This window comes from Girardinichthys multiradiatus, chromosome 18, assembly GCF_021462225.1.
Source record: "Girardinichthys multiradiatus isolate DD_20200921_A chromosome 18, DD_fGirMul_XY1, whole genome shotgun sequence".
Taxonomy (NCBI): Eukaryota; Metazoa; Chordata; class Actinopteri; order Cyprinodontiformes; family Goodeidae; genus Girardinichthys; species Girardinichthys multiradiatus.
The window spans coordinates 42,058,433-42,118,875 of NC_061810.1; the positions used below are offsets into that span (position 1 = coordinate 42,058,433).

The 60,443-nt window shown below is 40.0% G+C and overlaps 2 protein-coding genes and 2 long non-coding RNA genes across 7 annotated transcripts; 1 reads left to right on the forward strand and 3 right to left on the reverse strand.

Moving 5' to 3' along the window:
• Positions 1 to 9,262: 9,262 nt before the first annotated feature.
• Positions 9,263 to 12,361, reverse strand: LOC124884214. 3 transcript variants are annotated; one of them, XM_047391986.1, is made up of 3 exons: positions 12,218 to 12,361; positions 11,143 to 11,278; positions 9,263 to 9,865 (listed from the first exon to the last, which is right to left on the reverse strand). In XM_047391986.1, the coding sequence occupies exons 1-3, from the start codon at positions 12,346 to 12,348 to the stop codon at positions 9,575 to 9,577; spliced, it is 558 nt and encodes a 185-aa protein (XP_047247942.1). In that variant the 5' UTR covers positions 12,349 to 12,361; the 3' UTR covers positions 9,263 to 9,574. The 3 variants fall into 3 exon arrangements, 2 of the variants coding, with proteins under 2 accessions (XP_047247942.1, XP_047247941.1); XR_007042402.1 differs by having other exon boundaries at positions 9,263 to 10,097; positions 11,143 to 12,361; XM_047391985.1 differs by having other exon boundaries at positions 9,263 to 11,278.
• Positions 12,362 to 21,554: 9,193 nt separating this feature from the next.
• Positions 21,555 to 23,380, reverse strand: LOC124883887. The gene is made up of 2 exons (XR_007042349.1): positions 23,263 to 23,380; positions 21,555 to 23,098 (listed from the first exon to the last, which is right to left on the reverse strand). It is a non-coding gene; the product is annotated as an uncharacterized LOC124883887 (long non-coding RNA).
• Positions 23,381 to 27,366: 3,986 nt separating this feature from the next.
• On the forward strand, positions 27,367 to 35,053 carry calm3a (calmodulin 3a (phosphorylase kinase, delta)). 2 transcript variants are annotated; one of them, XM_047391326.1, is made up of 6 exons: positions 27,367 to 27,586; positions 30,083 to 30,113; positions 30,582 to 30,725; positions 30,947 to 31,053; positions 33,052 to 33,187; positions 33,310 to 35,053. In XM_047391326.1, the coding sequence occupies exons 1-6, from the start codon at positions 27,584 to 27,586 to the stop codon at positions 33,336 to 33,338; spliced, it is 450 nt and encodes a 149-aa protein (XP_047247282.1). In that variant the 5' UTR covers positions 27,367 to 27,583; the 3' UTR covers positions 33,339 to 35,053. The 2 variants fall into 2 exon arrangements, with proteins under 2 accessions (XP_047247282.1, XP_047247283.1); XM_047391327.1 differs by lacking the exon at positions 27,367 to 27,586 and adding an exon at positions 29,204 to 29,304.
• Positions 35,054 to 38,305: 3,252 nt separating this feature from the next.
• On the reverse strand, positions 38,306 to 39,344 carry LOC124883480. Its single transcript, XR_007042217.1, has 2 exons — positions 39,073 to 39,344; positions 38,306 to 38,986 (listed from the first exon to the last, which is right to left on the reverse strand). It is a non-coding gene; the product is annotated as an uncharacterized LOC124883480 (long non-coding RNA).
• Positions 39,345 to 60,443: the final 21,099 nt, after the last annotated feature.

Consider the following 60,443-nt stretch of genomic DNA (forward strand, 5'->3'; position numbering starts at 1 on the left):
GGGTGCCAAATTATTCAAGTGATGCAACAAGAGCACCCCTCACAGTAAGAGTTTAAAGGCTTAAAGGTTAAACATTAGACGAAACAAAGTGATTCCTCAGAAACAAAAGTAATTAATATCTAACAACCTTGTGAGTGCCATTTCTAAGGCTTTGAGACTCCAGTGAGCCGCAGTCAGAACCATTATCCACAAATGGAGAAAACTTGGAACAGTGGTGAACTTTCCCAGGAATGGCTGGGCTGCAAACATTTTCCAAGAATGCTTTGATTACTTATAACAGGAGGACACAAAAGAATCCAGACAACATCAAATGCACTGCAGGCCGCAGGTCAGTTTCTCATCCAACAATAAAGAACAGACTTGTTAAAAACTGTGTCAGTAGGGAGTTCCAGGGCAAAACCCAACAGAGAATAATTTCAGGCATTTCCCACAGTTGTCCTTGCCAAGGCAGGAACTCCTATTTTCCATGACAGTTGGATTCAGCTGTTAAACTTCAGCCCAAAGTGAAGAGATCCAGTTATCACACACAGAAATCCATGGATTTACATGGGCTTCAGCACGTAGCGTCAGGCATATTTTTTTCCTACCAGAAGTTGTCAGGATCTGATGTTTTGGATTTTCTGTTTGTTTACTTAGGTCATTCTCATGTGCTTTCTGGTTAGTAGTTATGTGCATTTATGTTTATTCTCTGGCTAGGTTCTTGCATTTGGTTTCCCAGTAGTTCTGTGCTCCTTAGTTTTACTAGGCCCATTTCCCCCATGCCTAGTGTTACTTATTTTCTCCCAAGTTAATTATTATAGTATAGTTCACTGGATTAGACCCTCATGTTTCAGTTCCTGTCTGGCAGTCAGTCATCTTCTGTTATTCAGCATTTCTGTTTGTTTACTTAGTTCTTTCCATGTCCTTAGATTTAGTTCCTTCTAGAGTTACTATTTATGTTAGCTTATTTTTAGGTTTTCTTATCCCTGCTCCTCCTGATAGTTTAGTGTTTGTTTCCCTTAGAATTGTGACTAGTTTAGTTCCCCCCCAATTCCCAGCTCCAGTAGCCATAGAAACCTATTTCCCTCAGTTCCTTACACCTGGTCATCAGACCTGATTACCTGCCTCTCCTTCCCATTGTCTCACTATTCACTTCCCTCTGTATATAAGTTTATCGCTTTTCCTTGTTCCCCGTTTCTTTCTTTCTTTCCTTCTTTCTTTCTTTCTTTCTTTCTTTCCTCCTGTCATGCTCCAGCCAGAGACTTCAGAGACTTGCTATGTTCCCTTAGTTCCTGTTCAGCTTCGTTTTTGTGGACTTTCAAGTCTGAATAAACCACATCCCAACCCATCATGTGGCTCCCGAGTATCTCCCTGCATTCTGGTCCGACTCCATTTCCACAAACCCTGAGGGAAGAGGAATGTTGCTCAGTTAAATTTATATTTATAAATTTTCCAACCCTTCAGATCTGGTCTGGCTTCTGTTAGTTATCCACTTCATAAACACTGTGCATCATTTTCTCTCTGTAGGGTTCTGTAGGAGGCACAAAGCTATAGGTTGTCCTGGAAGTTTAATATAGACTATAAAGCAAGTTGTAAAACTCAGTTGGACCAGGATTTTCTACATCCTGGTGTAATGAAGAGGTTCATTAAATTATGAGAGATTCTTTTTAATCTATTCCAGTCAAGAGACCAGCACAGAGGTTTATTGGAGAGCTGTTATGCAGAAGGAAATTACTGTTTATAATTCATGAAATGTGGTATTATTGTCAGAAGGTCAAACATCAACAATAGCTTTATGCCATCTCTCATGTCTAAATAAGCCTTTTTCCAGTTCTGTATGTTTATTAAAATTTGCCTGACTATTTTTTGTGATGTGGATGACTTATGTGTAGTTGTCTTAGCCAAGATAACATTGCCGTGATGTTTATTTCAGTATTCAGAATAATTGTTTTTTAGGGCTGGCTTGAAACTGTTTTTATATTGTAATTTATTAAGAGTAGGGAATAAAAAAAGTCTTCACTCACTATAACACACACTCACTGGACACTTTATTAGGTACATCTTGTTAGTACCAGGTTACACCCCATTTTGCCTTGAGAACTGCTTTAATGTTTCATAACATAAAATCATCAAAGTGTGGGAAACATTCCTCAGATATTTTGGTTCATATTGACACGATAGAATTGTGCATCATGAAAATCTCCTGTTGATGTGGCTGCTAGTTAGAATATTCTGTTCTATTGAATTGAGACAGCGGAGGTCACTGGAGCACAGCAAACTCACTGTCAGGTTCAAGCAACCATTTTGAAATTATTTGAATTTAATGACATGATGCTTTATTTTAATGGAAGCAGTTATCAGAAGATATGTACACTGTGGTCACGAAGTGATGGACACAGTCAGCAACAACCCTTAAAACAATATTCATCTAGTACTTAAGGTAAGGTAAGGTAAGTTTATTTATCTAGTGCTTTTCAGTAACGAGACACTCAAAGCGCTGTACATACAATTACAATACAATCACAAAGAAAAATAACACAGATACAGACACAGAAAAACAAATTAAATGACACTACAATCCTTCTAAGAAATCTAAAAATCTATGAATCCTTCTGAGAAATCTAAATATTTCTGGCCAACATTACAATGATACAGATAACATTAATAATCCTTTGGGTGCTACTGGTAAGAGCTGGTTCTAAACCTATCTTTCTGAAGAGGTAATTATATCATGAAGTCCTCTATGTAGGGGAAAGCATCTTGTGCTAAGAGAGAATGATCCTTGGGTTCGCTGGTATAATGCAGTTGTAGTCCAATAATAACATTTGCATCCATTGAAATTTAACTAAGCAATCACTGAGTTCTAACTAAGGAAGCTGAGTCACTGGTGTAAAAAACAGCTTTTGTTCAAATTTTTAAGAAACTAGTATTATTTTCCTTTCACTGGTAAATCTAAAAATCCATGAAAAGGAGAAGAAATTAAGAAATGAAATCCACATTTAGGTAAAAATAAGGAGCATGGGAAAGCAACACACATAAGCAAAGATTTTGTGAGGCTGCCAATATTTAATATTTTAATATTTGATCATGTGTGCAAAGAATTAGACTGTCACCACTGACGAAGGTGCCATTGTCCTTGAAAAAGAGATGGAAGTTTTATCAAACGGCCATACAGTTCAGTTTACAGATGAGGGGGGTTGCTGGGGCAGAGCGTCGTATTTACAGAACATCCAGGAGAAATGTTTTGATAAAAAGCCTGGGAAGGCTATGTCGAGGCGCCTGAATTAGACAAACAGTAAATGTTTTGGTTCAGGCCGGCTGTGATTTTCCGCCTGCCTTCAAAGTCTTACTGACATTCTCAATTTCAAATCCAAATAGCCAAATTTCTGGTATTTCAGTAGATCCTGAGCAAACAACTTTCTCCAAGATTAAATCATATCACCTTTGAGTCCGGGAAACGCAGCCAGCCTGCAATTCTGTTCAAGGATCGCGTTCAGCTTGCGATTCTGCTCTCTTAACATATCAGTCTGAGTGCTGAGAGCTCTAAATATCCCTTCAAACATCCAGGCAGCTTTGGAGTGCTTTGAACAGCTGCTGATGTTTTACAAGTCTTTCGATAAGCCAGGTAACCGCCAACTCCAAAAAGCAGGAATCCTGTTATCAGAAATCCAATTATGTACAAATCTTCCATGTCCTCGACTGACATTGTTGTCAGACACACAATCTTCCACTGCTGCCAGGAATCCATTGCGTATCCGGAGAAGAATGTCCCGTCTGGACAAGAGGGTTCGGTTCTCCTTTACCCTGTCTTCCCGTCGAGAAAATTTGATCTGTTGCGTTGAGAGACCAGCTGACGAAATCTATAATGAACAAATTAGGAGGATATGCGAACAGAGGCTCTAAGAAAAACAGACAAAAAGCTGAAGCAGGGCAAAAAATTTGGGAGGATCAAGGAGAGAGTGGAAAAGCGTCCGACCCCACCGAGAGCAAAAGAGAAAGTCTTAGGGTCAAATACAAAAACATTTTCAAAAATATTCTAACTGAAATGCACTTGTGTCAGGCTGATGAAAAGTTTAGCTGAGCATAGCTAAACTTTGGACACAGACTGTTAAACATAAATGTGGATTGTGGGATTCGAGTGAGAGGAAGTCATCAGGATGTTTGGGAGACGACAGTACTTCAGCCTATTTTTGCTGAGTAGGTTGTCTGAGCAGAATACAAAGCATAGAGACAGGAAAGCCATGACATCTGGGTGACCATATCAGTACCTTCTTGGCAGCTGGTGATAGCTGTGTGGAGGTAGACAGTGGTTACATGAGCATGCAGACAAATTGGAAACTGACACCAGACACAAAAATGCTCTCAGACTACTGTGCCAAAGGAAATATCCCTGTTGAATCATAGACTCCACTCGACGTCTGAACCCTCTGGTTACACTTTATGGTTCCAAGTCTTCTGTAAATTAATCATATAAGTCTGACCTTCAACGTGATTAAAACAAAAAGTCAGTTTGACTAGACCTTTCTTTAGACTAGAACATTCTTTATGCTCATGTGTGGCATCTTATTAAAGATGGATGCAGCTAAGAATCAGAATGCTCTGTATGTGTTTTCTGTTGTTCTACTGAAAGCACCAATGATGTTTTAGTAATCTGAGCTACAATATTCATTTAGATCAGGCATCACATATATAAATAAACAGTATACATGGACGTGGCTGGTGTTAAAGTGCTTTATAAATAAAGTTGCTGATGATGATATATTAGGTCTGGTTGTGGATTGCTCCAAATATCAGCTTTAAAACATCTATTGTAGAATTTTAGAAAAATATATTCTATAAAGGTTTCAAAACATGGATGATGTGTACCATCATATTTGTCCTATTTTAGCTTCCTTTTATTGGGTCCCTGTTAAATCCCAAATAGAATTTAAAATTCTCCTCACATATAAAGCCCTTAATGATCTAGCTCCATCATACATCAGAGATCTGATTGTTCCATATGTTCCTAACAGAGCACTTCGTTCTCAGACTGCAGGTTTACTGGTGGTTCCTAGAGTCTCTAGAAGTAGAATGGGAGGCAGATCCTTTAGTTATCGAGCTCCTCTCCTGTGGAACCAGCTCCCAGTTTTAGTCCGTGAGGCAGACACCCTGTCTACTTTTAAGGCTAGGCTAAAGCTTATAGTTTGAGTGGCTTAGGTTATCAGGGAGGGAGCCTTTCTCCCTCCGTGTTGGATGGAGTAAGGGGGAGTCAGGTTTAGCCTAAACCGGCTCAGTTATGGTTGAGGTGCAAACACACCCTCCATTTCTGCTACCTGTATGACCCCTTCTCTTTTCCAATGGTTATAATCAGTCTGACAGAGAGAGGTATCCCAATCCTTGTGGTTTTTAGTATAACAATGACCATCAGTGGGACCCTTTGTGGGGTGCCTTGAGACGACATTGTTGTAAATAAGCGCCGTTTAACTAAATAATCTGAACTGAAACTATCTGTGTAGTTATGCTGCTATAGGCTTAGGCTGCTGGAGGACATAACGACCACTTTCAACCTCTTCGCTACATTTTCACACTACTCTCCAATTTTGCATTATTTGCTGTTATTTCAGCTTTTAACTTTATGTTCTCTCTCATTTCTCTTCCTAGAAGCTACACCTGGCCTGGCTCTGTGTCTACCTGTGACAGCTTTCTGGAGAGCGGAATCGTCCAAGCTTCTGCTGGCAACAACTTAATGCTCACCCTCTACCAATGATCCACATAGCCCTGTCTTTTAGTGTTAAACCCTTTCTCTCTCCTAGACATAGCGATTGACTGAGCTTAACTGTAACTAATTATATGTGCTCTCTTTCAGACTCTAACCTTGAAAACTGGCTCAGAGTTTATCTGTTCTTTCTTTCTAGGTGAAACGACTAAAGGAGCTACATCCATTAACATTTACTTTTCCTTCCCATAGAAAGGACTCCTGGATCAGTGCTTCTTTGTTCTCTTTGTGTCTCTGCTCTGTTCTCTCAAACCCCCAGTCGGTCGTGGCAGATGGCCGCTCACACTGAGCCTGGTTCTGCAGGAGGTTCCTTCCTGTTAAAAGGGAGTTTATCCTCTCCACTGTCGCTACATGCATGCTCAGTATGAAGGATTGCTGCAAAGTCAACGCCAGTGACTGTCCACTGTCTCTACATGCTGTCGAGGTAGGAAAACTTTACTGGCCATCAGTTAACTCTTACATTACTCCTCACCTCTCATCGATTCTTTTTATTTGGCACCCCAAAGGACAATCCTCAGTCAGAGATCAGTTGTACGTTTCCACAAGTTTATTAAAACCAATCTGAATTCAGAGAGGAGACACACACTTACACGGGTAGCTGGAAACGTCTGTGTGTTGTCTCCTTGGGGCCTGCGTCACATTACATTTTATACCCCACGCTGCTATGCAGTACACATACACAATCATTCTGTCTGTGGATGTCTCCCCAGCAACAGTATCAAAGAAACAGAGATACATTTCATCATTTAATTAAAGAATTGTTTCCCACACGTCTTCAGGAATCTTCAGGGAGAGGAGTACCATGCCTCCCCAATACACTGCCGGCTTCTCACGATACAGACAGAAAACACCTGCAAGCTTTAACCTTGAATAATAAACACTCATTGTGTGACCACACTAGAAGCTACTGTTTAAGGATTTTTCTAACTCTCAAAAGCATAACTAAAAACTCCTAATAATAATCAATCTATAAGCAGCAAATCCCAAATATATCTTAGCTTTAGCTACTAATGATAAGGCATTCATATTTCCACAATTCCCTCTTTTGATCTCTACCAGGAGATCACTCCACATAGGGTGCAGCCAGCTCCAGCCCCTGAAGTCCGTCCGTCAAAGCACACATCTGATAAGTAGGAGGTTTAGATTCAGCACTCCCCTTCTCAATTGTGGCAGTGATGAAGCGAACCATCAGAGCCCTGATGCATGGTACACAACAACAACCACAGGTAACAATAATGGCAACAAAAATAGCTATAGAAATTATTAATGACATGACTAAACTTTTCCATTTTCCAAACATATCAGTGAACCATTGCTCCAATGCATTGTCAATCCCTGAATGCTCGTGCATAGTTTTACTCAGAGTACTCAGTCCTTCTAAGGCTCGGGTGACAGATCCGTCAGGAGCGGTGTTATTGGGGATAAAAGTACAACACATATCTCCAAACATGGCACAGACACCCCCTTTTTCAGCTAGCAACATATCCAATGCCATTCTGTTTTGTATGGCCATGAGAGAGGTGGGGGCTAGTTGTTCTGAGAGACCTTCAACAGCATCCTGGGTGAAGTTGGACAGTCGTAGTACATTGTAATGAATATAATTAATGCGGTCCACATTCTTGTTAGGAGTTATTGGAATAAACGCTGAGATTACGGAGATATTTTCAAAGCCGGCTACTACTTGATTTGCTAATTTATACTCATCTGGGACTCCTCTAGGCACTCCAATTGCATCAATATAGGTGGAAGAGTTCTATGTGAGATCGAAGGAGTTAGTTGCACGCTTCCTTAACACATGTCTGCGCCTCTGAGCTGTTAGGACAGAGGGTAGATGAGTGCTATTAGTTCTTTTTATGGCTTCACCAATTAATATCAGTGGTGCCTGTAATCTGACCATAGCACACACTCCCCAGGCTTCCTAAGAGATCCTAATCAAACATCTCCTGTCACCACAATAATAGTATAAACCAGCTCTAGCCCACCTTCCTATGTTTGAACCAGGTTCAATTCTGTCACACCAATCCTGTGGAATTTCACCTAGGAGCACAATAGCATTTGGAGATGTAAAATTTAAACATCTGTAGCTTCCATTGCCTTTATAAGGGGTAAATGGTCCAGCGAGAGTTTTATTGTTAATGACTGGAAAAAGAGTAGCCAGTGTGGTACAGTTAGTGGGTGTAGCTGCCTTGGTTAGATTTAGCATACAGTTATAGCCCCACGTATCAGAGGGGTACAGAGGAGCAGATTCAGTGTAAAGGGAGGGTCTTGCAGCTGCACAGGCTACACAGTTAGACATATGATTTTCTTGAGCAGTCTCAGCCATCCATTCTAGCCATAGGGTAGCTTCAGTAAATCCTGTTTCCAATGTTATAAGGTCCTTCACAGTATGTACATCTACATAATGGACAAGGGACGGCCCAGGACCGGGAGTAGGTGATGCCGTGTCCTTAAATACTGTTTGCTGAGGGGAGGCAGAAGGTTTCACTAGTTGTACCTTAATAATGCCTTTAGGGTCTTTTCCTGATTTGTCGACACCTATGACAAAATAATAACCATTACTTGTCTTAAGAGATCATGGGGTGAGTTGGACATATGTCAGATATCGAGTGGTGAATATGAGGGGGTTCACAGGTCCACCAGGTGTTGGTGTGGCTCTAATCAAGGATATATTCTTTTGCAGCTGTCCTAAGTTGTTCCTGCGGTCATAACGATGAGTGTAACTACCTGATCCCAACTTCCACACGGATTCCGAGACAATTCACTGGGGTGGCCTCTCAACACACACATATAGATGTCATAACCACGCCAACCCACCTGGTTGGTTCCACAATTAATACTGTTGCATAAGTCAAGTTGTGCTACCGTGATTCCTTTAGTATTAGCATGAATGGTCAATTTGGCGCCATAAGGGTCAGACGGGCTGTGCATAACTATAGCAGGGGGCTGTTTAGTTTTGGTGCTCCCACCGGTCCCCTCCGTTTTGGTTATTAGTGCAGCCGCTAGTACTGTAATTAAGCATGCCTGGAACCGACAATGCAATGGAACTCGCTGAAATTGAATCATCCTGTGAACTTTAATTAATACTTTCAGAGAGAAACCAATATCAATATACACCTCTTACTCCAGAGGGGACAGAAGGATTCTTTTACATTAACTATGCTTTAGGCCCTGCTGCCTCTGCCTCACCTTTTGCATGAGGACTATTGTATTTCCTGCTTCTGTAGTCCCAGGGTGCTTAAAACCTTCTGATCCTCAGCAGGGATGTCTTGACCCCTTCTAAGTGGAGGATGTCTTCTCAGTCCTATTAATTAATTGCGTTTCTTCATTCTTGCATCTTATACTGCTCTATATTTACTCTCACTCACTTAAAACTGTGCACTTATATTTATATTATATTGTAGATATGTTTGTACTGTTTAATTTGTATTGTATTGCACCGACTACGCCAAAACAAATTCCTTGTATGTCCAAAAACGTACTTGGCAATAAAGCTTTTCTGATTCTGATTCTGATTCTGATTCTAAAAACAAACAATGCCTGGGTTCAATCACTACAATCCTTATGGCCCCTGAACAGTAAGCACAACAATAGATGAATATAATAAAAGAGTAAAAATGCAAAAACATATAAAATATAACTTTTGTTAAGTAAAAACCATAAATTGAAAATGTTATTTTTTTGTTTTTTTTTGTTTTCTCTCGTCCTTTCGTCCTCCGGGTGGCGCAGTCTCGCTGTTCGTTGGTCCCTTATACAGGTGACATCTTGTGCGCTGGTGTCTGTTGGACTTCTTTCTTCAACAACTAAGGTAGACTGCCTAGTTGTCTGACACAGCTGAGGGGATTATTCTGCCCCTTGTGATGAAGCTGTGTTTTCTCCAATCTCCTCCAGGGGTCTCCCTGGTTCCGGTGCCTCGGCGCACTGGCTCCAATGAAACCACGTGTCTCCTTTGCCCTTCAGCCTCACTGCGTGGGATGTCCTCTCTGTCACCTGGTACGGTCCTGTGAACCTTGGCTCCGCCCACTTTTGCTTGATGACTTTCAACCACACCCACTCGACCTGGGGTGTTGTTGGCTCTCCTGTAGATCTCTCAGATCCCAGAACCTTGTTGTAGGGTTCCACCACCGTCTGTAGCTGAGAAAAATAGACTTTGTGTGACAGATTCTGTATATCACCTGTAGATGTCAGAACTGCTCCTTGTTGTCCCGGAAAACTCCTTCCGGTTTCCAGCTCGTATGGAGTGTATCCTGTGGTTGAGTTCACTGAACACCTGTGTTTCAGCCCCAAACTGGACTCCACTTGTTGCAGCTCCTGGTTCTTAAAATGGGTTCCATTGTCAGTCCTTATCTTTTCAGGAAACCCGTGTCTGGGAATGTAATGATTAATGAGACATTTAACCACACTTTTGCTATCTTCCTTTTTGCTGGCCATGCTTCTGGCCATCCTGTGAAAGCATCCACACACACAAGCAGATATCTGAAACCTCTTACTGACTGCACCATGTCTGTATAGTCAATAATTATTTCCTTTCCTGGCCTTGTGATTAAAGGAAATTTTCCCTGCAACGGTGTCAAAGTTTTCTTTGGGTTGAATTGCCCACACACTGTACAGCATTTCACAAAGTGTTTCACCATGTCTGTCATAAAAGGATGCCACCACTCCTTCAGATTCTCCAGCATCTGTTTAATTCCAACGTATCCTACTCCATGTGCCTCAGAAAAAAGTTTCTGTTTAAGTCCAGGAGGGAACACCATCCTACCATCTGGTCCTCTCCAACATCCTGACTGCTCTGCAGCTCTTCTCATCCTCTACATGTTCTTCTCCTCAGGGGCTGCTCTGCTTTGCAGCTCCACTACTCTCTCTAAGGTCAATTGTTCTCTCACTTCCTCCTCTTCAGCCTCCATCATCATCTGAGCAATATAACCTGCTGTTATCTTGGCAGAATGATCAGCAGCCCAATTCCCTCTTGCTACTTCTGAATCACTGCTGTCATGTCCTTTACATTTGATCACTGCTACTTTTGCTGGTAACAACAAGGCTTCTGCTAGCTCTTTCATTTCTGCTTCATGTTTTATAGGTTTCCTTCCAGCTGTCAAAAATCTTGCTCTCAACCACTGACAGAGTTCCAGATGAACGGCTCCTGCTGAGTAAGCTGAGTCTGTGGACACGTTCACTTCCTGCCCCTCTGTCAGTCTGAGTGCTGCTATTACTGCCATAACTTCTGCTCTCTGTGCTGATTGGGGTCCTTCCAACCTTTTTGCTTCCACTGTTACCAGTCCTGATTCTGTCTGTTCCACTATAGCATAAGCAGCCTTCAGTCCTTCAGCATCATGCCTGAAACAACAACCATCTGTGAACAGCTGTCTCACCTGTGGTCCCTCAAGAGGGCTGGTTTCTAAATCTGGTCTTACCTTTTCTGTCCTGCTAACCAGCTCTTCACATTGATGTGGTTCCTCCTGTGTTATTCCATCCGCCATGTTGATTCCCTCGTGAGTGTAGGTTATGTTGGTGCCTCCAAGATTTTGCTGAGCCTGTGTTGTCTCAGAGCTGTCATGGTGAAACTTTGAGAGTTCACATATGCCACCACACTGAGTTGTTAAAACATTCATGATGTCTCTGATGCCTTCCTGAACTTATTTTTTGGGCTGTGTGATGGAGATTAGGGGCTCCATCCCTATAATTGATTCTTGATGTTATTCATTGATACTATTTATTGATATATGTGTGTATAGACTAAATGCTGTTTGTTTAGTTCATTTCATTTATAGGGACATTTAGTTAATACATTCTTTCAGGCAGGGGGACTGGTCATCTTTCTGTGACAGGGGGAATGTGGGGAAATGTCACGTTAATTGTTGAGTCTCACGACAGGTGTGTCTCCTGGGTGGAGTGGAGCATACCATTATCAGCTAGGAAGGGAAATGCTTTGCAGAGTTAGATTAAGTTAGACTTAGATTGATTGTAGATTAGTTTAGTCTCATGATTTGCATGTGTGTAATGTGTATTAATATGATTTATTGTTTGTGTTCGGTGGGGTGAATTATTGTGTTTTGTTTCTTGTTTTATTTTGTCACCCCTTCAACTGGTATGAGTTGGAACTACCTTAAGGTAGAAAGCCAGTTTCTGTAATCACTACAGGTGTGTTGAACATGTGATCGGCAGTTTGGAATAAACGCCATCTCAAACTGCATCCTGAGCCTCGTCTCTTTCCTCGCACGAAAAGCAAACCGCCGTTCATGGTGACAGGCGGATACTGTGGAACCCAAATAAGCGAGGGAGATGCAACCTGAAAAGAAACTGGGGCGCAGGGGGTTAATCCTACATCTTCAGCCCATAACTGATAAGGTAGGCTCTGCAAAAGAGCTGCAGCTTTGGGATGATCTATTTTTTTTCTCTTCCAGGATGATGTATGTGCATCTCATGCTACAACAGAACTTCATCACTAGCTGTACATTTATACTGTATGTGTCTGTGCTTTTAGAATACCTTATGTTGGTGACTGGGGTGTCCTGCCAGTCCCCAGCTGCCAGAGAGTGCTTTACCACTCCTCCCAATTCCTTAGCTTGATGCTCAGGATGCAAAGAAAGAGAAATATGAGGAACAGCTTCATCTGACATTAAATACCATTCTGCTTGGTCAGGTGTTAAATCAACTGTTGCAGCCACACCCTCAGGAGCCACATAAATATTTTTGGATGAAATAAACCATGTCCTACCTTCTACTGTTTCATTAAACAAATCCTGATACCATTCAGTGTGACAACGGTCGTAGAACAGAGTGACATGGGGCGGGTCAGGCGGAGAGGTGTAGGGGCAGAGACTTTGAATCCAGGGTTTCCACAGCTGATTCACAGAGAAGATGCTGCTTGGAGAAGAAGGTACGGTCAGCAGTCCCCAGTAGATGTCAGCATATTCCTCTGCAACTGGCTGTAAAAAATATTGTCCACATGCCAAAGAGGAACCATCTGGAAAAGTTACCGTTAACCCATCAGTACCACACAGCACTGATGCTCCCAGCTTCACTAATAAGTCTCTGCCCAGCAAATTAACAGGTGTGCTGGGTGAACACACAAAAGGGTGAGTTACTCTCTGAGTCCCAATCTGAACAGGAAGTGGTAAAGTCACAGGCAGAATTTATGCAGCCCCTGAGAAGCCCATCACAGAAACAGTCTTGGTAGAGAGCAGTGGTTTAGGAGGTTGCTGTGTTATGGTGGAATAAGTAGCTCCAGTGTCCACTAAAAACAAATTCAGACAGTTCTCTCCCACCTTTGCAGGCAACATGGGGTCTGCTGTGCCCACGCTGCCTTGGTCCTCCTCAGGAGCGTCTGTATGGGCTGTAAGACGGGTGTCCACCCATCTGTGGATACTGGCCCTGCTGGGGTAGTAGAGGTGCCATACCTGCAATAGGAGGGACTGTTACTCCCTGCTGTTACCCCTAGGTGGGGCCGGTGCGTGCCCAATGTCCAGACTGACCGCAGTTGTAGCACACATCTCCCAGTGCCCTGCTGGTTCCACCCCTTCCTCTGGGTGCTCAACACCATCCACCACGAACAGCTGACCACCAACATGCCATCCGCCTCCACGACCGGGGCCACTGTACCTGTAATTATAAAATAAATAGGGTGGAGGAGGGGGAAATCCCCCTTCTTGCCACTGATCAGTGACAGGCGGTGACATAGGCATAGGGGTGTGCAGCAGGAGGAACAGGTTGAGTTGCAGCTAACATTACATTTTCAGTTATATCACTTTTTCTCTTATTTAATTTCTCTTTGGCCTCTTGCAGCTGTAATTTAATGAGCTGGTTCTGGAGCTACTCTTTCTCCTCTTTTCATTTTCTCTGCCTCCTGAGCTGTATGTAAATGGTGAATTAAATGTTTTTCCCACTTTGTGAAATCTGTTCCCTGCAAATCAGGATTATTTTTCATCTTTTGACACATGTCAACAGGAACTCCTTTTAATATGGCTTTTTAAACAGCTGTCCCATTCCTGTCCCATCACCTAGGATTAACTCCTGTGTGTCTCATCCTCGTGTCCACTGCAGCACTAATGTGCTCTTTAGGATGCTGATTAGGGTCCCAATCGAATTGAGGGACTGCAACGGGGGCGGATACTGATTTCATATGGCCTTCCCTAGGGCTGTCATTACACGTGTCAGGGGTGTGTCATCAGGGTCCTTACTGCAATCAGCATTCTGTTCTATCTCCCTAGCCACCGAGGGACGCACAGATCGTCCCAAAATTGCTCTAAAGTCACCCAAGGCCAGTGTCATGCCTTTAATCAATGTATCTAATTCCTGTAACCAGACACGTCCGCATCCTGCAATAGGTGGCAACTTATCCACTAATGTCTGTACATCTCCCAATAAAAAAGGGACATATTTTGTCATTCCAACTGATGAGGTCAACAACGGACATTGAAATCTGGATGGGCCGCTCTGGCTACAAGTAGTCATGGTGTGTGTTCTTCCAGAATCTTTAAACTGTTTTTCTGTCATCTGTTGAGAAGCTTTCTCATATAAATCATGCACTTTTGATTCCAATAGTGTAACCCCTCTTAAAAGTCTAAGCATTTCTTGTGCTTCTGTCTCTCTTAGGCCCTACTTCAGCTCTTTTGCTTCAACTTTACACTTTATTCCACCAAGTCGCCCTTTCTCATCAGCTTTAATCAACCAACTTTCTTTATCCTTCAGATACCTCTTATATTCTTGGTTCAACCATCTACCTAACAGTTCCCTGTCATCTACTCCTCCTTCGACAATCAATCTCTCCTGCCATGTTGAACAACTTATCTTTTTTTTTTTTTTTCATTCTATGGCAATACAGTTTGTAATATAATCACCGCTTCTACAGTCACTCACACTCAAGTGCAGCCATTCGCAGCCACTCATTTGTATTCTCTCCTCACTCATATGCATAGTAAATCCAGTTAGACAAATACGAAAACACAACAGGAGATATAGCTTGCGCGCGCGGAGGGCCTGTAACCGTTCCACTCAGCGGGACTTTTTCAATCTCTCCTGGGCCAACCGCTGTGATGCCAAACCCGGTTTGACACCTAGGAATCAACTCTCCGTTGACTCCCTGGAATTCCTTTTACTTAATCTTATTATTACAGTTTCACCATTTAAGTATCTCAACTGTCTTCCCTCACCTGCCAGTTCAAGGTCTCGGGGTCCTATCCCTGGTCACTTTGAGGTGTCCTAATCCCTCTGGGAGGCTTAACCCCAGCCTAAATACCCCAGTCCTCGTCAGGACTGAGTTTGGATTACCAAATCCGGAACTTATTTACTTCAACACCGTCACCATTTAAGTATCTTCGGTGAAAAGTATGTTACAGCCTCAACATTCAAGTATCTCGGCTAAAATTTATCTTGTGTCAATCAACAAATATTTTTACGCAATATATCATTTCTTTACCGTAATACATTGTTTCAACCAAAAGACTGTAAATTTAAGAGAAAACGGATATCTATTCCACAACACCATCTACACTATTAGCAGGCAAAAGGAGAATAAATATAGATCTCCTTACCTTTTGTTGTGGGTCGACCCTGTGTTGTTGTAGAACGACATCCGCCTCGTAGTCAAATAATTATCCTTTAGTTAGTGCCAAATCTGGGTCACGGCACCAACTGTCGAGGTAGGAAAACTTTACTGGCCATCCGTTAACTCTTACATTACTCCTCACCTCTCATCGATTCTTTTTATTTTGCACCCCAAAGGACAATCCTCAGTCAGAGATCAGTTGTACGTTTCCACAAGTTTTTTAAGACCAATCTGAATTCAGAGAGGAGACACACTTACACTGGTACCTGGAAACGTCTGTGTGTTGTCTCCTTGGGGGCTGCGTCACATTACATTTTATACCCCACGCTGCTATGCAGTACACATACACAATCATTCTGTCTGTGGATGTCTCCCCAACAGTATCAAAGAAACAGAGATACATTTCATCATTTAATTAAAGAATTGTTTCCCACACGTCTTCAGGAATCTTCAGGGAGAGGAGTACCATGCCTCCCTAATACACTGCCGGCTTCTCACAATACAGACAGAAAACACCTGCAAGCTTTAACCTTGAATAATAAACACTCATTGTGTGACCACATTAGAAGCTACTGTTTAAGGATTTTTCTAACTCTCAAAAGCATAACTAAAAACTCCTAATAATAATCAATCTATAAGCAGCAAATCCCAAATATATCTTAGCTTTAGCTACTAATGATAAGGCATTTATATTTCCACAATGCTCATCCAGGAGGAGTGAATGCTACAAGTCACTGACTGGATGCAATCTGCTGGGTTTCCTTAGATAGAAAAACTTTTTATCCAATTTGAATAAAAAGCTAACTCTGACTGCAGTTCAATTGTTAGTATTAATTGGAATGTAAGTACCTGACTGTTGTGAAGTGCCTTGAGACGTGGTGTGAATTGGCGCTATATAAATAAACTGAATTGAATTGAATTGTGGTGTCTATCTGTTAGATTGTGTAGTAGCGGGTGTCCATACTTAATCTAAGTGTGCTGTAGCTTTCTAATCAACCCAGTTATACCGGCTGCTCCACTATCAAACCCAGTGCCCCAGCTTCAGGTTATTTATGACAATCCTTGGGCCATTTATCCTTGTACTGTATGTTTATGAGCATTCTTATCCTATTGTAACAAAAGGGAAACATTAGAACTTATATTTTGTTTCACTATAGTATAAATGGGAAAAACAGCTATGAGCATAATAACAAAGGTTATTCCTAACATTTGTTACAAAGAGATTGTAAATGCATTAACTGCTCATGCTAGATTTAAATTATTTTCTTGCTGACTTTGTATTTTTACAGCAACACAAATAAACAAATATACCCAATTTTGTAGAAAGCATTCCCACGACATTTCTTCAAAACTGCCTGAAACCTGATTAGATCTGTAGATCTATGTAAAAAATGTGATGTGAATATTTACTTATTTATTAATGATATCTTTCAGATACATCTTCTATTTTAATTATACCCACAGAGGACTGTCTCTTCTGTTGTGTTTTCCTCACCTTCCTTGCCTCTAGAAACCTGCACCAGTCTTTGTACATTGTTCCACAACTTGAACAGGTGGAAATGATGAGCATCTTGCGATGCTAAGCCTCAAATTCCTTGGAAGTGTTTTTTCCAGTCAAAGACATGTTTATTTGTAATTAAAGAACAAAAACAAAACAAAAGCCAAGCCTCCAAGTAAACTATCTTACTAGTCAGCAATTATATAACTTTCTTGGGATATATTGAGCTTGCTGTGTAAATGTTTTATTTAATCATTTTCAGTAAAGTTTGATCTTGTTAAAGTCTGATAACATGGAAACAATTGAAACTAAGACTTAAAACAGAAAAAAAAACTATCAAAACAGAGAAAACAATAGCAGAGCAGAGGTGATTAAATGTTTTATCTGTATGAGTCATTCATTAGCAGTAAGGAATCTTGCCCTAAGAGGATCATTAGATACCCACATTCTGCACAGATGATAAGAGGTGGAGCTTCTTACCAAGTTTTATTTAGCTCTGAAAGAACGTGAGACACTTCACCACTGATGAGAATCACACTACCCACTTGGGGAAAGTGGTTCACAATGAACTCCACACCTGCATTAGTGGGAAAATACTTGGCACAATGGCAAATTCAAAAAACAGTATTTTGCATTCATTTTGTAGCACCAGCTATCAGAAACAAATGTCTGTTATTGACAAAATTGTTACTGACAACTCTCCCAGTGATTAAAGAGCATTTTAAGTTTCTTGCCTACCACTGTCTCCACTGGACTTTGCTATTAATGAAGCTGGAAGAGCTGGGCATCAATTTTCAGTCTTATAATGACTCAGACATAAAGGGGTAAAATGAAAAGGTGTGCAGAAGACTAGGTCAATTACATTACCATGCTTTTTGTGCTCCATGTGGGGCCCAAACATTAAATCTAATGGTTGTAGAATTCACACCACAATTATTAGACTTCATGAACTACTTTGCTTAGTTCAGAAGCTGTCCAACTTCTCTTCTGCTACTCAAAGGTGGGCTATTTCAAAACCACATGCTCAAACCATGGAGTGAGTCAAGGTGGGTGGGCAGAACAACAGTATTCAGTCTTTATACCACCAAATTGACAAAATCAAAGAAGCCTTGACTGAAGTTGGAAACAAGACAAGGGATCCTGCTGTAAAAATTGAGGCTCAATTACTGGAAGAAGAAATTGGGTCTTTCAGATTTGTACAGTGGTCTGGTTTGATATTCTGTCCATCATCAGCATTACCAGTAAACATCTGCAGTCAGCCAACATGCAACTTGATGTACATGTCAATTTAATTCACAAAAACAAAGCATCTTTTCTGAAGTACAGAGACACAGGATGCTTCGACGCCCAGTCCAAGGCGAAAGAACTGTGCAAGAACATGACTATGGAGCCAAAAGGCTATTTGGCTGAGGCACCAGACAAAACTCTGAAGGACAGCTTAAAGAGAATGGAGATCATTCTTAAAGTTGTTGTTGATTCCACCAAGCAGTCTTTAGAGGATCGTTCTCAGTTTCAGCGACTGGATGATTAGTCATTCAGAGCACTGTGAGCTACTAGGGAACACACTCATACTAATGCCGAGAAGACTGATGTGGACTGGAAGGAACAGCCAGCGATCCAAACCTCCCCACATCAAGCATGGCCAGTTTTGAGCTTCTCACCTTCATCCATCAAAAAGAGTTGACTGGACTTTATCCAAACGCTTGGGTAGCTTTGAGAACAGTCTGCACATTGCCTGTGACAGTGGCATCAACTGAGAAGTTTTTCAGCTAAAACTGATTAAAACATACCCAAGTTCCTCCGTAGGGCAGGAAAGGTAGGGTGGACTGGATTGTCAGTATCAACCATCGGGTTAGAAGCCACATTTTATGTGACATTATGGGTGATTTTGCTTCCACAAAAGCAATGAGATCTGCAATTTGAGAATTGCCATTATAAGGAACATACATTTTGAAAAAAAGGTAGTGATTGGACTGCAGTGAAGTTTTTATTTTATTAATTAATGTATTTAGAGTTTAAACTATTTATTTTTTTCACTCGTACTCGTCATGTTCCACTTTAACCGGGTCGCAGGGGCAGCAGACTCAGTAGAGTCACCAGTCACCCAGACATCCCTGTCACCAGACACCTCCTCCGGGGGGAGCCTAAGGCATTCCCAGGCCAGCCGAGAGACAAAGTCCCTCCAGCGTGTGTCCTGGGCCTCTTCCCGGTGGGATGTGCCTGGAACACCCCAGAAGGGAGGCGTCCAGGTGGCATCCGATACAGATGCCCGAGCCACCTCAACTGGCTCTTCTCGATGGGTAGGAGCAGCGGCTCTACTCCGAGCTCCTCCCGGATGGCTAAGCTCCTCACCCTATCTCTAAGGGAGTTCCCAGCCACCCTACGGAGGAAGCTCATTTCAGTCGCTTGTATCCGGGATCTTGTTCTTTCGGTCATGACCGAAAGTTCATGGCCATAGGTGAGGGTAGGAACGTAGACCGACCGGTAAATCCAGAGCTTTGCTTTACGTATCAGCTCTCTCTTCACCACAACGGACCAGCGTCCCCATTACTGCAGCAGCCGCACTGATTCTGTTGGATGGGTGCGAGGACTTGTTATCACTCATGTAAAAACTTTGTGCTGCAAGGCACCTGCACTCCGCTTTGTATCATGCTCTGGTATGCAGTCCTCCTGTGTGTAGGATCACCGTTATCTATTTCACGCACTAGGCTGGATTGCATCCCATGAGAACCAGCCTCCTTTCAGCCTCACACACAAACACATACACCCTGTCTGAACTGTCTGTTGAACTGTGCATATAAATAAAGAGATAGGGTGTCAAAACTTTGTAGTTTGCACTGCAAAGTGGGCTACCCTTGCAAGTAAAACTGACTGTATCGTTCTTGCCTCTGAGTTGACCTGAATAATACCTAATAGATTCGTCTGTCGATCTCCCACTCCATTCTACCCTCACTCGTGAACAAGACCCCAAGATACTTGAACTCCTCCACTCGAGGAAGGAACGCCTCTCCAACCTGAAGAGGGCAAGCCACCCTTTTCTGGTCGAGAACCAAGGCCTTGGACTTGGAGGAGCTGATCCTCATCCCAGCTGCTTCACACTCATCTGCGAACTGCCCCAGTGCATACTGTAGGTCTTGGCTAGAGGGGGCCAGCAGGATCACATCATCTGCAAAAAGAAGAGAGGAAATCCACTGGTCCCCAAAATAGACCCCCTCCGGCCCTTGAATGCGGCTAGAAATCAGACCAGTGACAAAGGGCAGCCCTGCCGGAGTCCAACATGCACCAGGAACAGGTCCGACCTAGTGCAGGCAATGCGGACAAAACTCTGGCTCCGCTTGTACAGATACCAGATGGCCCCTAATAAAGGGCCCCCGACTCCATACTCTTGGAGCACCCCCCAAAGGGTACCATGAAGGACACAGTCGAAGGCCTTCTCCAGGTCCACAAAACACGTGGACCACGGTTGGGCAAACTCCCATGAACCCTCAAGTGGGTGTAGAGCTGGTCCAGTGTTCCACAGCTGGGACGAAAACCACACGGCTCCTCCTGAAGCCGAGGTTCGACTATCGGCCAGACTCTCCTCTTCAATACCCTGGCATAGGCCTTACCAGGGAGGCTGAGGAGTGTGATGCCCCCCATAGTTGGAACACACTCTCTGGTCACCCTTCTTATGAAGGGGGACCACCACCCCGATGTGCCAGTCCAGAAGCACTGTCCCCGACCAACCAGCAATGTTGAAAAGGTGTGTCAACCATGACAGCACCACAACATCCAGAGACTTGAAGTACTCAGGGCGGATCTCATCCACCCCCGAAGCCCTGCTGCTGTGGAGTTTTTTAACCACCTTGGTGAGCTGGGGGGCAACAAGTAAACCCAGCCCAGCCGCCGCCTCTCCCAGTGGGCCACTCCAGAGTAAAGGAGAGTCCAACCTCTCTCGAGGAGCTGGGTTCCAGAACCCACGTTGTGCAGGGAGGTAAGCCTGACTATTTCTAGTTGATATCTCTCAACCTCCCGAACAAGCTTAGGCTCTTTCCCCCCCAGCGAAGGGACCCTGGCTCTAGGGACATTCCATGTCCCTAGAGCCAGTCTAAGCATCCGGAGATTGGGTCGCCACCTTCGTCTGCCTCCTGATCCTCTATGCACCGGTCCCTCATGGTTCCCCCTGCAGGTGGTGGGTCCACTGGGGGATGGCCTCGTGTCTCTCGTTCAGGCTTGGCCCGGCCGGGTCCCACGAAGAGCAACCAGGCCACCAGGCGCTCTCCGACGAGTCGTGACTCTGGGCCTGGCTCCAGGGTGGGACCCCTGCTCCGCCGTACTGGGCGAAGTCACATGCCTCGATTTTATTGGTCCTCGTGAAGGCGTCTTGAACCGCTCTTTGTCTGACCCGTCACCCAGAGCCTGGGAGACCCTACCAGGGGCATATAAGCCCCAAACAACATAGCCTCTAGGATCATTCGGGCACTCAAACCCTTCCACCACATTAAGTTGGCGGTTCAAGGAGGGGATTTTATTGTGTATTATTTATTTAATTTTATTTAGATTTTTACTAATCGTTTTTGATAAGATTACATGTATTTTATGTTTATTTTCGTAATTTTGATTTTATGTTTTATGTGAATTTGTACAGTTTCTTCCTTGTTCATAGTGTTGAATGTGTGTCCTGTTCATTACTGGTTAAAATATTTTAGCGTTTGAAATTCTTATTAGATTCTTTTTAGAAGTTGTTTCCTGCTTTAAATGGCTTGTTACTCGTTTTAATAAGAAACTCGTTTTAGAGAATATAAAAATACGCACATACAATTATCTTTTATTGCATTTCCTTTTGCTCTGTGAAATGGGCACTCTGTATTTTACTGTATGTAAAGCTTTAGGCTCCAGTGGGTCAAATTTAGTTAATCCCATTAAACAAGTTTCAACACGAAGCACGTACTCAGACCGACACATGACAAATGGACTATACTTATATAGCTTTTTTCTAGTCAACTCTAAGCGCTTTACAACACAATCTGTGCCCTCAGTTACACATCAATCCATCCACACACACACACACACAAACCCACACACACGTCCCAAATGTCCAGGTCTTACCCTAGATTAATGGGAATATCCCCTCATTCAGGAATTTATGAAATTGCTGCTTGTTATTTCAAACCTTACATTTTTTCCATGTAATGTATGTCTTATAAATGTAGTATGTGTATGAGTAACCGTCATAACACCCAAATTCAAAAAGTCAGATTTTAACATGGAAAGAATTTCAAGCATCAATGCAACTATTAACATTTGGGCAGAGTTTCAATTGAGCTGGAATGGAGAAAAAAAGGAAAAAAAAAATGGAGCCCACAGAGGTGATGAAATTTCTGCTAGTTCTCAGATATAGTGGGAAACTTGCCACAAAGGGGATTTTTCTCACCATTCCTGTCTGAATTCTTTCCACATTTCTCATTCAGTCTAAGAGGCACCAGATTTGCAGAAAACATCGGACGAATCGCTGCAACAGAACAATCCATTTCAGCATCACATAGAGCTGGTCTGTGTCCTTTGCAGCAGATTTGTTGGGCTGGTAGAGTTCCTCCAAGAGAGTTATGCCATTTAAAAAAAGCAAAACACAGTTGTCATGCCACGGAGCTGAGCACGGGTTTGTGTTGTGTTCTCTGTCTGCGCTTCCTGCAGAATGTCACAGGCAGGTGCAGCCGCGCAGCTGATCCTCATCTGTATGAAGAGCAGCAGGAACCATGGAGGCATTAAATTGTTTTCACACCAGAGTGCTAATCGGACCTGCAGACGTTGTTCTGTTTTGTTCTTGTTCCTCGACCTTGCTTCTTACCTGAGTTTAACCCCCCTGCAGAACTTGATCTGGATTCCCGGCCCGTGGTCCTGGTCCAAGTCCGTGTTTGGTTCCAAGCGCTTTACTGTGCTTGCCAGACCGAGAGCCAACTCGAATCACCAACTGGGTAAAAACAGAGAACCCCAGTCCCCGCGGCGTGACTCCCCTTTACTCCCGAAAAACTCAGAAAAACAGAACAGAAACGTTCTCCGTTTATCCACGATTCTAATTCTCCTCCAGTCAGTCCTACTCACACACCTCTCTTACTCAGGGAATGGATCCGGATCCAGAACCGGATCCAAAGACGACCTTTCTTTCCAGTCCAGTGTTATAATAAATCTGATCAAGTTAAATTGTGCCTCAGTAACTGTTATCCGCTCTGGAGTCATCTGGCAACAGTGTCCTCGAAGTATTAAGGTACTCCGCTCTCCGAGCACCCCTCCACCCCTCTCCGTGTAAAGGTTTTTTACAACCAAACCATAGGGTGTCTCAACCGCACTAAGAGTCAAACGAAAAGCATTGACAGTAAGGCTTTTACTTATAATCAAGATTAAATTAGGAAATAATTAAAAGCTAAACGTCAAAAACGTCAAAAAACCTGTTTCTATAAATGAACTACAACTGTCATGTTTTACCATTTTACCAGAGCATTGTTAAAGTACCTTTTTGCATAAGCAGTGGGCATCAGTACGGCTGCTCCTTGAGCTTTGTCCATTTGGAGGCTGCGGTAAGTATAAAAGGGAGGAGCTCCGGGCCCAGAAAGAAAGGTTTTAATCCGACATAATTTACTGTCTTGAAACTACTTAAATACTCTTAACAGCCCAATCCAACAGGATTCAAGGATTTAAACATAGTCTCATCTAAACTAAGCAGATATGATTCGAGCCAACAATGTGGGTAAATGATCAGATATGCCCAGAGTAAATGAAGGCCCAGAACCTGCCAATAAATCAAACCAGAGAGGATATCATTAAATAAAGAGAAAACACTCAGTTTGTTTTATTAGTGGTGGGCAGCATATACACTAGCATTTATTGGCACCACTTGTGAACATGTTTGAAATTCTTTAAAGTAATTTCACTTTTTATTACAGTATCATGTTCTCCCTCTAACAAAGTGTGTAAATGATCTGCACTTTGATAGTACTTTATCATTTCTGAGCACCCTAAAGGGATTTACACTACAATCAGTCATCCACCCATTCATGCACACATTCACACACTGACAGTGGTGAACTACATTGTATCCACAGCTGCCCTGGGCAGACTGACAGAAGTGGGGCTGCCATACATTAGGTGCCACCAGACCATCTGACCACAATCAGCAGGCAAGGACGCCCGAGGACATTGCTGAGATGGATAGAGCCATGGTTCAAATCGGCAACCCACCGGTTACAGGACGATCTCTTACCACAGTTGCCACTGCCCCTAGAAGTAGAAGCTCTGAGTAGTAATCGTGTAGTATGTAAAATCTGGCCAGATACCAACTGTGTGCACAGTGGCCTGGTTGCTGGAATTTTGACAGATTCTCCCACCAGAGCTGTGGATCTCTGTAGCTCCTCCAGACACCACGGGAGTTTTGCATGCTTCTCTTTCAGAGTTTTACTGGTTATGGTTTTATGGAAACATCCCAAATCCATTTAATATAGCCAGTTTTTGTCAGTAATTTAGATGAAGTTTGCTTCTTCTGCTGGGATACAAAGCCTTCTTCCACAGAGGTAGTAGATTTTACACTTTTTTCCAGTTTTAGAAAACACCTATCAGGTTAAACCAGCGCAATTCTTCTCTTAAAATTGCTTATTTTGAGTTAACACCATAGCATAACATTCTGATAAGTATGTTTTTCTAGTTTCAGTCCTTGTAGAACCATGTTTTGCAGAAATTATAGCTGTACGTATTGACAGCAAGTTCATGTAACAGGTTTTCTTCCAGGACTGCCCTGAATTTATTTTTCCATCAACTCTTAACCAGCTTCTATGTCCCTGCTGAAAAAAAAAAAAAAACATCCCCACAGCATGATGCTGCCACCACAAGAGAACAGAAATAATTTTGGGAGAACATTTTGAGAATATATATCAAGACTTTATATTTAATGTCACAGGATGGCCAGTTGGGTATATTTAGTATTCAAACAAATCTTGTAATAAAAAAAAGGTATTATATTTGTCTCTTTTTTCAGGCTTGTTAAAAGCACTTTTAAAAGCAAAGCTAAAATACAAGTACAAAAATCTCATGGGGCTGGATCAGTGAAACCTGGTGGAATGAACACTCAGGTTTATGAGCTAAGCTGTCTAGAGTGAGGCTATTTGGAAAAAGATCCATTACAATCAATTTCTCACTGTATGTCTGTCCAGGCTCATCATAAATACGTTCCACACATCTGTAATTTGTTAGCCTTTAATGTTTTCTAGACGTTTTACATTACTTTCATAAAGAACTCAAGCTTCCTTGTATTGTCACCAAAGGAGTAACTTTTTACTGGCGTGGCAGAGTTACTCTTTCTAGATTCTTAAGCTTCCCATCGCAACAGTGCATGTCTGAGTTCGCAGACTTTCCTCCATCAGGGAAATATTTTTCTGCAAAACTCATAAAGTACAAAAGTAAAACTTTATATAAAAAAATAAGACCACAGCCTTTCAATAAACCTTCAAAGTTGTATCTGATCTTTTACTGACCTCTAATGGGCTTGTGTAGAACCACTGCTCTGCTTGACTGGTAAATAAAACAAAGCACAGAGAATCCCCACTTTGTGTCATCTGAAGTAGTTGAAAACAAGGCTTTAGAGTCCTCCTGCAAAAGTTGAAACTGACAAATTAAAAAATCAAAACTGAGTGTCAAATTTTGATCTTGAAATCTGAAAAACGAAAAATATAGACACTACCAGTCAAAAGTTTGGGCACACCTTCTCATTCAGTGGTTTGTCTTTTACGTTTATTCCTACCACCGGGAACTCCTTCAAGACTGTTGGAAAACAGTTTCAGGTAACGACCTCATGAAGGTCATCGAGGGAATGCCAAAGCAGCAACCAAAGGCAATTTTGGTTTAGAGAAATAGTCCAGTAAAAATGTTTTTTGATGCAATCACCAGAAACACTGCTTAAGCAAAACTCTGTCCCACCTATTTCTAACAAAAGATTATTGTTTCAAGATGATTGCTTGGAAAAGGACACAAGCCCTCTCCAGATCCACCACCTACTCTCTAAAGATTGTTGCTAGTGGGTTTTTCTTTTGACTGAACACACACAGGCTGAGTCATAAGCCAGATGTGCTGGCAAACGTCTACACAAAAACCTATAGCTGTTTCTGATTATTTAGGCTGGAAATAATGAAACAAAATGATAAAATGGCCACATCAATACTCAAAAGTTCAGTATCACTTGTTTCTTTTGGTTCTCACCCAGTTGAGCCATTAATAACTAATGAACTAATGAATTAATAATTCATTGTCGTTATGGCCTCGGAAACTGAAACCATTTCAATGCAAAATTACCAGACATTGTATCCTTTTAAATTATGACCTGAATGTACGAAAACCTGATGTTCATATGTTCACAGGTTTAAGCTGTTTTCTTTAAGTTACATATATGTTCATATTTTCTGATAACAGCCTTCGGATTTTGTGATCATCTGTAGTCTACTTCAATACATACGTCTCAGTATATGTTGTATATTAGTATTTACACTAATACACAACACATACATTTCATTTAATGACAGCAGTGTCATTGCATAATAAGTATGCGGGAAGAATTTTGAATCACAGCAACCTGCTCAGACAGACTGTCTCTTCTTTTTGGCTCATGAGATGATCTGGATTTTTATAAATCTAACAACAAACTGATGTCGCCTTGTCAGAACAGTGTGAGAACTTGCAGTGAACGTTTTTATAGTGTAAATACGTTTGGCTCTAAACTATGCTAATTGAAATGATGTAAACAACATGTTCACAAAGTTCATTTCTCTACACATTGTGACACCCTGCATGATTTGTGTTTCTGGACAGAGCGAAGTGACAAACGCTTTGCTCTGTATTTGCACTTGTATTAGTATGGCAGGTTCCTGTTTGCCAGAAGTCAAGCTGCGCAGGAGAAACAGCGCCTCCTAGAGTCAAGAAAAGCGGATCACATTTGAATTTTACATTTTGCATCTTAAAAACAAAAATTAGATAACTTTTTTTTCATGATATGTGACCTGATGAGAAGATCCATTTATCAAAACACCCATATAACGATGGTTACAAAAAACAAAAAAGCCTGTCTAAAGAAGTCGATTTTGTGTTTGTCTTTGCTGGTGATTTCAGCTTATTATTATCATTATTTATATTACACAGCTAACAAAATAAAAAAAAAGTTTGCTTGTCGGTTTCTTGACCAGAAAAATGCATTTCAATTTCATATTCTGTTTTTTTTTTTTTTTTTCTTGTACCATATTTGGGCTCACACTGTTTAGAACATGAACTATACTTCTTACAGTTATTGTTGACTGGTTATATTTTAGAACACGTATAAATAATTTATTCAACGTATGTAGTTTTGTCACGGAAAAAGCAAACTGCGCCTGGTTTACTTTTTATTAGTCTATTTGTGCACATTGTTTGCCAAGAATGAGGTTTGGCTTATTACGTGTTAAATGATAACTGAGATGTAAAATTAATAATAAAAACACTGTGATATATTAGAATATATTTATTATTCTGTTCAGCTGTGGATATATAGAACACCAGTCGAACCGCGGCGGAGGGATACATCTTTTTTTTTTTTAATCAAGCCGAAGCACAACGCCGGCGTCGCTGGATTGAGGTTTCCGAGCAACTCTGCAGCACTGGACTACAGGCTACACAGATTTATCAAAGTCATAGAGATTATTTTTTTATCCCATTTGTTTTAATTGCGTTATCGGGGTAACAGCTTCCAGAGTAATTTAAATAAGAATAACGCAAATAAAACATTCGACTTCTTCACAGAGCTTGAAAAATCCACGGAACAATGGTGAGTATCAAGCTAAGGGTTAGCATTTCTTAGCATGTTAGCGAGGCTTCGCGCTGCTATGGCTAAAGTCGTCGCCTTTGAATTAATCGCATGCTGATGTGTCTTTCTTTCACTGTTTGCCAAATCTGTCTATTTTCCTCGTAGTTTGCCTCGTAATCTCACAGGACGGCGGAGAAGCCCACCCCATAGGTTAGCCTGGTGGCGCTTGTCTTATCCCGTGAAATAATCTATATTTATAATCAGCAGCTCACATTAGAAAGATCTATTTACTTCTCGGTTTTCAGGCAAGCAGCGCAAATCTCCGAATGTGATGCTAAAACGCTTTACTAAGCATTTTAGTTGATTTGCAGCGCATGGTGATAGCCTACATGCTTAAAGGTTTGCAGCATGTTTATTTGTCTTTAACCCGTCAGTGGGCGTGGCGGCAGCAGCGTTGACGGGTTTACTGTGCAATAATGGTTTAAATTGACAAGAAAACCATTGGGGTTCGGATTAGATGGCAGGCTAACAACCATTATCTAATTCCACATTAACTATTATTGCAGCCCGTCTTGCAGGCACATCAGCAGGGTGGTTTAAATGTCGTTTAACATGCGCAACAAGCAAAAGGGGGGTTATGATAGCTGTGGACTGCAATTGCATAACGATACAGCTTGCAGGTAGTAGTTGGCTACACAAGTTTAGCTACAGTTGCCAGCTGTGTTGTGTGCATTGCGTCCACATTTGTCTGTCGGATCTGGCAGGACCACCATGTCACCGTTCGTTCCCCTGCGTTACGTATTGCGCCAAAACGTTAAACCGCATTCTGCTTCTGCTGAATGATCCTCTTTGCCACCCCTCCTCTCGCGTCTTCCCTTCCCCCCGCATTGAACCAAAACATGCTTGGTGCAGCAGCCGCAGTGCATCCACCAAAGCGGGAACTAAGTCGTTTGAAACGGCCCAGTTGAGGAACTCTAATGCCTCCTGTTTGTTGGACCTCTCTATACTGGATGACCTCTTTTGTTGTCTGTAACAAACGTGCAACATGTCAATGTTGTGGGCTATCATCCTCTGTCACATGCTGTTTTATCTTTGTTATATCATTGAAAGAAAAAAAATCTAATATAGTTTGGTTATAGTCTCTTGCTTACTTGTGATTTCAAAGATGGTAAAACAGTTTTGCCAGCACTTTTTGCAGCAGCTGCACTGACTACATTTCACACAGCACCATGTGTGTTGATGCACTAACCGATTTCCCAGACCAAAAAGAAAATGTTATGGTGGTGAAACAGAGTGTGGATACTCTGCAGCCTGTCTTCCTCTCCCTCTCTTGGCCTCCGCCATCCCATCCAACATGGTGACTCATTGATTTTGATTCGAAGAACACATGGCGTTGCCGACACCTCAGGCTCTAGAAATGTTAGCTTTAATCTGTTTAGTTTTGATAAAGGCAAATTATTTAGAATTTTCTTATCTGCATTTTAGCGTGGCATCAACAAAAAACAAACCATTTGTTACTTATTTAAAACTGGCTGCAATGTTCAGCTTTGTGCCAACATGCAGTTATGAGCCTTTATCACTGAAGTAGTATCAGTGGTGCAGACTGTAAGAATGTTTTATTCAACTGTTATCTCACAGTTTTTTCTCAGACTGCAGAAATATTCAAAGCAGCAGGAGGCAGAGCCAAACAATCGTCCTTGAGGTGGTTGACTTTATGAACTGAACTTAGTATTTGCCCAGTAAGTAATGATAAAAAGAGATGGTACGCTGCTGTGGTATTGAGTGTGCTACATTGCCGACCCTGTTCATCTCTCACTAATTATAGCAGGCATGTGTATTTCGGGCTGTGGAGAATTTATACCCGTCCCTCATCACACTTTCTCAGCCTGAAGTGGGCACATCAGCTGACTTAGATAGGACTCCTAAGAGTTTACAAACAGGGGAAAGGGATGTATTAGATGTTAAGTGTTAGTTCTGGTAAGAGGAAAAGGTCTAGCACTTGGGGAATCTATTTTCACACAGTTGGTAAATAAAAGGACAGAGTTTCAATAAAATGATAGCTTTATAAAATAGAGCTTAGTTTATAAGTAATGCTTCAGCTGCTATATAGTGTTGCAGAGTGTTTTGACTCACTTTGTCTGAAGCAAGTTTGCAGTGCAGATCGATTCAGGTTCTGTATGCAATCTGCCAGTGTTTCTTAAAGTTACAGTTTTTAGAAATACATCTAAGACTTAATTAATTTGAAAGCAGAATAGATCTTTGGCACATTGTGTGGTTGTTTTTATTGAATATAGGAAGAGAAAGCTTCTTTCAGGAGATGTTTTCATTTAGTTTTTTTTTTCTTGCTGCTCCTTGCCTTCACTTAAATTTATTTTATTTGCATCACTACTTAATGCATTTATCCTATAAGTGACAGATTTTCTTCAACACGTTCTACGCTGAGCAGTCATTTGAAAAGAGATTCTTTTTGAGGAGGTCTGTCTCTGCTTCACTGGTGTCTTGTACATTTGTTTGCAGGCTGATCAGCTGACAGAGGAGCAGATTGCTGGTGAGTGCATACCTCAACCATATTTGGTGTGTTTTATCTTTAGCAGCACCTTAATTCATCACCAAATTTGATAAACAAACCAGGGCGAAAGATTAAATGAACTAAAGGTTGAAATAAATAGATGGTTGCGTTCTGGCTGTACAAGTATGGCTATGATCTTGTGAACTGACTAACCAGTGAATTATAGTCATGTTTTTCTCTGGGTTGTATGTGTGAATGTGAAGCTATTGGGGTTTGAAAGACAGAACGTTTAAAGAAAAAGGTTAAATGCTGAACAGAGCTTTTATTTTTTCTTTAACTTTTGAAGCTTTTTACAATAATGCATATTGTGAAAAGGTCCCATTCTTTGGTTTCTTCTTTGTATTGCAGATCATTGCAGATACCTTGTTAAAGCTTGAGATAGATTCATTTTTGACTATGAATGTTTGTCTGAAGCCAACTGGGTGCATTCTCTCTGCTAATGTTCAGAGTTCAAGGAGGCATTCTCACTGTTTGACAAGGATGGGGATGGGACAATTACTACCAAGGAGCTTGGCACAGTCATGCGCTCTCTGGGACAGAACCCTACTGAAGCAGAACTGCAGGACATGATCAACGAGGTTGACGCTGACGGTAAGGAAACTAAAAAATAACACATTTCAACCATATTATCCCAAACAAATAGACAATTTCTGTGTCCACTTCACTCTATAGAATATTCAGACTATTTAAAACCATTACTAATATTAAATTGTGAGCTAATTTGTCCTTGGCATGTTGCTTTTCAGTGAAGATGCCCAAGGGCGAAATAAATGCAACTTAACTAACTTGTTTCTGTTTGTTTAACATTGTAGGTAATGGGACTATTGACTTTCCCGAGTTCCTGACTATGATGGCCAGAAAAATGAAAGATACCGACAGCGAGGAGGAGATCAGAGAAGCTTTCAGGGTATTTGACAAGGTACTGTTGGAAAAAGTCAACATTAGATCAGATGTTGGAACCTTGGAAAACTGGAATATCCTTCTTTTCATCTTGATACCATTATGACGGCAAGAACAAAAACAATCCAAAGCTATTACTGAATTCCCAAATGTCAGGAGATAGATGAATTAATTACAGTTAAAAAATGATAATTAAAAAAAATGTCTGTTTCAGGGTTTTGTGGAATCCTAAAAAAATAAACTATTTACCGTATTCATTCTAAACTACTTCCTTTTATAACGAATGTAAAAACATTTGACAAAAACACAGTCAAATATTCAGAATTATTATTTTTTTAGTATAATTAAACTTTCTGGAGACATTCAAAGCAAGACACAGTAGAATTATTGTTTTCACATATCTTTTAGTTTTAGATTTATTTAAAGTGCTTAGATTTAAGCATCTAAAAGTAGCTGATAATAGATATTAACCTGATTCTTAAAAGTTTCAACTAGCTCACACGATAAAATTATCTGGTCATTTCCTCATCTATCAGGGTTTGTACAACAACTTTGGATTACCAGTGCCGTTTCAAACTGTGTATGACTATTGCTGATTAGTAACTGTGTCATTTAGATGCAGTTTGGTCCAAAGTAAGATTTTATAAACTGTTTCCCTGAAATAAACGACAATTTGACAAGACTGCAACATTTACTGAGTATTACTGGAACAATCAAATTACAAGTTACTTGTTAATTGAACAATTTGCTGACTTATTAGTAAAACATAAAAAAATGCTATTGAACATAGAGCATGCTGCATTCAACTTAAAGTGTTTTGTACCAGGCTCGTTTATATGGATGAAACCCATTGAGATGTTGGGTCTCGTCATCATGAGGCACCCATTGTTAAACAATACAAAATAACAAATCTGTTGCAATGCATACAAAAAGGAACAGAACATTTTAAATCAGAAAATATCAGACTATAATTTATAATCGTCCTTTAAAATGTGTGTAAAATCCTCCATTTGGATCAAGCTGCTCCACGTTGGTTTCTGTTGTAGTTTGTTGCAAGTGGAGACGGCGTAGAGAAATAAGTTCAGTTCATACTGAAGAAATCTTAAGTATCAAAGTATTAAAAAAAATGTCACTAGTTTTGAAGTCTGATGTCCAAAGTTAAGAGATTCTCTGGGGCTTCATTTGTTCTTCATAAACTAGGGATCGGTAACATGACGTATGCCACATGAGATATGAAAATGACCATCGCCAATATCGATATCAGTTTTCATAGAAATCTTTACCCTTCTGCATAAAATTTGCTGGAAACATTGTTTTTCCTAATGCTCCTTAACGCATCGATACACGGAGGACATATTTGTGAGGGGGAGAAAGTTCTGGATCCAGGAGTGACCCATGAGGAAAACGGTTGAAACAATCAGGACTTTTTCACTGAGTCATCCTGAAGGAGAGCAGCGTCAGCTCATTGCCATCAAGCTTGCTACATTTTGTGTTGTTTCCTCAACATTTGTTGGCGCTCATCTCATGTGTTTGCGCTCATAATCTGTTTAATTTCCGTTTAATGGTTGATAGTTTTTGTGATCTGGTTGCTTGTCAGTAGAGAAACTATGTGATTGGATGGTCACAATAATAGCAATATTTCCCAAAGTATCGGTTATTGGGTGTTTTTTTTTTTTTTGCATGTACAGTCACCAGGCTAATCCACACACGGAGGTGCATCTGATCTGCAAATCTGCAGCTTAAGCTTTATTTTGGAGTTGGACTGGTGAAAAGTCACTTTCACATTAGATTATGTGGGAGGAGAGTAGTAAGGTTTGTTTTTATAATGCTGCTTTTGAAGAAGATCCTGGGTCCTGGTTCACCAATGGATTTTAGGGTCGGACAACTAATAAAGTGGTCAGGGGTCTAATATTAAACATGGCCATATATATCACACATCGAGACAAAGCCAATAAATAATGATATATAATTTTTAGGTTGTATCGCTCAAACTAAGATTTTCTTTTGCTATTTGCAGGACGGTAATGGCTACATCAGCGCAGCGGAGCTACGGCACGTTATGACCAACCTGGGCGAGAAACTCACTGATGAGGAAGTGGACGAGATGATCCGTGAAGCTGATATTGATGGCGATGGCCAAGTCAACTATGAGGGTGGGTTATCTTCTCTACCTCGTTTCATTGCTTGGCCCTTTTTTTTATTAGTATTTCTAAACATTCATGTCTAATACATTTTTGTATCTGCATTTTTCCGTTTTTTTTTTTTTTACCTCCAGAGTTTGTCCAGATGATGACCGCCAAGTGAAGAGAGCGCTGAAATTTCTCTCAATGTTGCTCGTCCCAATAAGATTACCGTCGTTTAAGAAATAAAAAGCAGGAACAGTTATCAAATGTTGAACAACCACACCCTTCAAAAAAAAAAAAAAAAAAAAAAAAATATATATATATATATATATATATATATATACTCACCTGTAGGATTTCTCAATGTGTGCTTCAAAACATCCAAATAATACTTCGGAGGTATCTGTTTAAAAAAAACGCCGACAGAATAATCCCTAAAGAAGTTAAAGGACCAAGCTTTAAGAGGGCCAAAGTCCTCCAACTTCAGACCAAGAATCTGCTGAGTCACCCAGCTGCTGATTGATTTAGAGGAAAGAGCAACGAACTGGTAGAAGGATAGAAACTAAGGCTAAAATGTGTACAGAGACGTTGGCTTTTTAATTATTTCTAGATAGTCTACAACAAAGAAAACTGTCTTGCAACTGTGTTAACTCTCTAAAAAAAAAAAAATGAATCGAGTACTCTTCTTGCATGCACCCTTTTCGTGGCCATCTCTTGTGACAGCAAGGAGGCTCTGAACCCATCAGCGGTAGTGGTCAGCTTGTGTACACACCGGAGGTATATACATAAACATATAGCTATATATCTGTAAAATTTGTGTCACTATTGATTATTGCAAGAGCAGTTAGTTGAGATGTAGGGTGTCTATTTGTGCTCAGCTGGTGGTGAGCGACTTGGCAGAGTTCAGGAACAGAACGAGAACTTGAAAACTGAAGAAGGCCTTTTCCTCGTCGGTTATAATGTTGTGCTTTGAGTTGCAGGCTTTACGCGGCCTGCGGCGCAGATTGGAGACAGTCGCACTTTGTGCTGTTTCGCAACGATTTATGTGAAAAAAACCCACTGTAAAAACTGCAGTTAATGCATCTGTTCTGCAAACAGATATAAAAATAAAATATTGATGTGATGCTTTTTAAATGTGTTCTCATATTAATGTATTGACAAACTTTGATTACAAAATATATCTCTATATATATTAGTGTAACGTAAAGTTTGCATTGCCTATTGTTCTAGAAAAAGATCTGTGACATGTTTCCTCTTCAGTTTTGAAATGTGCCATAATACTCTTTAAATACATCTCAACCTCGCAAGGCTCGTAGTTCATCAGAATACTATAAATCTACTTAAAATAATGTAAACCATGCAGTTGTACTGTGGGATCAACCACGTGGATGTTTTAAAAGAAAAAAGTTCTAAAAGAAGCAAAAACAAACCAAATGTCACTGTTGCTGCTGCTAAAACAATGCGTATGTTTCATTCAATTATTGTATTTGTGTCCGCTCTTAGATTTGTAGTCCAGTGAGCAAAGTCTGCTTGTTGTTTTACTGCACTAAATTCATATGTTATATATTCACAAATACTGTTATGGGGCTGATTTAATTTGGACTGTTTGTTGGGAACCTATAGAAGGGATATGAACATGTTTTTTTGTAGCAAAGATGTAGATGTGCATTTGGTTTAAGTGTTAGGTTTTCAAACTGGAGGCTTCAGATGGATTTGGGGAAGAAATTGAGCTAGAATATCTTATGATTTCTGCAAAGGTGAGTCTTAAATGCATCTTTGAGGAGTTGTTTTCTGAGACTTGTTTGGAATAAAATGTTTAATGGACAGCTGAAGGTATCTCACAAATGTAAAAATGTGATATATTTTCCATAAACCAATAAATTAAGCTTTACTTCACCTACACTTGTTTGGCAAGCTTAATTTAAAATCAGTCGATACTTACATGGGTACAATACGCTCCACCTGTACTGACAAAATGTAAAATTGTGCACAAAGTCAAACTGAGCTTTTATTTCTGGAAAATGTCAAAATATCGGAACATTTAATTTGAGCTTATTATTTGTTAAGTAAAAATCCCATGCTAATACATTATTTTAAAATGTGTTTTTAAATAATTTTTTTAAACCATAGACACCTCACTTATTGGCTTCCCTGACAAGTCTTAATCGTTTCTTAAAAGTATTTTGAGGTTGATCAGAATGTCGAGCCGTTAATTTTTAATTCTTGACTTTCCATTTCCTCAGTTGTCCCTTGGCTCTTGGCCACTTTTCAAAATGGGAAGATAACAGAAAATGCTGGTCAAAAGAGGGCGATGTGTTGATCTTCTCAAGTCAGGAAGAGCTGTTTGTCATTTCACCCTTTGATACGTCGTATTCCTTAGTTGTTTGGCCCAAATGAGAGCAGCCTCTTACATGGCATTTCATACCATCCTTGTGTCAGTTCTTACCCCCTTAGACAACCAGAGATTTAAAGTAATTCCTTTGTCAACGTAGTTTCATATTTACAGGCAGAAGGTTGCTTAGATTTATTTTGGTTAATTCAGGAGCAATAATCTGTCAATCAGGCCAAAATAAGATCAAGAATAAATGGAAAGAGAGTTAAGTAATACATAACTGAGCTTTCTGCATTTTTATGCCTTTTTTGTCTAAATATGTCATGAAAATACTTAACTAAACCAATATTTGTTTAGGTACATCGATGTGAAATGTTTTTTTACGGATATAAAATGGTAAGAAGGTATGAAATGATCCAGAACCATCTGGAAGTAGCTACAGGAAATTAGCTGCTTGCTTGAACTTGTCCATATTTGCAGTTAGAAAAATAATTCATCAGTTTAAAATGAATAGAACTGTGGAGGCTGGATGAGGTAATGAGAAATATTATTCTGCCACTACGCACAGTCAGGAGGATGGTACAGGAAGTAAAACTAAAATTATCTCCAAGGGTCTAATTTGTCAGCGTGAGATTGTTCCTGTAAAAAGAAACTATTTAATGAACTTCTTCACCAGAAGGTGATGCATAAGGAAGCAGGACTGTTCGTCGCTCTGAAATACCTCTCTGGCTGTTATAACAGAACTCTAATCCAAACAGCCTCAGACTGGGTCAGGTCAGGGCAGGGTGGGTCACTGCAGCCCTTCACTAGAGAAACTCTCAGGCACAAGTTATTTTTAGCGGCTCAAGAGATTGTTACAGGAGCCCCTAGTAATCCAGGTCAGCAGGGGTCATAACCTCTCACACACAGTCCTAAGAATCTTACTGGCTGGCCCATCTAGGAGCCAATGACAGATGGTTTTATCTGGAGCAGCTGTATTTGATTGGATGAGTCTGCACACTAATTTTGTGCTTAAGTAGACAAGTTAAATGAATTAAGAAATTGGATCTAAGCTTGCAGGACAATAACAGAATTACCAGCAGGCGTGATCATCCAGCTCTGGTTGTACAACGGTGGAGCGTGGAATGATGCCAACACCAACGACTTAAGTAACTGAGATAAAAGCAAGGCTTTAAATACTTTTGACTGCTGCAAAGAATAGAAATGTTTAGTTAGTTTGTAAAAACTGTTGCTTTAGAAAAACATATTTTGAGGTTTGGACAGTATTTGTTACCTTTTTACATCGTTGTTCTTCAACTCTGATTGGAAACAATGTGAGCTTGTCTCACTGACTCGCAGAGAAAACAAACTGTCTTCATGATGTTCAATCCTTTCAGATAAAATTCAACATACCCATAATTTTAACCTCCAACACTTTCAAGCCACAGCACAATTCCCAACAGAAGCTACAAAGTATAAACTCTTATACCGGCTTAATTTAGTGTTTTTAGTTTCTCCAGAGGCTGACGGATGTTAAAGTGGAACGTTTAAAGCTGTGGGTTTTATGAAACATTTTAAACAGAGCCTTATGTCTGAATTAGAAACTGTGGTCAACCACAGATATTTGTAATGATTTCCCATTGTTGTAGCCCCACTGGGTTTTCCCTTGGAGAAAATATTTTATGCTTTACTGAGAACAAGCACTGCTCTGAATCAACATTGGGTAACCAGCTGCTGCAAGATGTTGTCCTAATTTTGGTGACAGAAAGATGGTTCTGAACAGAATCAACCGAATTTCTTTAGTTTTAAATGTAAGATGTTTTTACATTATTGCTCCTTGGATTGCAGTCATTAAACATTGGGTAAGACACCAGGATTACAGACTGACCAGGACGCTTTCATTATGCATCTATGCTTGTGTGATTCATACATAATTTAATCCTTGTTTTGCAGAAAAATAGCAACCCTCGCTCTGATAATATCCTAATGGTAACTTATTATGTAGGAAAATTGTAATCTGTATATCTGTATATATAATTTGCCTCATGGACTGGGGACCACAAGAAAGCTTTGATTCACCCATTTACAAATGCAGCAGTCGAGCACATACTTTTGAAAACCTGCAAGGTTTGAATCTTGTTGTAAACTATGAAGCTAATTTATTTGTTTCTGTTGATTATGTCTGTGCCGTAAAAAATAGTTCATATATAGTGTAACTAAAAATGGGGGCTTCTAAGGAGCACAGTGGTTAGCACTGTTGCCTTGCTGCAAAAAGCTCCTGGGTTTGAGTCCCAGCTTTGGGTCTTTTTGCATGAAGTTTGCATGTTCTCCCTGTACATGCATGGATTCAACCCCAGGTACTCTGGCTTCCTCCCAGTCCAAAAACATGCAGGTTAGATCTCTCTAAATTGCTTTGAGAAGTGCGTGTTTCCGTGTTACAATGTGATGGTCTGGAACAGGAGACTGCAAAATATTACTAGATATTTTACTGCCAAGTTAGATATAGTACTTTAAAAAAATGTTAGCACAATCTTCTACAGAATCTTTTATATTTTTTTTACTATGGCTTTAAAATTAAGGCTCATTAGTGAATAAATATAAAAACAATTTCTATTAAAATGTTTTATTTTATTTTATTATTTTAGACGTAAAAAAAGTGTAATATTTCTAGAGGATAAAAATGTAGAAACTCAGAGGGCAGTTCATAGCATAAGACTGATTTGGTAGAATAATTACTTTGAAAGCGGCAAAGTGATGCACTGAAGAATAGAGACACTGCAGTGCTAACTCAAGGTGGTGCTGTTTTATCATGTCCAACTGAATTGAGACTACTTTGCTCCAGCACAGAAAATTTATTTAAATCAATAAACAGATCAGACACTGAAAATGAAAATAGCCCAAAAAAAACCCCAAAGGATTTCTAAAACCTGCATTAATCTATGCAACGGCATAGATTAATGCACTCGGCTGAATGTGTTATAAGTCTCTCATGTGTTCTCTTGGATGTGCCACTCCCTCTTCACATTTCTGTGTAGTCTTCCAAGGTAACCTAATCAAGTTCTTTGCATGAGAAACATGTTGAACACTTTTCATTCTCATTATTCCTGCAGGAAGGGTTCATGTAACAATATAAAACACCATTTAGTGTGTACTTCAAGATCTGACCACCATTTCAGGAACTGCATGTTTGTTTAGGCTATTTTAATATTTGCTGAACATACATTTCTTTTCCTTCAAGGTCCTTGACGTACTTGTGAAAAAACACTTTTGCTTCACGTTGTTCATCATTCCTATTGTCTCTCCAAATGCAAATCATAACTATGAGCTTTAACTCTGAATATTTGGGTTTGAATAGTAAGTCATGCTCGTTATGATCTTCAGTTAGAAACCAACTGTTGAAACCCAGACAGATGAGATTTCTCTGAGAGGTCGGTGTGTCTCTTCAGTTTCACAGCCATTCTCGTTCTTGTTTTTTTGATGACTAGTTTTTTGCCCATTCTCCCAACATATCTGCCACTCTACCAAGCAAGACAGAGTACAGTACAAGTTCAGACCGGAGAGCAACAAATGGAGTTTTGATGAAAATTCAGACTGAAAGACTCACCCTCACCACCTGCTCCATCCAATGACTCCTCCATGCGTCTCCCCTCCATCCAATCAGTGTCAAGTCCGCATGCCTCTTCAGCCAATCACCCTCTGATGCTTCGCCTTTAAGGACTGCCAGTCATGGATCCCTCCTGCTCTTCAGTCGAGCTCGACCTTCCTCCAACCCACTTCCACCATCTTCCTTCCAACCTCTGACAACCCAGGGTTCAGACCAGGAAGCAGGGTCGTAGTTTAACACTCCTCTCTGCAGATTCTGTACTGCTACCCACCCATTACCCTATTAAGACAGTGTCTCGCCCACGGCCAAAATTGAATAGATAAAAAAATAATCTAAAAGGAGGAAATCAGGAAAATCTAATAAAAATAAACACAACTCACTTACTGAACATAAGATCTCTCTCTTCTAAGACTTTGCTAGTTAGTGAGCTGATTTGTGACAATCAGATTGATTTATTTTGCCTCACAGAAACCTGGCTGCAGCAAGAGGATTATGTTACTATACATGAGTCAAGTCCTACTAATTATTAAAATTTTCACATTCCACGAAATACTGGGCGAGGAGGAGGAGTAGCAACCATCTTGATTAGTCCCAGACCAATCAATAGCTAGAACATTTTTGAATATTTAATCCTTAGTTTTCCTCATCCAAATTGCAAACCACTAAAACCACTTCTGTTTGCTGTTTTGTACCATCCACCAGGTCCTTACTCTCAATTTTTAGATCAGTTTTCAGACCTTTTATCTGATTTAGTGTTAAATACAGACAAGGTTATTGTAATGGGGGATTTTACGGGGGAGCACAGTGGAGGGCGATAGTTTTGTTTCTTCCCCTTCACAAATTGATTCTCTTGTTTATAGTATTACTTCATAATTGCGTGATGCATTAGACAATGCAGTCCCCTTGAAAAAGAAGGTAATCATTCATAGGAGGGTAGCTCCCTGGTTTAATTCAGAGCTGCGTACTTTAAACCACAATGTTAGAAAATTGGAGAGAAAATGGTGCTCTACACACCTAGAGGATTCCTACTTAATCTGGAAAAATAGTCTACTGTTGTATAAAAAGACACTTCGTCAAGCTAGAACAGCTTATTTCTCATCATTAATAGAAGAGAACAAGAATAATCCTAGATTTCTCTTTAGTACAGTTGCTAAACTTACACAGAGTCATAGCTCTGTTGAGCCATCCATTCCCTTAGCTCTTAGCAGCCATGACTTTATGGGATTCTTCTTAAATAAAATTGATTCTATTGAAAAGAAAATCTTTGACATACAGGTCCTTCTCAAAATATTAGCATATTGTGATATGAAAGAAAGAAAGAAATTTCTGAACGAATAGGCTGTTCCCAGAGTGCTGTATCAAGGCACCTCAGTGGGAAGTCTGTGGGAAGGAAAAAGTGTGGCAGAAAACGCTGCACAACGAGAAGAGGTGACCGGACCCTGAGGAAGATTGTGGAGAAGGGCCGATTCCAGACCTTGGGGGACCTGCGAAAGCAGTGGACTGAGTCTGGAGTAGAAACATCCAGAGCCACCGTGCACAGGCGTGTGCAGGAAATGGGCTACAGGTGCCGCATTCCCCAGGTCAAGCCACTTTTGAACCAGAAACAGCGGCAGAAGCGCCTGACCTGGGCTACAGAGAAGCAGCACTGGACTGTTGCTCAGTGGTCCAAAGTACTTTTTTCGGATGAAAGCAAATTCTGTATGTCATTCGGAAATCAAGGTGCCAGAGTCTGGAGGAAGACTGGGGAGAAGGAAATGCCAAAATGCCAGAAGTCCAGTGTCAAGTACCCACAGTCAGTGATGGTCTGGGGTGCCGTGTCAGCTGCTGGTGTTGGTCCACTGTGTTTTATCAAGGGCAGGGTCAATGCAGCTAGCAATCAGGAGATTTTGGAGCACTTCATGCTTCCATCTGCTGAAAAGCTTTATGGAGATGAACATTTCGTTTTTCAGCACGACCTGGCACCTGCTCACAGTGCCAAAACCACTGGTAAATGGTTTACTGACCATGGTATCACTGTGCTCAATTGGCCTGCCAACTCTCCTGACCTGAACCCCATAGAGAATCTGTGGGATATTGTGAAGAGAACGTTGAGAGACTCAAGACCCAACACTCTGGATGAGCTAAAGGCTGCTATCGAAGCATCCTGGGCCTCCATAAGACCTCAGCAGTGCCACAGGCTGATTGCCTCCATGCCACGCCACATTGAAGCAGTCATTTCTGCAAAAGGATTCCCGACCAAGTATTGAGTGCATAACTGTACATGATTATTTGAAGGTTGACGTTTTTTGTATCAAAAACACTTTTCTTTTATTGGTCGGATGAAATATGCTAATTTTGTGAGATAGGAATTTTGGGTTTTCATGACATTATGGAAAATAATGAACTTTATCACAATATGCTAATATTTTGAGAAGGACCGGTACTACCGAGGATGATTACTTCATCCTCAACAAGTGAGACAACATTGGAAGTAACTGTAGAACCTTATCTGTGTTTGGACTGTTTTGATCCTGTGGAGCTTCCTGAGTTATCAGAAATATTAGCTTAATCTAAACCTTCAACTTGTATGTTAGACCCAATCCCAACCAAATTATTTAAGGAAGTGTTCCCTCTGATTACCAGCCCCATTTTAGATATGATTAATCTGTACCACAGGCTTTTAAGGTAGTTGTAGTTAAACCTTTACTTAACAAACCTTCACTTGATTGAGATGACTTGAAAAATTACAGACCTATATCCAATCTTCCATTCTCATCTAAAATTCTTGAGAAAATAGTTGCTAATCAAATGTGTGAGCATTTACACAGCAATGACCTGTTTGAAGAGTTTCAGTCAGGCTTCAGAGCTCATCATAGCACTGAAACAGCTCTGCTGAAAGTCACTAATGATATTCTCCTAGCCTCAGATAATGGACTTGTGTCTGTTCTGGTTCTGTTAGATCTCAGTGCTGCATTTGATACAGTCGATAACAATATTCTCTTAGAAAGGCTGGAATATGCTGTAGGGATCAGGGGAACAGCGCTAGGCCGGTTTAAATCTTATCTGTCTGTCAGATTCCAGTTTGTTCATGTAAATGATAAATCATCTTTAAACTCCAGGGTTAATTGTGGAGTACCACAAGGCTCAGTACTTGGGCCAATTCTCTTTACTATATATATGTTTCCAATAGGTAAAATTATCAGGCAGCATGGGATACATTTTCACTGTTACGCTGATGATACTCAGCTTTACTTATCCATGAATCCTGATGAGCCCAACCAGTTAGATAGACTACAAGCATGTCTTGAAGACCTAAAAACTTGGATGATTTAAAATTTTCTGCTTCTAAATTCAGACAAGACAGAATTTGTTATCTTTGGACCAGAGTCTTTAAAAAAAGAAACTGCTTAGTCAATCACTTAACCTGGATGGCATTAAATTTACCTCCGATAATAAAGTAAAAAACCTTGGTGTTATTTTTGACCAGGACATGTCATTTAAATCCCATATTAAACGGGTTTCTAGGATTTCCTTCTTTCACCTCCGGAACATTGCCAAAATTAGAAATATTCTACCCAGGAGTGACGCTGGAAAACTAGTCCATGCATTTGTTACTTCAAGGCTGGACTATTGTAATTCGTTACTATCAGGATGTCCACAAAATGCAGTTAAAAGCCTTCAGCTGATTCAAAATGCTGCAGCAAGAGTTCTGATGAAAATTAAAAAGAGAGATCATATTTCCCCCACTTTAGCTTCCCTTCATTGGCTCCCTGTTAAATCCAGAATACAATTTAAAATTCTCCTCCTCACATATAAAGCCCTTAATGATCTAGCTCCATCATACATCAGAGATCTGATTGTTCCATATGTTCCTAACAGGGCACTTCGTTCTCAAACTGCAGGTTTACTGGTGGTTCCTGGAGTCTCTAGAAGTAGAATGGGAGGCAGATCCTTTAGTTATCAGGCTCCTCTCCTGTGGAACCAGCTCCCAGTTTTAGTCCGTAAGGCAGACACCCTGTCTACTTTTAAGGCTAGGCTTAAATTTTTCCTTTTTGATAAAGCTTTTAGTTAGAGTGGCTTAGGTTATCCTGAGCTATCTTCCTTATTTTTTACCTCCATCTTCTTCCCTCCCTGTTGGGTGGAGTGAGGGGGAGTCAGGTTTAACCTAAACCGGCTCAGTTATGGTTGAGGTGCAAACACACCCTCCATTTCTGCTACCTGTATGACCCCCTCTCTTTTCCAATGTTTATGGTCAATCTGACAGAAGGAGGTATCCCAAACGTTGTGGTTTTTAGTATAACAATGACCATCAGTGAGCTCTAGATGGACAAACTCTACTTTTAAGGCTAGGCTTAAAACTTTCCTTTTTAATAAAGCTTATAGTTAGAGTGGCTTAGGTTATCCTGAGCTATCTCTGTAGTTATGCTGCTATAGGCTTAGGCTGCTGGAGGACATAATGACCACTTTCACCCTCTTCGCTACATTATCAAAGTACTCTCCAATTTTGCATTATTTGCTGTTTTTTCAGCTTTTAACTATGTTCTCTCTATTCCCATCCTAGAAGCTACACCTGGCCTGACTCTGTATCTACCTGTGACACCTTTCTGGTGAAGGGAATTGTCCAAGCTTCTGCTGGCAACAACTTAATGCTCACCCTCTACCGATGATCCACATGGCCCTGTCTTTTAGTGTTAAACCCTTTCTCTCTCCTAGACATGGCAATTGACTGAGCTTAACTGTAACTAATTATATGTGCTCTCTTTCAGACTCTAACTTTGAAAACTGGCTCAGAGTTTATCTGTTCTTTCTTTCTAGGTGAAACGACTAAAGGAGCTACATCCATTAACATTTACTTTTCCTTCCCATAGAAAGGACTCCTGGATCAGTGCTTCTTTGTTCTCTTTGTGTCTCTGCTCTGCTCTCTCAAACCCCCAGTCGGTCGTAGCAGATGGTCGCTCACACTGAGCCTGGTTCTGCTGGAAGTTTCTTCCTGTTAAAAGGGAGTTTTTCCTCTCCACTGTCGCTACATGCATGCTCAGTATGAAGGATTGCTGCAAAGTCAACGCCAGTGACTGTCCACTGTCTCTACATGCTCATCTGGGAGGAGTGAATGCTGCAAGTCATTGACTGGATGCAATCTGCTGGGTTTCCTTAGACAGAAAAACGTATTATCCAATTTGAATAAATAGCTAACTCTGACTGCACTGCTCAATGGTTAGGATTAATTGGAATGTATGTACCTGACTGTTGTGAAGTGCCTTGAGACAACATGTGTTGTGAATTGGTGCTATACAGGTCCTTCTCAAAATATTAGCATATTGTGATAAAGCTAATTATTTTCCATAATGTCATGATGAAAATTTAACATTCATATATTTTAGATTCATTGCACACTAACTGAAATATTTCAGGTCTTTTATTGTCTTAATACGGATGATTTTGGCATACAGCTCATGAAAACCCAAAATTCCTATCTCACAAAATTAGCATATTTCATCTGACCAATAAAAGAAAAGTGTTTTTAATACAAAAAACGTCAACCTTCAAATAATCATGTACAGTTATGCACTCAATACTTGGTCGGGAATCTTTTTGCAGAAATGACTGCTTCAATGCGGCGTGGCATGGAGGCAATCAGCCTGTGGCACTGCTGAGGTCTTATGGAGGCCCAGGATGCTTCAATAGCAGCCTTTAGCTCATCCAGAGTGTTGGGTCTTGAGTCTCTCAACGTTCTCTTCACAATATCCCACAGATTCTCTATGGGGTTCAGTTCAGGAGAGTTGGCAGGCCAATTGAGCACAGTGATACCATGGTCAGTAAACCATTTACCAGTGGTTTTGGCACTGTGAGCAGGTACCAGGTCGTGCTGAAAAATGAAATCTTGATCTCCATAAAGCTTTTCAGCAGATGGAAGCATGAAGTGCTCCAAAATCTCCTGATAGCTAGCTGCATTGACCCTGCCCTTGATAAAACACAGTGGACCAACACCAGCAGCTGACACGGCACCCCAGACCATCACTGACTGTGGGTACTTGACACTGGACTTCTGGCATTTTGGCATTTCCTTCTCCCCCGTCTTCCTCCAGACTCTGGCACCTTGATTTCCGAATGACGTGCAGAATTTGCTTTCATCTGAAAAAAGTATTTTGGACCACTGAGCAACAGTCCAGTGCTGCTTCTCTGTAGCCCAGGTCAGGCGCTTCTGCCGCTGTTTCTGGTTCAAAAGTGGCTTGACCTGGGGAATGCGGCACCTGTAGCACATTTCCTGCACACGCCTGTGCACGGTGGCTCTGGATGTTTCTATTCCAGACTCAGTCCACTGCTTCCGCAGGTCCCCCAAGGTCTGGAATCGGCCCTTCTCCACAATCTTCCTCAGGGTCTGGTCACCTCTTCTCGTTGTGCAGCGTTTTCTGCCACACTTTTTCCTTCCCACAGACTTCCCACTGAGGTGCCTTGATACAGCACTCTGGGAACAGCCTATTCGTTCAGAAATGTCTTTCTGTGTCTTACCCTCTTGCTTGAGGGTGTCAATAGTGGGCTTCTGGACAGCAGTCAGGTCGGCAGTCTTACCCATGATTGGGGTTTTGAGTGATGAACCAGGCTGGGAGTTTTAAAGGCCTCAGGAATCTTTTGCAGGTGTTTAGAGTTAACTCGTTGATTCAGATGATTAGGTTCATAGCTCCTTTAGAGACCCTTTTAATGATATGCTAATTTTGTGAGATAGGAATTTTGGGTTTTCGTGAGTTGTATGCCAAAATCATCCGTATTAAGACAATAAAAGACCTGAAATATTTCAGTTAGTGTGCAATGAATCTAAAATATATGAATGTTAAATTTTCATCATGACATTATGGAAAATAATTAACTTTATCACAATATGCTAATATTTTGAGAAGGACCTGTATAAATAAACTGAATTGAATTTAATTGAATCTCCTCCCGGTCTCCTCACCTCCTCTGGCCTTCACCCCACCACCAGTCGGATCCCAGGGGGAAGACATCTCTAAGCCTAAGCTGTCCATTCAAGCTCATGATATTCTCAGCATTCATGTCTTCCTCCAGGGTCCGAGCGCCAAAGAAATAATCATTGCCAATAAACTTCTCTAATCACCATCTTTGTGTTTCTTATTGTGAGTCTTCTTAGGTTGAAATCACATACATACATACACTCACATACTCGACATTTGCATCTAATTCAAACTAGGCCAAACTTTTTCATGCCGAACAAACATTCAAAATGTTATAATTTCAACTGAATAAAATCTAATAATTTATCAGAATTCATTATTAGATATTTTAGAAGCCTAAAGAAATGGTTTTTGGTCTAAATCTAAAACCTACTTTAGGTTAGAAGGAGAAGATAAAATAGGAGGTAAAAACAAAGTTTAAAACCTATCTTATTTTAATGTTCAGAACCAGAACAGCCTCAACAGAACAGGAAAAAGTGTTTTATTTGATCTGAAATTGGACTCTTTTGCAACTCATACAACCGGCTGGTCATCTGTATAGTTGTGTTGTATTACATTCCTGTCTCTCAGATTGACTGAAGGAGAAGTCACAGCTTTAGAACCAGTTTGGATGCAAATAGCAAAAGCCTTTTAAAGAACTTACTACGTGGTATTGAGGCTGCATTCAAAGTGTTTGGATGAAAAAATGAAAACCTCCACAGCTTTACCCAAACAGATAAACATGCCATAGCGTAGGATGCAAACAAAACCTACCCGGTCATGCAAGGCTTCTCAAAGGTTGCCCTGATTCTTTCTGAGTCTCACTCAGCTTGCTGCTTTCATGCACTTCCAGGGCTAGAGTCGTCAGGAGGAACTGCACAACCAATTAGAAGCGACAAGAGGAAATCTTTAGAAGTTCTAGAAATGAAAACAATCAGGCATTGTAGCCAGAGTTTCATATATTGTCCCAGTCTAGAGGTAGTTGGGTGTTGATTCGCTCTTGTTTGTATTTTGACCATTTTCCTGCACATTTAGAGTTATTTCTCCTAGATCTCTATTTGTCTCTCCCTCATGTCTTGTAGTTTCTATGTTCTGCTCCATTCATTGTAATTAGTTTTCCAGCCTCAGCCATAGCCACTATTCAATCAAGTAGATTCTGCTCACCTGCGTCGTGTCATTTTGTCAATATCCTGCACCTGTTTCTTTACCCATTTAAGCTCTCTGTCATTGTTCTCTGCTAGATTGTTCTGTTTGTTTGCCATGCTCCATGTCCTGATCTCTTCATGCCGTTTTATGACTCCGCTTGCTATCTGGGAGTTTTTGTTTTTGTTTTGTTTTGTTTCCATTAAAAACCTTCATATCACATATATCATTCCATAAAAAGCAGCATTCAAATTTAAAGTTTGACACGGTAGATAATTGACTTTGAAAGTTTTAACTAATTAATGATTATTTAAAATACAAAATTGGAAAATAAGATTATGAACCTTCACATTCACTTCCCTATTCTTGGTCTTTCAGCCTTTTTACTCTGTCTTCCATCTGCTTGTAATTTCTTTACAGCGGTTTGTGTGTTTGAATGAAAGAACAATCTAGTTTAGCCCTTCAGCCAATATGGATTAGACATATCTAGCCTGTGCAATAAAAAAAACCCTCCACATTCAACCCATTCCTCAGAGTTTAATATAATCCCAGCAAATAATGCGGAAATTGCACGCCTTACGCAATGTGCATTCACACAACAGACGGCTGCAAGGTGTTTGTGGCGCCTTTAATCCTAGAAATGCTTCCTTCAGGTATCATAAGGAATTTATTGTCTTTTCTTCTATCTTAGAAGCAGCTATTTGCTTATTTTAAGAGTCCTAACTGAAATAATTTTTTGTTTGTTTATTTTTTACTTGTTGCTTTATATCTCTTGTCATAGGTTGGACATTCGAATTTGCTGGTCAGCAGGGTAAAGGTTTGTTTAGCTTAAAACAAAACCTTCTGCAACTGTAATTGCACCGGTTTGTCTCATGTTGGGTGAGCCACAAAACCCCTTTGGCTCAAATAATCTAAGATGGAAACACTAGTTTGGTTTCAAATGATAAAGCAGAATATTTCCAAATACAAATATTGAAGCTCATCAGATAAATGTTAATGGCTTTTAATATAACTGTGTCTGCAAGATGGTATGGGAATCTCATTGATACAAATTATTTCAAACCTGACTTACAGTTGCCAGGAAAAAGTATTTTCCTTCATACAGATTTCTTCTGTTTTTGCTTTTTTAGTCACACCAAATCATTAAACAAAATTTATTATCGGACAAAGATCACCAAATACAAAAAGCAATTGTCAATTGACAACTTTATTCATTTAGCGAAAAAGGCAATGCAAATCAACCTAGCCATGTGAAAAAGCAATTGCCCCCTAAATTTGAATAGCTTTTTTTTTAGACCTTGGTATCAACAACTGTCGTTAAACATTTACAATAACTAGTAATGACCTCATCTCTATGGAGGAATTTAGGTCATCTCTTTGACAAGATTAATCTTTACCTTGATTTTTTGAGTCATTAAGAGGTGGATTGCTGGTTTGGGTCAGATTATTGTCCTCCTGCATGACCCGAGTGCATGTAAGGTTAGGGTCACAGAATGATTCTCCTTCAGAGTTTTCCACTAAAGAGCAGAATTTATGGCATGTCTTCCAGGTCCTCCAGCAATAAAGCAGTTCCAGACTATCACACTACCACCACCATTCTTGAGCGTCAGCATAATGTCTTTATTTTGAAATGCTGTCTCAGTTTGAGGCCAAATGTAACAGGTGCCCCTTTTGTCTTGCAAGTGTACAGAATATATTCCCAGGAGTCTTGGAGATCTTCAAGATGTTTTTTGTGTTCTGTATAGCCAGCAGTGGTTTTGGCCTGGAAACTCTCCGATGCATGGATTTTTGCCCTGTCTCTTTCATATTGTTTATTTATAAACTGATGTTAAAGGAGGCAAGTTAGGCCTGCAATGCTTTAGATGATGATCTGGGTTCTTTTATTACCTCTTGACAAGTCTTCATTGTGCTCTCTCTGTAATTTTGGTTGACTGTCAACTTATGACAAGGTTCACCACTGCTCCATGTTTTCTCTGTTTATAGTTTGTGTCGAGAAGGGATTTTGGGTCGGACCAAAGTGCAGACAAGACCTTGGCAGCCGCATCTTAGTTTATTTCTCAAAGGGTCAAAAACGATACAAAACACTGCAAGTATGAATCAGAGTCAAAATCCAAAACTTACAAAACACTGCAGGTACTATGGCAAAACGTAGCATAAGTTTCCAAGCGAAGCATAAACAAAGCATAGTTATGGTAGGGAAAGGGGTAGTGACGAACACAAGGAACCAGCACTGAACAAAGACACAAAACCAACTTACATACTGGGGAAAGACAAAGGCAGGGAATCAAGGGAACTGAGAACAGGTGCCACAAGGAGGCAGGAAAGCAGAAGGAACAGGTGAAACAAATACCAATCCATAACTAAACACAGAGATAATAAATAAGAATCCAAGGGTGAATAATAATAATAATAATAATAATAATAATAATACCACAAAAAGTAATAAGAAAGCAACCACAAAAGAAACTAAGAGTTAGAGGAATACAATACATACTAGGAAATGATAGAGGGAGGAAAAGGAACTAATAAACATGAAGCCAAATCCAAAATGAAAACAACTAAACAAAAGTTAACACAAAGCCACAAGCAAAGTCCAAAAATGTCATATCCTGACAGTTTGCTGGAGTCCTGAAGGCTTATAAGTTGCTTTGCAACCCATTCCAGGCTAATAGCTGTGAATGTCTTGAATTCCTATCTGCTCTTGAATTATGTGTTCCTTTTTGAGACATTTAAGCCTACTTTGTGCTGCCAGAAGCAATCTCTAAAGGGGAATATACTTTCTCACAGCACTTTACTTATATCGTACAACCATCTTTGCAGATAGGCTGAAATCTTGTAAAACGTGTGCTATAAGTGGCTTGCAGATTTTTTCTACATGAGTTTCTCTTCACTTCCCGTCTTCTGGTGACACTTCAGAGTATTTCCAGTTGGGGTTAAGTACAAACATTCTCCAGTTATCTGTTGTGTATGTATGCCTGCTTTAGTACTTTTATTTGGTATATAAACTTGTAAAACTTGCAACAAGACAAACCCTGAAATCCAAATAAATCTCCACATCTGATCTACTTCCAGTTTTAGAGCGATATCACAAGACATCATTCCTGAGTTTGTTCCAGAAGCCTCTGATGTAAATATAAAAGAAAAAGATGTGATAAACAGGTGAATGTCCTACTCTTAACACACTGCTGAACAGGGTAACTACCTTCTTAATCTACTTTCCTCTTCAGCAGAAATGGAAAACAAACCACAGACTGATATTTCTCTCCAGGCTAGTTGTGATTTCTTTCACAATGTGGTTTATGATGTGGTTCTCATATATTTCTGTTTTGGAGGTCAGCAGACATAGTTTGGGATTCTCTTTTGTTTCTTTGTTTCATTTCTTGGAACTAACAGTTCACAAACAATCATATGTATAATGGCTTCAGTATGCTCGAAACAGCGTGTATCCTTTCTGTTTGTCTGACCACATTTACCATCTAAAGATTTTACTGTGCGTCCTCAGAAAGGTCACTTTCACAATGCTTGTCAAGCAGCAGGGATGTGTTGTGATTTGTCTTGGGCAACAATTTTCCAGGCATATCAACCACAGAAAAGTTAAGTTTTTCAGACCTTAATATTGTCCTAACAAGAACTCATTAGCCCCTTTTCCATTGCTGATGGAAAGCCCTGGGGCTTTGAAGGCCCAGGGCGCATTTCAATGCAAATTTACCCGGGTAGTTTCACTTTCCCGGGACCTTACTTTCATGGGTAAGAAGTCCTGGTCTCAGATAGGTCTTCCCAGATTTCCCCGGGATTAAATATATACCATTAATTTGTCGCAAAAAGTAGTTTTAAGACGTTTGTAAGCGAGATGGTAGACCTCAAAACTTCATCTCTACAGTCAGTTCTTCAAGATAATGAGCCTACTTTGTAATCTGCTTTCAGAGTGTAAAATAAACTAACCTAGCCGGGTGGGATTTCCCCTTTAAACACCCAGATCTCACGCGGGCACTCTGGGCTTTCTAGCTATCCGTTATCTGTTTGTGGTGACTGAAAGTGAATGCAAAGCATTTAGTAGGTATGACGTGACTAACTGCATGCACCAGAATGTAAAATGTAATATTTTGTGTTATAGAAGGGAGGTGTTGAAAGCAATTCAGACCCATACGGTCCACTGTATATATGTGGAAAAAGAGGCTCAGCTTAGATGAGACCAAATATGTAATTTGTGGCCTATGAAATGTTCTGAGTGGTGGAAAACTACCTTTGCACTCCACCCTGAACACACAATCTTTATAAGTGAATCAAGGCGATAGCATCGTAATGTTGTTGGGATGCTTCTGTTAAGGAGTGTTACGATAAGTTCTTGATCTGCAACTCCTTTTTCTTATCCATCGTGAACTTATGGGATTTGTTTACCAAAAAATGTGCAAGGGGCTTAAACTTACTTAATATTCTTGCAACTGAAACATAATTTTTGTTTTTAGCCTTTTGTATTTACAGGTTAAGTGCTGTGCAACTCTGTATTGTATAATATATTCCTAGTAAACTATAAAATGTTGTATCTGAAGGGCTCTCCGTGAAACTCTCTCCCAGAACCACTAGTAAGCATTCTGTGATATGACTTTCCAATGTACAGCTGGAAATAGATTTTATCAAAAGTACATTATTGGTCTCACTCATCATTCAATGAGGCATCTTGATAATTATTTACTCTAAAATGTCATTAACAAAGAAGATAAATACAGGGCAATTCTGGAGGAAGGCCTGTTAGAGGCTGCAAAACACTTCAGACTGGGTGCAGGTTTACCTTCCAGCATTACAGTGACCCTAATCATACAGCCAGAGCTACAACGAAAGTTTGTACAATCCTGTTCATGCTGTTGGCCTTGTTTGGCATATTTGTTCTGGCTTGGTTTGCTGTGTGTGTGTGTGTGTGTGTGTGTGGGTGTGTGTGTGTGTATGTGAGAGAGAGCGAGAGAGAGAGAGGCCTTCGTGCCAGCCGAGGCCTGTTTGGACAAAACCAAAACGAAAGAAGTTCCTGAAGAAACAACTTCTGTCAGTACACCAAAAAAAAACATTAGCAGGTTCCATTATGGCTGAATTACATCAAACAAGGTGAGGCAACACAGGCATGCTTCATTATTTTTGTATTATGGAGACCTGCACATTGTCCACTGGATTCCTACAGGATTATAAAGGCCTTGTGTTTTGTTAATTTCCACTGTACCATTATATTAGTGGATGTGTTCCCACATGTATGTTTCTGCAGAGTACACTGCTTTACCCATTTTCATCTAAATTCATAAGTGTTACTTAGATGATAGATACTCCTCAAAGCAAAGAAAAAAAAGAATTTATTCCATTTACTATTATTTGTAATTGTTGCTGGGTTTCATTTGTGCTGGCTGTTTTTTTCCACAGAAAGTATGCCAGGTTCAGTGTTTCTGTGTTTAACTTTGAAAAGGACAAAGCAATTACTATTACTGCCATCAACTAGACATTAATTGTTAATTTGTTTTTTCCATTGAAAGTGCCCCTGGTTTGGGGTTTTCTGGATTTAACCAGCAGTAGAGACTAACTGCCAATACCCTTTAAAACTCTTTGTTTGTCTTTCCTTCCTACAGAAAGTAATCCAGGCTCTGTACTTCTGTGTTGCATCATGTCCCATGTCCCAGGGGGATCTACTGCCCCAATTAACTAGGTGCAACTTCCTTGTTTTTCCTTGCTGTAGCAAGTACTTGAGCCTCAGTGCTTCCGTCTTTTGTGGTTGGTCTCTTTGTTGGTTGGAGTCATTGACAGAGTGGCAAATTTTGTTATTTTTCTTGTTTTTAATGTCTTTCAAACATTTTAGCATTTATTTTTATAGCAGTTTTACTGACTGGCAAATAGTTTCACAATGTTAGCACATTTGTCAAAAGGTTCACTAGCTTATTAAAATAACACTAACCAAGCTAATATATTAACAATAAGCATGTAAAGTACTTTGAATTGTGTTGTTACTGAAATGTGCTACACAAATAAACTTACCTTGTCTTTGCTTTGCCTAAGCTGCATGTAAGAAAAGTAAGTATGGAAAAATATGAAAAATACAAAGGCAGCATTTCACCTTTAAATTTGCCCTTTCGGAAATTGAGACAAAACAAAGAGTTTAAAATTCAATCAACAGAAGTGGTAGTTGTTAGCTTTGTCTATGTTAAAAGTTTTTTATCTTAAAACACTGCTTTGCATCACTGAAAGTAACAAAGAATGGGAAAAAAAAACAAGACAAAACTTAACTTTCCAGACTTCGTGATACGCAAGACTGAAAAGAAATGTTTGTAATTAAAATATTTAACAATTAACACTCTTACAGAATTCCCACACTTGATGCATGCAACCCAACTGAAAACACAAGGAGAAGAATCAACAGATGAAGTGCTGGAGAAACATGGTAACTGAATTGCATAACAGGGAAACTCTTAACAAAGATATTGACCTAACAAACACCCATACATACCAAACATACGTCAAACGCAATTTCTCATTTAACCTTATCTGCACTACAAGACCTACTTCAATTCTCCACAGATCATTATTCATCCCAAATCATTACAAATACTCTGCTTCTAATTAGAAACACTAGACTCAACATATGTCGTAAACCTGGTCCAGACCTGCTGAAACCACAGTCCCACCGCAATAAATTATGAGTCATAAAGTGATAAATGACGTGGAGACTCTCCCGGAAAATTACCCTTTCACGTCAGTAAATTTTCTCCCCTGCGGCTCTCATTGCTCATGTCCACAGGCATTTGCCTATGATTTAAGTGACAAATATCATGGGGAATGGATAGAAGCCAAGTTTGTTCTGATACTCACATAAAAGAGGAAATGATGCATACCAGACCAAGTGTTTCCATTATATGATGAGATGGATTCAACTCATGTTTGTCAGTTTTGAATCTACTTAAAAGTAAATGTGATTGGTGGCAACTGTATCTAATAAGCAAAATATCTAAAAGGCAAAGTGGGGTCCAAAAACCATTCATCTTGACTTGGATTTTGCATCAGCCCTCAGTGTAGGGACAGATCAAAGAAATCAATAAATTTTTGGATCAAAGTTTCTTATGTTCGCTGCATGCCTTAAAGCTCTGATTTAGAGCAGCAGGATAGTGGCATCTCAAGACAAGGGTTGGAAAAAAATGTGGGTTTCTATTTTACACTCCTCTTATGTTTCACTTTTACAAAGAAACAGAATGTTAGAATGTGGGGCCAATGTATTTTTAGATTTTATGGTTTTTAAGTAATTTTTATGCTTTCAGTTCTTTATTGTTTGCCAAAGGCCAAAGTCAAGTAGAATATGAAGACATTTAATGAAATTACTTTTATTCATACTTTCTTTTACAGTAAAGCAACAGTTTGTCAAGCACCATCTTCCTTCAATCTCCATCCAATGAAACATTTGTACTTCCAGTCTATCCATTTATCCATCCTCACCTTTTTGTCTTTTCTCAAAGCCTGCTTTGCCAAAGGTGCGTTTCTCTGAAAAGATTTTGAGCCAGCCCTCAAACGTTTTCATTTTGCTTTCAAGGAGCCAGAGTAATCTTTTTTTGCAGCTGACAGTGAGCTGACTGAAAATGGGGTGGAGAGAGGGGAAAACATCAACAGGCGGGGACTCTAACCCGTGACAGCAGCGTCGAGGACCAAGGCCTCCGTGTACATGGGTTGCGTGCTTAGCTCCTGGGCCACCGCCACACCCACTTGTAATCTTTTTAAAGGGATCTAACTAATAGTTTACCAGGCACTCTGAATGTCTGTCAAAGTTTTCCTCTGGACTTAGGCTGCTTTTTTGCTACTCTTGGTAAAATCTATTTTACTTTGTTGAGACCCTAGAAATAATGTGCACCCACACTAGCGTACACAGCATCACTGAAAATTCTGTAGTATGTATGTAGGATTTATGCTGGACCCATTGTTGGCGCTGTGACACTGCCGCGGAAACGCACCACAAACAGTAGATAAAAACACCAGGCATGCGCAGACAACTCATAAGAGGTAAACACAGCAACATGGCAGCAAAGAGGAGCATTGTTTCAGAGGACACATGTTTTGGATATACACTCGAAACAGGCGTTTTGAAATCTTGGCACTTTGCGACCAGGTTCCAAAAAAGATCGTTTATGGTCTCCCGAAATACCTGATCTGAGTGCATGCAATGCTTAACAATAAAATACCTTTGCGCGAATATACCTAAACTCGCCTCCGTGTGGACGGGGTCTCAGGGTAGAAACTTAGAACGCAAAAGCTGCTTTTTGTTTAAACAGATTTTTTCGGTATTTAAGTAATTTAGTGAATATCACAAAATTATTTATTCTTTACTATTCACAAAACAGCATACTTTTCAATTGAATCTATGAAAAGTATCAAAGGTAAAACAGTTTGACACAAAAATGGGATTACCAAAGAATAATTAGGTAAAAACAAGGTTCCTACACTTTTTCCAAGGAAAACTATAACACTACTACTACAAATTTCTCAGTCAAGTTTTGAGCAGTTGTTCTTGTATGAAGTTCATTGTAAATCTTAAAATATTCCCACAGTGGTCAGGCTTTAAAGTTGGAACCAGGGATAAACACAGATGGTAGAGATGAATTTGCCAAAGAGATGGACAGGCGCATGGACAGATGGCCGTATGGACAGAGGGATGGAATAATTGATATACGGCTGGCTGGATGGATAAAGGGAACACTTCTATAAACATCTTTTATTTAAAAAACAGCATAAATCTCAGATATTTATTATGTTCATGGTGGAAGAGGAAAAGCAGTCTGGAAATATAAATCTTTTCTCACACTTTCTCATACATGTTTTTTTCCTTACATATTGTATCTAGACCTCGAAAATAGTTAATCATATTCAATGAATTTATTTAATCAGTGTAGGGTAAGAACGTTTCATAGACTTTTTAAGCAGTGTAGTAACCCTACTGTCGGGGTTTTGGTTTCTATGCGTGCCAGATTTCGTTTCCAAGTACCGAGCTCCACCCTCCAATGCAAGTACCTGAACATTGAATTAACTCCTGACCTCATCAGAACTCAATCTACAGCTCAAGTAAACCATCTGGATTTTCTCCACTCCACACACCTGGGTCCCGACTCCCTCTACCCCTGACGACCTGACTTCACTCACTTAGTAAGCCGTTCTACAATTAACATAATTACTTCTCGTTTATTCCTCAAGATTACAGTGTTCGTTTTCACCAGTTCTCCTTCCCCTCTTTCCATGCAGTTAGTAATTCGACCGTTCACGTTCCAGTATCACTTTGTAAATAAAACTCCTTTCACTAATTCAGTTGTGCTTCTGAGTGTTCTTCTGTATGTGGGTCAGATCTATCTCGAACAAAATGACACCTACCAAAACATGGCACAGATGATTCACTGAAGAAAGATACTTTTCTCATCGATGTTTCTTATAGACATGACTTTCATTTACTGTTTTTCTGCTATAGATACTTTATCCTGGAACTTATTTTATTCTTTACTCTAGTAATTAGGGCTGAATCAAAACTTTTGCACATTTCTGTGTAAACCAATATCTATGAAATCATTACCAACCATCGATCGATTTGTTCACTATTCATTCTATTGTAAACTTAATTCATCTGAACTGCAGGTTAGGCCTCAAGACACACACCACTGCCTTTCACATGTGCAGAAATTCAATTGTTATATAGCGAGCATTCCATGCATCATAATAGGAGCTTGTGTAAATTTGCTAAGCATCATGACCTGCGTTCTTCATTTGGTGTGCTCACAAACGGACCTACTGCCTTGGGGGATCAGTGCGCATTGTAATATTTGTTTTGAGCTTCTTTGTCTACTGCTTATTTAAAAGTGCCACCCTGGTTTGTTTTATGGGCACTGAATCTGTAAACATTCTGTGTGGCATCCTCATCTGAGAAGCCCCTGTAGTAGTTAAAAGTAAATTAGAATCATGCTTGCCACACAGGGAGCCACAAATAGTGTAACTGGCCAATATAAATTACTCTATCGATATGTTTTGAAATGTTGAGACATTTTGTTATTCACTCCACTTATGGCAGGACAAATCAAAATAACAGTTTTTATTTCATGGCTCGTGTGTGTTAACAGCAGTCCTAATCTATGTAAACAATTGGGAGCAGAAACATAATTAGAAGACAGTATGCTGGCACACAAAGCAAAATGTGAATCAAACAGGGTGAACATACTGAAAAAACAAAGCAAAGCATCCTGGAGCCCAGACACTGAAGATTAACATCCTAACTCCAAAAAGACCACAGAAAAATAATAGGAATCCAACTTTTATCAACGTCTGGAGCAAAAACAAACAAGGAGAAGCTGTTTCAATGATATTTATATTCAATCATGTGCACCATCTCTTTTCTATGCTGAGATGCTGGAAAAAATTATGGTGAAATGTAAACCAGCTGAGGTAAGATTAATTTAGAACAGATTTTGTGAGGAGAAACTTCAAAACCAAATGCTTACAAAAAGGGCTAATTGCCTTACATTTCTTTTCTTTTAGTCCAGTGCACTATAAAAACAAAATTTGGAGGGTATTAAACACTATCCAAATGAAATTATTTACATTTTAGTTTGCAAATGTAAAATTTAATTCTGGTTAAATTCTAACCACATTAGCTACTTTATTTTTTGAAACAAATCCTATGTTTTGATTAGAAATTACTTGAAGATGTTGGTTTAACCAGCTTTAAGTGGTTTAGTGACAGCGCTAATGCTAATGTCACACTTGCTAGCAAGCTGAGATATATAACCTTAAGGCAGTCATTGTCAAAAAACAGCCTATCTCAGTTGTGGTTTAGAAAATGTTTACAAACCACCTAATTAAAAAGATTAAAATTTTACTTTATCCAGTTTTAACTAGTTTAGTGACAGCACTAATGCTAAATAAACTGGCTAGCAAACTGAACTTCTTAACCCTGAGGTTTACATGCCACTTTGTTAGAATATATTTAAAAAGATCATCACGTTTCAGTTTTCAACATTGATAATAACTTGGATTATTTTTATTTATCTATTTTTAAAAAACAGCATAACAAAATACTTTTAATAATTAGTTGGAATATGACTAATTTCTTGGAGTACATGGTTTTTAAAAACCAGTTGGAAACTAATTTGGTGTCTTAGCTTCAAACTTGCATAATTTACATGACATAATGAAGTGCAATCTGTTACATCAGTTTTAACAGTTAAATTCTACCAGTTTGTTTTTTCAGTGTAAAGTTAAGCTGATGAGAGAAACATTTTGGTGTTTTTAGATGAATTACATACACCCACAATCAGGGGATGGAAATGATGGTGTTACAATGGTTACAATGCTGTTTCAGTTACTGACAATGTCACTGACAATAATTCATCACACTGAGGATTGAAACTGTCTTCATCTTACTGAGAGATAAGTGCTGCTGATTGGCTGAGGAAGAGTAAAGTAGTTATGGTAACGGGTCGGTTCTAGGCATGCAAATGTGAGGGGGTGGGCAGAAATGTGAAGGGGCATCAGCAGGCATACACATTATGCTCTGGCATGTTTATTGTTGTCGTTGATTAATTTACCCCAAGCACTTTATGGGCTTGAGGTAAACTGTGTAGTGCAGTGCAGTTAGCCAGATTGGACTGGATTCCCCCTAGTTTGGTTGGAAAAAAAAAATAGCTTTTGCAGGTTGTTAAAATGTGGGCTGCTTTTCACAACATTTGGAGTTTTTTTTAGGAATGATTCATGGGAAAATTCTGTCAAAATATATGTCATTGTGTGGCAGAAAAGTAAAAACCTACACCTCTGAAAATCTCAAAATGTGTCTTTTTACTCATATCATTAGTTGATTTATTTTGAAAAAGAAAATCTATCGAAGTTGACATCGTCAATCAGTGATGGTCATTGGTTAATCAACTGTCACTGTGAAATTATATTGGTCAATTGTAAACACCCGAAAGGTTTTAAGAGTTCATCTAATATACACGGCGCTGCTGCCTTTACTTTGTTAAGCTTTTACTTGATGTTGAGAGACACCATCATGCTGAAGAGGGAAAATATAAAAGATATCCAGAAAGCTAAAATGGTGGATTGCCCTTGTCCCAGAGGATAACTCCAGAGCTCGTAGTAAAACACAAATCTCAACGCAACTTCGAGATTTTAAAGAACTTGGTGCCACCAACACCAGATCCCAATTGGATCTGGTGTTGGTCAGATCATGCACAGACAGTTTTGGAGGCAGGTGCTCAAAGCCTAGCCTCCGATGCCAAAAAACAATGGCATCCATTGCCATATTTATAAAAAAAATAAAGTAAAAATCTGGATATATATTAGACTTCCATTGCCTCACTTTTCTTGCTTCAAAATTTATAAATGATATTAATCGATGTGGTGCTATGCATTGTAATCAAAACAGACTGACTCAATCTGGTGAGGAAACAGTATACAGGTCCTTCTCAAAATATTAGCATATTGTTATAAAGTTCATTATTTTCCATAATGTAATGATGAAAATTTAACTTTCATATATTTTAGATTCATTGCACACTAACTGAAATATTTCAGGTCTGTTATTGTCTTAATACGGATGATTTTGGCATACAGCTCATGAAAACCCAAAATTCCTATCTCACAAAATTAGCATATTTCATCCGACCAATAAAAGAAAAGTGTTTTTAATACAAAAAACATCAACCTTCAAATAATCATGTACAGTTATGCACTCAATACTTGGTCGGGAATCCTTTGGAGAAATGACTGCTTCAATGCGGTGTGGCATGGAGGCAATCAGCCTGTGGCACTGCTGAGGTCTTATGGAGGCCCAGGATGCTTCGATAGCGGCCTTTAGCTCATCCAGAGTGTTGGGTCTTGAGTCTCTCAACGTTCTCTTCACAATATCCCACAGATTCTCTATGGGGTTCAGGTCAAGAGAGTTGGCAGGCCAATTGAGCACAGTGATACCATGGTCAGTAAACCATTTACCAGTGGTTTTGGCACTGTGAGCAGGTGCCAGGTCGTGCTGAAAAATGAAATCTTCATCTCCATAAAGCTTTTCAGCAGATGGAAGCATGAAGTGCTCCAAAATCTCCTGATAGCTAGCTGCATTGACCCTGCCCTTGATAAAACACAGTGGACCAACACCAGCAGCTGCCACGGCACCCCAGACCATCACTGACTGTGGGTACTTGACACTGGACTTCTGGCATTTTGGCATTTCCTTCTCCCCAGTCTTCCTCCAGACTCTGGCACCTTGATTTCCGAATGACATGCAGAATTTGCTTTCATCCGAAAAAAGTACTTTGGACCACT

Coding starts and splice junctions, on each gene's coding strand:
- LOC124884214 (XM_047391985.1), bottom strand. CDS start 12,348: ATGTCAGATGAAGCTGTTCCTCATATTTCTCTTTCTTTGCATCCTGAG. Junction 11,279..12,217: donor ACCCCAGTCACCAACATAAG/GTATTCTAAAAG, acceptor TCACCATGACAG/CTCTGAGACAACACAGGCTC.
- calm3a (XM_047391326.1), top strand. Junction 30,114..30,581: donor GACAGAGGAGCAGATTGCTG/GTGAGTGCATAC, acceptor GCTAATGTTCAG/AGTTCAAGGAGGCATTCTCA. Junction 31,054..33,051: donor CTTTCAGGGTATTTGACAAG/GTACTGTTGGAA, acceptor TGCTATTTGCAG/GACGGTAATGGCTACATCAG.